We start from the raw sequence: 64,342 nt of genomic DNA on the forward strand, positions 1-64,342 counted from the left end.
GTTATAACTGATTGTGCTATACAAAAGTCAAAAAACACTTTTACAATCACTGGAGTATATTTTACAACTTTTGAGAATGGTGCAATTTGTAACTTCACAAACCTAATATAGGCTATTAAATTATATATGAGAAATAAGACCTATTACATCTGTAATATATGTAACATATAAGGAAAATGATCACTTAAAAGCAATTTCTGCCTTGCGATGACTTTATTTGATCGGCTTGTTCATGTTCTACTATAAGTTTTAAAAAATATTTTTTTTCTAGCTTCTGTCTGTGCTTTTCAGCCATGTTTTTATTGCCAATCAGCCAAAGCATTTGTCTTTGCTACCCTGGGATATGACATAGCTCTGCTGTGCCCTTTAAACTCAAAACAGTTGTATTCAGAGGGGGAATTCAATTAGCCGCCAATTGTCTCACGGACATTGCGGAGACACTTGGCGGTGGAGAATTTCACAGAAATCTACGCTCATTTTTGCCCTTGCACCCAATAGAGGTGCGAGAACAAATGAGCGGAGATTTCTACCATAATTGCCAGTAATGTGTGCGGTGCAATGTCCGCGCGCCACATCATCGGCAATTGAATTCCATCCAGAAAGAAGCTTTGTGTTGGTATGCGGTCGACGGCTTGACATTCATGTAGTCGACATTCAGAAAGTCGACAACAGCAAGTCAACAATTCAAATGTCGACAGTATAATTAGGTCGACAATTCACAGAGTTCGGGATAGGAAGAGGGATATTATTGTTGACCTAATAATACAGTCTACATTTGAATTGTCGACCTAATAATACTGTCTACATTTACATAGAAATATAGAATTTGACAGCACATAAGAACCACTTGGCCCAACTAGTCTGCCCACTTTTTATCATATGGTAACCTCCAACCCTGTTTGATCCTTATTTCTGTAAGGATATTCTTATGTTTATCCTAAGCATATTTAAATTGCTCTACTGTATTAACCTCTATCACCTCTGATGGGAGTCTATTTATCCACTACACCTTCTGTGAAGTAATATTTCCTAAAATTTATGCTGAACATTCTTCACTCCAGTTTCAGTGCATATCCTTGTGTTCTAATACTTTTGTTCCTTTGAAGAATGTTTTCCTCCTGTACCTCGTTAAAACCCTTGACATATTTGAAAATTTCAATCATGTCCCCCTGTTCCCTTCTCTGCTTCAAACTATACATATGAATATCTTTTAATCTTTCTAGGTAAGTTTTGTGCTGTAGGCCATGCACCAATTTAGTTGTCCTTCTTTGTACAGTCTGTAATATATTTATTAGAGATGTGTGCGGACCCTCGTATTCCAGCTTCGAAAACCAGTGTCTGTTCTAAACTGTGTTCGTGTTTCGGCTTTGCTACTGGTTTTGGCCAAAAATCGCGAAAGTTTTGGTTTTGGATCTGGATTTAATTAAAAATTGTGAAAAATTGGTAAAATTATGTCAATTTGCGTTTTTTGCTCAAATATTACTATTTGTAGCATTAACATTAATTTCCAGTCTTTACCAGCCTATTTTCTAATGATCCCTTCACAACTGTCCCAATTTTAACCAATTTTAACCAAAATCTTCAATGAGTGTTACGAGCCGCCGCGGCTTGCTTCCTGCGCTCCCTGGTGTCCCGGCCGTCACCTTGACGACCGGGACGTCACTTCCGCCCAGCACCCGACCGTTGCTAAGGCAACGGTCAGACGCTCCTTCAGCGCGGCGTCCCGGCAGTATAGAGAGCCGGGCGCGCACGCGCATTCAGTAGATTTTTTATTGGATTCAGCCTGTGGGCTGAATTAGCAGGCATTAGCCTGCAAGTGTGTATACTTCAGGGGCAAGCCCTGATTGGCCCCTCTGTGTATTTAAGGCAGTGAGGTGTGCAGCCTCACTGCCGTTTATAGCGTTCTGCCCTCAGTCCTGCTTCCGGCTTGTTCTATCTGTTTGGTTATTGCCACCTTGGATTGACTACCCGTGTTTTGACCCCTGCTTGTTCCTGGACCTGAGAACCTTCTCTTCTGACCTTAACCCTTTTGCCTGGATTCCGGATTTTGCTTCTTTGCCGGCTGTGTGTCTGACCCTTCGCTTGTCCCTGGATTTTGTATCTGTGCTTGTGACCTTTGACCTTGGATACCTCTTCACTACAGCCCGCCAATCACTCCACTCCTGGGTACTACTTTAAGTCAGTACACGTTACTCGACCCTCAGTCGGCCCGCAGCCAAGTCTGTCCCCACCACTAGGGGCTCCAGCGAACACCGGGCCTTCAGAGTAGTCCCCGAGTTTCACTGTACTGGCTTGGGAGTTCCTAACATTTTAACCGGCCAAGGAAGATTGGTAATATTCGGCCATGGATGACGACGAGTCAAACCTATCTCCAGCTCAGATCTTGGCAAATCAGATACAGGCGATTTCTCAAGTGGTGCAGAATTTAGCCCAGCGCCTGGAAACCCAAGAAGGGGTTTCCAGAGACCTGCAGCTCCAGCAAGTTCCCGCTGGTGACACACCGGAGCCTAAAATGAACTTGCCTGACCGATTCTCTGGAAGCAGGACAGCCTTCCGTAACTTCAAACAGAGCTGCAAGCTGTACTTCCGCCTGAAACCACGTTCCTCTGGTTCTGAACAACAAAGGGTAGGAATCATCATCTCTTTACTCCAGGGTGACCCTCAGTCTTGGGCCTTCTCCTTGCCTTCAACCAGCCCAGCCTTGCAGTCCGTGGATGCCTTTTTCCAAGCTTTGGGTTTGTTGTACGATGACCCAGACAGGGTAGCCTCAGCTGAGTCGCACCTCCGAGCGTTGAGGCAAGGACGTCGCTCTGCCGAGAAATATAGCGCGGAATTCCGGCGATGGTCCGTTGATAGTGCCTGGAACGATCCAGCATTGCGAAGTCAATTTCGCTTGGGACTTACCGAGCAGATTAAGGACTCCTTAGTTCAGTATCCGGTATCCGAGTCACTGGAGGAGTTGATGCAACTCGTTATTAAAATTGATCGGCAGATCAGAGAAAGGAAGACTGAACGGGAATCATCTGTACCTGTTGATATATCCTTCAGCTCCTGTGCCACTCTGCCTGACTCTGCTGAACCCATGCAGGTGGGCACCTACCGCTTACCTCCAGATGAACGTTCCAGGAGACGCTCATTAGGTCTCTGTATGTATTGTGGTCAACCTGGCCACTTAGTACGTCTGTGTCCCAATAAGCCGGGAAACTCCAAAGCCTAAGTGCAGGTGAAGAGGTGTGCTTAGGTCTTCAGATTATCTCTTCAGATAATTCCTTGTTATTGCCTGGACGATTAGCCTTCCGTGGTAAATCCATGGAGCTGTCAGCATTTCTGGATAGTGGTGCGGCTGGCAACTTCCTGGACATAAATTTGGCTCGTGAGCTCAACATTCCGGATATCAAGCTTGGATCAAGCATTTCCACCTGTGGGTTGGATGGTAACCCCTTGCCCGGGGGAAGAATTCTTGCCAGGACTCCAATGGTTCGGTTGTCTGTAGGAGCCCTCCATATCAAGGAACTCTCCTTTTACTTAATTACCTGTCCCTCTGCTTCATTGATTCTGGGGTATCCGTGGCTTCGCAGTCATAACCCCCTTATTGATTGGAAAACAGGGGAGATTGTCCGTTGGAGTCCCGGGTGCTCTACGTCCTGCTTGACCCTGCCTCTTAGAGTTATACAGCCTAGTCCAGAATTGTTGTCGGTACCCTACCAGGACTTCAGTGATGTTTTTTGCAAGAAGAAAGATGATTCATTTCCACCACACTGGGAATACGACTGCGCAATTGAATTGGTACCCGGTTCTAAGTTGCCCAAAGGGCGTTTATATTCACTATCCCTTCCTGAAACACAGGCCATGGAACTATATGTAAAAGAAAACCTGAAGAAAGGGTTCATCGGCCCTTCTAAGTCTCCTGTATGCGCAGGTTGTTTTTTCGTTTCCAAAAAAGATGTCAGCCTGAGGCCTTGCATCGATTTCCGTGGACTGAATAACATCATGATTAAGAACATGTATCCTTTACCCTTGATCTCTGTCCTGTTCGATCAACTGAAAGCAGCTACTGTATTCTCTAAGATTGACCTCCGAGGGGCCTACAACCTTATCCGAATCAAGAAGGGGGATGAGTGGAAGACTGCCTTTAATACCCACTCGGGACATTACGAATATCTCGTAATGCCATTCGGTTTGTGCAACGCTCCGGCAGTCTTTTAGGACCTGATTAACGATGTATTACGCGAGTTCTTGGGAAAAACAGTTGTTGTTTATTTGGATGACATCCTAATTTATTCTGAATCCTTATCTCAGCATCGTCAGCACGTCCGCCAGGTTTTATTGAGATTACGAGAACATCATCTGTACGCAAAACGGGAGAAATGCGGATTTGAGGTGTCCACAGTGGCATTCCTGGGTTATATCATCTCCTCATCAGGATTCGCTATGGATCCCGCCAAGGTGCAGGCAATTCAAGATTGGGTCCTACCTACTAACTTGAAGGCGATCCAAAGATTCCATTGCTTCGCCAATTATTACCGAAGGTTTATTGGCTCATTCTCCTCGTTAGTGGCTCCTATCACTCCCCTCACTCGAAAAGGAGCAAACCCAGCGGAGTGGTCCGCAGAAGCACTGGCGAGTTTCTCAGCTCTCAAAGCTGCCTTCATTTCCGCTCCAGTCCTTAGACAACCTGACCCAGAACTTCCGTTTATTGTGGAGGTGGACGCTTCGGATGTCGGTGCTGGTGCCATTCTCTCTCAGAAAGACCCACAGAGTAAAAAGCTACATCCTTGTGCATTTTTCTCAAGAAAATTTCTGCCAGCGGAATGTAATTATGACGTCGGAAACCGTGAATTATTGGCCATTAAGTTGGCATTGGAGGAATGGCGACATTCGTTGGAAGGAGCTGCACACACCATTACCATCTTCACAGACCATAAAAACCTCCAATATATTCAGACTGCAAAAACTCTGAATCCCAGGCAGGCTCGCTGGGCCCTATTCTTCACCAGATTTAGGTTCATCATCACATTTCGTCCAGGTTCAAAAAATATTAAGGCTGATTCTTTGTCCCGAAGTTTTTTGGCCCATCATCCTCAGTCTCCTGACTCGCAGTCTATTATTCCTTCAACTTCAATTCATCTCGGACTCACCCAGGATCTGGGGGCCACTATCCAACACTTCCAGAAAATTGCTCCAGTTCAGACACCTCTCAACAAGTTATTTGTCCCGGTTCATCTAAGGAAACCTGTCCTCATAGAGGGTCACAACAACCGCTCTGCTGGTCATCCAGGAATTCGTAGGACTATCGAAATTCTTTCTCGCTGGCTTTGGTGGCCCACCTTATCGGATGATGTGGAGGCTTACGTCCGTGCCTGTGCTGAGTGTGCCAGAAATAAATCTGCTAGAAACCGCCCTTCTGGTCTACTGCTACCCTTGCCTGCTCCAAGCAGGCCTTGGTCCCATCTTTCGATGGATTTTATTGTTGACCTTCCAGTATCTGCAGGCCATAACACCATTTGGGTAGTCGTGGACCGATTCAGTAAGATGGCACATTTTATATCCTTACCCAAACTACCGGATGCCAGGACCTTGGCTACCTTGTTTCTGACCCATATCTTTCGTCTCCACGGTCTTCCTGAAGACATCGTCTCGGACCGAGGATCTCAGTTTATTGCACGATTTTGGAGATCTTTTTGTAAGTCCATTGGGATCAGTATCAGTCTGTCCTCGGCGTATCACCCGCAGTCGAATGGACAGACAGAAAGAACCAACCAGTCCTTGGAACAGTTTTTACGCATCTATGTTTCAAAATTTCACGATAACTGGTCCTCTCTCTTGCCCTGGGCGGAATTCGCTTACAACAATTCCTGCCATTCCACAATACACACATCCCCGTTCTTCTGCAACCTCGGATTTCACCCGAAGTCCAACTCTTTCTCTACTGCTGTTCCCAGTGGGGATTCTGGAACACCTGCTTTTACGGCCAGGTTGAGATCTATCTGGAAAAAGGTGCACTCTGCACTGGGTCAAGCCTCTCAAAAATCCAAGGCTTTCGCTGACCGCCATCGTGTGCCATGTTCTCTGAAGGTGGGAGATCGGGTTTGGTTGTCCACATGGAGCATCAAGTTGAGGCAACCTTGCAAGAAACTGGTGCCCCGATACATTGGACCATTTTCAATTGAGAAAAAGGTAAATCCAGTGGCTTTCAGGCTGAAAATACCCTCGACATTCCATTGTTCGCTTCTGAAGAAAGTCGCTGCTCCCAGCAGATTCAGTCAGCCTTCCTCTAGCAGGCCTCGGCTTTTGGATGTGAATGGAGACCAGGAATATGTCATTGAAAGAATCCTTGACTCAAGGAGGGTCCAAGGCCAAGTTCAGTTCCTGGTGCACTGGAAGGGTTATGGCCCTGAGGAGCGATGCTGGATACCGCGTAGGCGTCTCCATGCTGGGAGACTCATTAAAGAATTTTTCAGGAAGTTTCCCACTAAACCTGGGTGTTGGGGTTCCTTAACCCCTCCTCAAGGGGGGGGGGTACTGTTACGAGCCGCCGCGGCTCGCTTCCTGCGCTCCCTGGTGTCCCGGCCGTCACCTTGACGACTCGGACGTCACTTCCGCCCAGCACCCGACCATTGCTAAGGCAACGGTCAGACGCTCCTTCAGCGCGGCGTCCCGGCAGTATAGAGAGTCAGGCGCGCACGCGCATTCAGTAGATTATTTATTGGATTCAGCCTGTGGGCTGAATTAGCAGGCATTAGCCTGCAAGTGTGTATACTTCAGGGGCAAGCCCTGATTGGCCCCTCTGTGTATTTAAGGCAGTGAGGTCTGCAGCCTCACTGCCGGTTATAGCGTTCTGCCCTCAGTCCTGCTGCCTGCTTGTTCTATCTGTTTGGTTATTGCTACCTTGGATTGACTACCCGTGTTTTGACCCCTGCTTGTTCCTGGACCTGAGAACCTTCTCTTCTGACCTGGATTTTTGCCTGGATTCCGGATTTTGCTTCTTTGCCTGTGTGTCTGACCCTTCGCTTGTCCCTGGATTTTGTATCTGTGCTTGTGACCTTTGACCTTGGATACCTCTTCACTACAGCCCGCCAATCACTCCACTCCTGGGTACTCCTTTAAGTCAGTACACGTTACTCGACCCTCGGTCGGCCCACAGCCAAGTCTGTCCCCACCACTAGGGGCTCCAGCGAACACCGGGCCTTCAGAGTAGTCCCCGAGTTTCACTGTACTGGCTTGGGAGTTCCTAACAATGAGTTGTCTTAATGAAGGATATTGTAACTTTGCCATCATTGCATTTGCTTTCTCCAATTCAATTAAAAAAATAATTGCACACAAACCTCCTTCACATGTTCAGACTTACTATTCCTGCAATTGAATAAATAAATAACCACACAGATACCAATGTAAATTTGGCAAAAGGTCAGTTTTTTTTAAACAAATATGTTGGCGGAGAGAGCAATGTGAATCAGCTAACAACTAATAGCAAAACCAAACAGTGGAAGGTAAAATTGCTATTACCCTATTGGTCCCAGGATAGAATGCTTTATGATGTTATACTTCCTAGTAACTGTCATAAGCTTTTAGAACTAGCCGGTTAGGTCTTGACCTATAGCAGCTGCCTTTCCCGTAGAGTTGGACACACTCACAGGTACACGGATGTCCCCAGGACTTAACTCAACGTAGTAAAAGCTTATGAGCAGGAACCAGTAGCACGGAAATAGGAGAAAATGGGACCTAGAGCACAAACCCAAGTCCACTCAGGAGGTAGCAATAATATAATTACAGCCGTGTGCCCCGGCTGCCTGTTACTAGCTGGGACACAGTGGCAATGTGAGGTGTCTCGGTTGCCCTGACATCAGAGTGAGTACACCGCTTTGGACAGTTCCCTTTACCCCAGGGTTGGACGAAGCTTCCCCCGGTGGAATGATTTTTCTGCCCAAATATATATACGAATCCCCTGGAAGCATTACGGAACAGATCTACCTCACTCAAAGGACAATGTCATATTGAATTCCGACATTTAACATTGTGCCCTGTTCATTATCTTTTAAATGTCAACTATTGCCACTGTCCTTAGTTATCCACACTGTCGTCTTAATGAAGGATTTTGTACATCTGCCATTTGCTTTCTTCGATTCAATTAAAAAAAAATTAACCATACTTTACGGTTCTCTAACTCCATCACATAGCATAAATCATCACCCATCATATCTCCATCTATACATTTATTCTTTGCCAAGGCAAAATCTGTCCTCTTAATTCCTCAGAATGTGGACATTCAATGGCATTGTCAAGACATGTTTTGGGCAACTAAATCTGCATCAATTTGAGTATTATTCCTACTTACATGTCTGGGAAGGGCAAATATTGGTATATCTGAACTGTCTCTTTTGCATATTTCTTACACTTAACTAATAGAACATATAAATATTATTTATATACATTCAATATTTATATGCACCTCTGCTGCAAGTCTCGGTCAGTCCCCTTGTTATGCACGTCTAGTTGCTATCCAATAACGATTGTCGATTGCCGTAATGTGGTTCCAAAGCACAATGTGATTTAATATCGGCGCTGCGGATACCTTGTGGCGCCTAACAAATAAATGATAATAATAATAATAATAATAATAATAATAGCCAAAAGTAGCAGAATAACAAATCAGAATAAAATAAATACAGCCGTTACTTATCGCAGGCGCCCTGGATCCAGTGTATAGTCATTCAGGTATGAAGGCTGCAGTCAAGTAGACTGACCACTAGGTCCAGAGCCCCTGCTTATATACAGTCAGTGAATATAGTAAAACAATGCAGATGATGTGGCTTGCTTCTATAGGTCCAGGCTTCAGGAGGGTCCAGTGTAATGCAGGTCATAGGACAGTTCAAACGAAAATATCCAAAGGTGGGGGTCAGCTCTCCAGGGGATGCACTACGATTTTCACGCCAAGAATCCAGTTTAAACTAGTCTATTTACATTACACAGACATTATCATTCTAAACATTTATTCCCTATCATCACTAACTAGAGTATGCAATGTGCGATCCCTTTGGCGAATGAACCGGACAACTGCCGATAAATAGGGGATTAAAATGATACTAAACATGACATGTTTTCCGTAACCTGAACCTTTGATTTCACTAACATGTATATAACTTATAATATTAACCATAAACATTGCTACATTTTAACATAAATAACTATGTGTTGCAACTACAATTAGTGTGTACTAATTACAAATGTGTATGTTCGTGTGAATGCGTGTAAATGTGTAAAACCTGTTGTTGCCATGTGTTGCAGCTGGATATGCTTCTCCACGCCATAGCGTGCTATACGCATAATTTTCAGACAAAGACGATCAAGTTGTTAGATATTAATTGAAATGACTTTATCCAATTAGCTGACTTCGACACGTTTTATTGATCAGCAAACTAATTAGGTGACTAATCTCTACTGAGCTGCTTTGCATTAATGACAGGATCCTATTGCTTTCCTAGATCCCTCGTTCATCATGAACACCATTTTCTGAGCAGAGCACCACAGCTAACCTCCTCACTACATGCTGTCTATTCTAAAATGGCACTTGAGAAAACGAGAGAGAACTATATATACAAAAGATTGCATTTCAAAGCTCGCAAGAGTTTTGCAAAAAAATCATTGTACCATCATTGATAGTGATTTTCAGTCAGTTTATAAAATCAAATCAAATGATACAGTCTGCTTTGGTACAATAAAACATGATCATGGGAGCATGCACACGAATGCTATATCGGAACTAGCAGTCATTTATCGTGTGGATTGGAATGATAATTGGTTGAAAAACCTGTAGTGTATACCCAGCTTTATAGAGGCAGTCCCAATAGCCCAACAGTGAGACCCCACTACCATTTGCAGAAGGCAAGGAGCAACTTGTGACTATATCACCCGCTTCCACAAATTACACTGTGAGGGGATTACTTAGATTATGAAAATTTGGTGTAGCTAGATAAGACTTCTACTCAGACTTTGTTAAAGCATCAGCTATGTTACATAATGACGACAGGATAGGTTAAAATTTTGAACTGTCTAAATTTAGGTAGTGTGAGATTTTGTATCTACAAGGAAACACACAGGTAATGGTTACACCTGATGTTATGTCATCTCTACTCTGAGACTAAACCCAGCTGAGTTCTGTTAAGGATTCTAATTGGGAAGCCAGCAATCAGTGGACTGCTGAGTGTTGGAGGCAGTCCAGTGATAATTAAGACTGCTGGTACTAAGAGGTATATGTAAGGGTTTACTTTAAGACTATCAAGTTAAGACTAATGACAGTATTTTTTTTTTATTTGACTTGGGAGATCTTATAACCTGTGGCCTGATCACTGAACGTCCAGATACCTGGCAGATTTTACCAACACATTGTAAAGAAAACTTCTATACCACTGCTAGACCTGAGGTGGCGGCATGGATTATCTTTTTTCTGGTTGGCCATCGGTCCCATATATGTGCCAGTGTGTGTCACCAGCCAACTTGTTTGCTATGTATCCTATCAATTCTGATTACAATATGGTCGTCAGGTTGGTAATACATGCTATGATAATGGCCTAATTTGCGGGAAAACCACCGAATTACCTAACACCATCTCTGTGGGTATGGTCAGCGCCAACATTTTTGCAGCTAATGAAAATCATTTTTGAGCCAGATTTACTAAGCTGCGGGTTTGAAAAAGTGGAGATGTTGTCTAGAGCAACCAATCAGATTCTAGCTGTCATTTTGTAGAAAGTACTAAATAAATGAAAGGTAGAATCTGATTGGTTGCTATAGGCAACATCTCCACTTTTTCAAACCCGCAGCTTAGTAAATCTAGCCCCAAGTCCTTTGTTGAGAACTGATACTGATCACACTGCCAGAGATTTTTAAACCAGCTATACCTTTATTTGTACCAGTGACTGCGTTCCTCTTGAGGCTAGGGCTGAACAGGTGATTTTTATTCTCCACTTTAGATCATTTTCCAAAGAGAAAAAAACTCCCTGTATTCTCTTTCAATTAGAAAAATTTTAAATCACTAAATCACTCATCTATAAAATAGGGGAGAAAGAACAATGCTCCTGATTGTGTAGTAATTAGGTGTATACAGTGTCGGACTGGCCCACCGGAGTACCGGAAAAATGACCGGTGGGCCCCAACACCTAAATGCTCTGCTCCTTAATGAAGCGGGGAGGGACTGCTACCCAGGTCCCCCAAACCAATGACTATCACTGCCAACGATACAGCTGGGGTGGTCAGAGCCGTAACTTAGAATTCTAGCGCCCTGGGCGAGAAAGACAAATGCCGCCCCCCTAGCCCTCAATTTTAACCAAATTAATCTAAAATATTCCTAAATTGCGCCCCCCTTTAGCGTTGCGCCCTGGGCGGTCGCCCCTGTCGCACAGCCCTAGTTACGGCCCTGGGGGTGGTACATGCACAGTCTGCACAACCCCAGCACTCACTAACATCATGTGATGAGCTCCTCCAATTGGAGCTCAGATCACATGCAGCTCCTACAGACCCCACGATTCCTGTTCCTGTTCCTGTTCAAGGGAGGGGTTATCGGATCGGATCCACTCTCTCTGGGAGTCACCTGACACAGCGCTGCAGAGACAGCGGTGCGACTGATTCCTCAGCTCAGGCAGTGTCAGCAGAGAAGAGAAAGAAGATAAAGCGGAGACTGTAAGTAAACTATAGTTTTCATATATGTAGTTTTCTCTTTAGAGCATAAAAATACATAAATTCATCAAAATCCCATCAAGGGGGGTGAGGATGGTCTTAAAAATCCAGCTACCAAATCTATAAAATCTATAGGGGGGATGGGGGTTGCCAAGGCTATTCTTCCACCTCACATATAAATAATACGGGGGGGGGGGGGATTAGATGACTATTCTGGCTCCCAGTTTCTAATTTATTTTTCTTTAACTTGATATACTGAAGGCAAATCTATAAAAAAAAATATAGCGGATGAGGTTGATGAGACTGTTCTGGCACCCAAGCTATAAAAAAAAATAGGGGGGTTGATATTTTTTTTGTGCCCAGTCTGTAAAAAATATGGGACTGTTTGGGAGAAGTAGGTCTTTTTATTTATGCTAATAATTTCAGGGCTGGTGTGTGTGTGGGAGGTCTACGTATTAAATGGGAATTCTATTAATTTAATGTTGGGGCTTGGGGGGGAAAGGGGCAGTATATGCACATATTAAAAGTGAATGATTTTAATGTTGGGACTGGTTTGTAGGAAGGAGGTATTTACATTCATAAATGTAAACACTATTTAATTTTGGGGTGAAAGGCGCTTAATTATTAAATGTGAGTGCTATTAATTTAATGTTGAGCTGGTTGGGGTTAGTTTGGTCTAGTCTTGTATAGTCATAGCGGGCAGAGCCTTCTTACCTCTGTCTGTATTACCCTGTATTGTTTTATTACTGTGTTTGTTCCCAATTGTAAAGCGCTACGGAATTTGCTGGCACTATATAAATAAATGTTGATTATTATTGCTCTACTTTCTAGGAGGTGAATAATAGCTATCTCTTTTCCAAACAGGACCCCAACACTCCTGGATCTGGCCAAGCAGCAGCTGACTTGAAGAAACCAGCAGCAGATGCAAGAACAGGTAGGAGAGCACAGCATAGGGATAGAGGGTGGTCTAGCGTCTGTAGAAGGCCAAGCGCTGCCACTAGGAGGCAACGCCGACTCACCCCAAGATATGGAGGGGGAACAACAATGTGAGAAATGTAAGGGGGCAATGTGGAAGATACAAGAGAGGCAATATTTGTATACATGCAACACTATCTTTATACATATTAGACCAGTGGTCCGCAGAGCTGTACAGAGAACTCACTCACATTAGTCCCTGCCCCATTGGAGCTTACAGTCTAAACTCCTTAACACACACACACACATACACACACACACACACGGGTCAATTTTGATAGCAGCCAATTAACCTACTAGTATGTTTTTAGAGTGTGGGAGGAAAAGAGACATGTCTTTAGGTACGAAGGGCTGGCCACATATATAACCACTAAGATGTACTTTATCAAGAGCTCAATACTGTATTTACTGGCTACACAAATAGATTCTTAGAATAGGATAACATACACACTCTCAGAGGATAGAGAACTCAGAAGTGGCAAGATGCAACATGGTGATACCTGGGCAAATTATTATGCATAAAAGTATAATATGTGATTTTTCAGGTGTCTGGCCACACCCCCTCAGCGGTGCACTGTGTCACACACACACACCTTTTTATGGGCCCCTACCGTTGCATTCCCCTGGTGGGCCCTTCATGCCCCAGTCCAACACTGGGTGTATATGACCCTGTATAGAAAGGTGTTTAATTATATGTGTACCAGATTAATGTATAATTAAGCCACATCTATATGTATTAGTCCCAGGTCCAGGTGAAATCAGTAATCACTGTGTCTTGTGACTCTGAGTGAGGAAACCGAAAATAAGAGAACAAGTAACCAGAGATATAGTGTAGTATTTTTCATAAAGATAGTGGAACACCTGTAATAATAGTGCATATGTGTACCAGATATAAATATAATTTGAGGTTTATCTGTATCAATCCTGTTGCTGTATTACTTCAGATCCACTCTATGTATCTCAAAAAAAGGAATAAGCAACCATATGGGGGCAAATTTATCAAGCTGCGGATTTGAAAAAGTGGAGATGTTGCCTATAGCAACCAATCTAGCTGTCATTTTGTAGAATGTGCTAAATAAATGATAAATAGAATCTAATTGGTTAATATAAGCACTTTCTCAAACCCACAGCTTGATAAATTTACCCCATGGTGTAGTATTTTCTAAAAGCATTTAATATAAAATAGTGAAAATAAATACACTAACAAACATATTATTATTATTATTATTATTATTATTATTATCTTTGACTTAAGGCGCCACAAAGGGTCTGCAGCGCTGTACAATACAGAAAACAGAACCAAGACACAACAGGATACAAAAATATATACAAACACAGGTGACAGGGTAAAGCAAATCAGATTATTCCTGGGACAGATATTGAAAGGGATGGTAGAAATCAGAGTGAAGAAGGCCGAAGCTTAGGAAAACAGGGAAAACAGGGCTAGCGAAGCAGGCCAAGAGGTACAGAGGGTAATGGAAAAGTAGAAGGAGCACACAAGGAAAGAGGGCCCTGCTCATGAGAGCTTACATCCTAAAGAGAAGGGGTGACACAAATAGGGTGGTACTAACTGGGGGAGAGAGCCAGGACAAGGAAGTTATGAGGGTATAAAGTGCTTATCTGTAGTCCTGGTCATCCAAAAAGGATGCCTAATCAATGCAGCTGGCAGTAGAACAGAATTCCCCAGAGTGGATCCCAGGTGACATTGCATTGATTGAAGGAGATCATTGCAAGCTATTTGTGTAGAAAAGGACATTGGAAACAATTTATTTTTCTGTCTGTATCTTAGCAAGTTTCTGCCTCAGTGTAAATAAATTTAGTTTGTGAATTTTTTCACATAACTTAAAATCAATCATTATCCTTATAAAACTGACCCATTTAAAAGTATATATTGCCTTATTGCCCCAAATCTCTGTAGGTCCCCTTATATGACACTCATTAAATACATAAAATAACACTAGTCTCTAGACATAAAACTCTGAGAAACACCACTTACAAACTTAAACAGTGTATAAACATTGAACATTACTTGCTATCTCTTAACCAGTTGTGAGCAACCTGGGGGTCCGGGAAACTGATTTTTGAGATGTGCTATATGTTGGATAGAGAAATACCTCTTTTTGGTTCCCTTGACATTGGAACGCTGGGATTTCCAGTTAAAAAGAAATTTGAGGATCACCGCCCTAGACGATAGACTAATTTATACAATTATGGTAATCTTGTCAGGCGGTGGTGGATGCGTTCACAATTCCAACAGTGGAAATGTCGGCAGGCTAAATGCTGACAATTCCATTGTGAGGACAGCTTGAAAATATCGATTCACAATGTCGACAATAACAATCCCGACATTAAAAGAGCAATGCCGGCAGGTCCAAGTGGCGGTTGATGGTGACAGCTCCGCTTCTGTCTTGAGAGAGAGAGTGCCTCCTGCAGTGGAAAGTACTAGATAAAATGCCTCAAATAGGACAAATTTAGTTTTAAATGAAGCCAATTATAGTACTTTTGTAATGCCTGCGGGGGGAAAGGGGGGTGACAGATGCACACAGATGTCCTACCTTAGGCGCAGATGGACCACCATCCCACCACAACCAATCTCCACACCACCGTGGTATAGGAAGGAAAGCAAGCAAAGTACTGGAAAGCAAGGATACAGTTGGATGAAGAGGGGGTATACGAGGTGAGGGTCAGGAGTAGAGACTCTTCACTCTACTGCACTTGCAGACACCTCAGTTTGCTCTAGGCCTGGGCACAGGGCTCTGGATTTTCGGGACCGGGAAAAATCCCACCTGAATACCCTACTCACCGTGGTACAGGTGATAGCTCTACCAAGTAAGAGATAAAACCGTAGAATGGTACTCACCGCTTCTTCTTGATGGCCATTTGCAGGCTGCCACTTGGAACCTAGGGAAAGAGGGAACACGATAACATCCAACCCTGTCAGAGCTAGCTCCCTAGCTCTAATGTGCCTCCCACACCTAACAGAAACAGCAAACAAGCAGCACCTGATCCTATCAACAGTCTAAGTGATTGGCGCAACTCTAATGCTAAACCTATATTGGGTGTAGTGCACTACTATAATTTTAACCCCACAGTTCCAAAGCACACAAATCATAGAGTTCAAACATATCGGATACCAAAATCCTACCTTTAATGGAGGCCTGACTTCTGGATCCTACAGGGGAGAATGCTTCAAGGAACACACAGTTGGGTACAATACAATAGTATGTGGCACTGTGTATTATCTGCCAACGACCACCTCACAAATGGTCTCGGGGCTACTACACCTTAGACAGAGTCTACACACAATAATTGTCTACACATACAAGGTGAACAGATCGGGCTCAGTTTCACTAAGAGGAATTTCACCTACAAGTATTGGCCTAATGCCACTTCAAACCCAGAGGCTTATAATCTAGACTCTACTCCCTCAGGCCTATAGCCTGGACACTGACCCTCAGGCTGAAAAGCCTGCTATGCCCCTCAGGCTGTAGAACCCGCTGTACCCCCTCAGGCTGAAGAGCTCGCTGTGACCCCTCAGGCTGTACAGCCTGCTGTAACCCCTCAGATCACTTTGCATAAAGCAAGAGGTACACAACTACTTCACTAAATCAAGATAGATCCAGTTGTTTTCATTGTGAAATAGGATCCCACTGTACATATTACATAACACACTGAACAAAACAGGAGTAGCAGAATAGATCAAGGGCAGGGAATATGTGTTGAAGTGAATAAAAACAGCTGATGCACTTACAGTTACAAAATGTTTACAGATTTAGCACAATAAAATGAGTGTTAGAGGAAATTCAAGGAAAAATTACTTCACAGAAAGGGTAGTGGATAAGTAAAATATCCTCCCATCATAGGTGGTAGTGGCCGAATTCAAAAACAATTTTCCTCAAAAAAGTCAAAATATTGACAGTCAAAAATATCAACACCATAATGTCGACAATCATAACGTGTAAATGTTCACAATGTTGACACTATTAAAATGTGGACAGGTATAATGTGGACAGGGTTGTAAAGTAGACATTGAAAATGTCGACATAAATTAATGTAATCAAATTACAAGCCGTGGGAAATCCCCATCTTATATATATGACTAATGCCGCAAACGGCTCACTTGCGCCGAAAGCTCTTAGAAGCTGGTATTCCATCTTGTATCAGGGTTTTTTTTATTTTGCCAAGCCAAGGATCCTTGGATTTATTACAGATGAAGAGCCTGGATCTAGGTGAGCAATAAAGAGGGTGAATGATGGTAGTGTAGGGGTGTTTTATTTCAAATAAAATTATTTTTACACCTGTGTGTGTTTTATTTACATTTTTCCTAGGTGTACTACAGGTCCCTGTAGGCACGGGGTACCAGGGCATTCTGATACCAAGAGCCAGCATGCCTTGGCAGCCTTATGCCGTATGCTGATGTTTGTAGTATTACAAGTGTCAGCATGCCAAAACACTTAATGGCAGCCTGGGCATGCAGGGACCTATTTCCCCACACCTACCCCCCGGGGTGTGGAAGAGCCCTTGTTCTATCAGCAGAGGGCTGGTTAAACTTATAGCAGAGGGACTCCACACTGCGGGTTTCCCTGGTATAGTGCCACTAGCCCATGCTGGCAAAACCTAGTGCTGGTAATAGTAAAATCGCGTAACCCCACACTCTTTGCCCCCCTGATATTGTTAGTACCAAACTAGGTTGAGAGCACTAGGGTTTGTTAAACTGTTTGGGAGGGGGGCACACCGTTATCTTATTCTTACATTTACTGCCTTTTTTTTTTCTTTTTACATGTTTTGACATTTTAATTTATTTACATCAATGTCAATGTTTTGAATTTCAACATTACAACACTGTACACATTTAACAGGCTGACATTTTAACTGTGTTGACATTTTAAACATGTAGACATTATGATTGTCGACAATATGACTGTCAACATTTCATAACCAACTCTTAAGAGGGAGGGGTACTGACAGGCTTGCAACGAGGACGGACATCATAAATTCCCAGCAGTGCGTCCATTGCCTGTGACTACCGGGTCCTCAGCCAGACAGTTGGATAGACCTTTAAAAGAGATATTGGTGGTTAGTGTGATGTCACTGACCACCAGAAATACCTCAGGGTAGTCTATATAAGGCAGGTTATGGCACTGATTCAGTGCTAGAGTATTGGATTACTTCAGGTCTGTTCTTGGTTTCTGTTACTAACCTTCACCTCTGGTTCCTTTCTATTGGACATCCTGTTGCCGACTTGCTTGTTCCTGACCATTCTTTTCCCCTCTTTCTGGTTCGGTTTGGATCTTCTGGTTTGACCATGGCTTCCCTGACAATTTTCCTGCTTCATGTTTTTTGGATTCATTAGGATCTCCTGGTTCTGACCCGGTTTGTCAATTATGCTCTATATGTGATTCCATCTACCACACTAAAGACTGGCACTGAGGACTGCGACTTGCGCGCTCCACATAGTTAAGCCTCCTGCTGCGGTTTCTAATGAATACTTACAACTGCTTATGTCGTGAAACACGGAACAGGGTTGAAAAAGGATGAATGTAGGCAATGAAATAAGGGCACGCCGGGGCCATGATAATGCAAGTGCAGTCGGTTCAAGTCCTGGGTTTCTCTAAAGTTCATTTTTTTAAGCATATAATTTGCACCAGCTACAGGAAAGGTGTAAGTGCCGACTGACAGCGATGATTCACAGCACTGTCTTTGTATCAAAGACTATGGGCTAGATTTATTAAGCGGCGGGTTTGAAAAAGTGGAGATGTTGCCTATGGCAACCAATCAGATTCTAGCCTTCATTTATTTAGTGCATTCTACAAAATGACAGCTAGAATCTGATTGGTTGCCATAGGCAACATCTCCACTTTTTCAAACCCGCAGTTTAGTAAATATACCCCTATATGTATGGGTAATATTACATAGCAAAGAACATTTATATGAAAATGAGAATATAAAAAACACATTGCACATATAATACACATTAAGAACATCCGGATTTATATATTTAATGTAAAAAAAACGTAAAAAATATTTTTTTAAAACACATTTGTATTAATGATGATGGTATTATGAATTGTTATTTTATAAAATTTACTTTGCATACTTTCTGATGGGACTTTATATTGCACATATGCATATATGTATCTTGCATTGTGTTCCATCAGTGTACATACAGCAAGTAACATTTCAGCAGAGCGTATTTACACCCAGATTCAAATAGAAATCTTGAGATCTGCTTGGATTTGAACTACACTTACACTGTGGTAATGTTTGTTATAATTTTATTGTATCTCTAATCATTGCTTGTACTATTACTATATTAATATTAGAGATGGGCGGGCTCGGTTCCCCAAGAACCGAACCCACCCAAACTTTGCCTATCCGAGTACCGAGCCGAGCCGAGCAGGCTCGGTACTCTCCCGCCCGCTCGGATTCCAAGGCCGAACGTCGTCGGATCTCGGGGCTCAGTTCTCGCGATACTTGAAAATTATAAATACCCGCCTCCGCGGCAATCCATCGCCATTTGACAGAGGGAGAGAGCAGGGTGTAGTTACAGACTAATTAGAGCAGGGACAGAGAATACAATTCTGATTACAATTCTGATAACAATTGATAGAGAATAGAGGAGGATAGAGGAGTCTTTTTTTTCAATATTTGGAAATACAAGTGCTTTGGGGTGTCCCCCATTCTTTTGCATTAATATTTCTGGCTGTCAACAGTCCTGTTTGTCAGTAATCTGAAAAATAATTTTTAGCACTCCCAAGTGCTTTTTGGGTGTCCCCCATTCTTTTGCATTAATATTTCTGGCTGTCAAAAGTCCTGTTTGTCAGCAGTCTGAAAAATAAATTTTAGCACTCCCAAGTGCTTTTGGGGTGTTCCCCATTCTTTTGCATTAATTTTTGTGGCTGTCAAAAGTCATATTTGTCAGCAGTATCTAAAACAATTTGTAGCACTACAAGTGCGTTGGGCTCATAATGGATTCTAAGCAGTCCACATATGAGCAGAATCAGCAACCAGGTTCTGTCACCAGTCCTGATGGTAGTGTTCCCAGAACGTCATCTGGGAAAGGCGATGTCAAGCTACACAGTCTTTTGAAAGCAGTCAAAAAAAACACGCACCAAAATTTTTTTTACCGTGTTGAAGCGCAAAAGAAGTGTAACTGAGGAAAAGTAAGTGCCGATAAAAAAAAAATTGCCAACATGCCATTCTATACATGCAGTGGCAAAGAGAGAATGAGGCCTTCACCTTTGTCTATTAGTGGCAGATCAAAAATTGTTACCGAACCTACAAGTGGTGCACAACTACTGTTACACGTCAAAGCCGAGCTACAAGATAACAGTAAGGCATTAGAGGATAATGTTTGCTCTGAATCACAAATGACACCAATCCCTGTAGAGAGTCCATCCAACAGTGGGATGTCTAATCGTGAGCATTCTGTTAGTGTACCCATAAAGAGGGACCCTTTTAGCAGTTCTGCTGATGTGTACCTGAACAGCCCGAGTGTAGCCGGTGATACACAAATTGAGGATGCCACTTTGGAAATAGAAGAGGAAGAGGGCGAGATTTGTGGAGGTGACGAGGGCGCTAATGAGGATGTTGATGAGGATGAGGTTGTTTGTGTCAGTCCTGCAGCAGTGGCAGCAGTTCTGGCACGTGACAAGAAAAAGGCCATTGTCATGCCAGGCCATAAAACAAAAAAATCCACTTCTTATGTGTGGAATTATTTCTACCCCAATCCAGACAACAACTGTATAGCCATTTGTAGTGTATGTCAAGCCACAGTCAGTTGAGGGAGGGACCTTAACCATCTTGGAACCTCGTCTATGTTACGCCATTTGACGAGAGTTCATGGCAAAGTGTTGGGAAAAGCTGAAAGTTCTTCCAAAAAAATTACAAGCACTCCATCATCAGCTAGGACCCTCCGCTCACCGACATCCCGACGGCTACAAAATACACCCACCACACCATCCTCATCAATATCCTCAGTAGTGCTCGGAGTTAGCCCTGCATCCCAATTATTAAGGCTGGATGACTCCTGCACTATTATTGATTCCTCTGAAAAAAGTGTTAGTCCCACTGCTGCTGCTGGGGGTGAATCGTCAGTCCAGAGGAAGGCCAAGAAAAAGAGCAGTCCTACATTTCAACAATTAACTGTGAAACAATCATTTGCTAAGGGAAGTAAATATGACAGCAGTCACCCAGTCGCCAAGCGAATCACAGACGCCATGGCTGCCATGTTAGTGTTAGATCTGCGTCCAATATCCACAATAAACGCAGCTGGTTTTTCACAGTTAATTGAGGTTTTGTGTCTGCGTTACAGAATTCCATCGCGAAACCATTTTTCCCATAAAGCTATTCCACAACTATACCAAAAAGTGTGTAAAAATGTAGAGATTGCGCTGAAAAATGCCATTCTGCCCACTTTTCCACAGATATGTGGACAAGTGGAAGTGGTCAAACCAAAGACTATATGACTGTGACAGCCCACTGGGTTGGTCATTCACCTTCACCAGCAGGAACAGCAGCAGCATGTACACCACTATGTAACATTTGTCACAGGCAGGCCACTCTTTGTACCACTGGCGTCACTAACAGGCATACAGCTGACAATTTGTTACGCAAACTAAGAGATGTGATTGATACATGGCTTATACCACTTGGACTCTCCCCAGGATATGTCATTTCTGATAACGCCAACAATAGAGTGCGAGCATTACAGCTGGGTGATTTCCAGCACATTCCCTGTTTTGCTCACACCATCAACTTGGTGGTGCAGACCTTCCTACAAAATAACCGTGAGGTGCAGGAGATGCTTTCGGTGGCCCGTAAGATTTCAGGCCATTTCAGGCATTTCGGCCACAGCATGTAGGAGATTGCAGCAACTCCAAGAGCAGTTTAACTTGCCCTGCCACCAACTTAAGCAGGAGGTGGTAACTAGGTGGAATTCCCCCCTGTACATGCTGCAGAGGATGGAGGAACAGCGCAAAGCCATCCAAGCATATTGCACAAGCCATGACATTGGGAAAGGAGGGGGCATGTATTTCAGTCTTGCACAGTGGGGAATCCTTTCAGTGCTGTGCAAGGTGCTGAAACCATTTGAAGTTGTGACATGTGAAGTGAGTGCAGATTCTGCTAGTTTGAGCCAAGTCATTCCTTTTGGAAAAACAGCTTGAGAAACTGAGGGAGGAGATGAAAGCAAGCAATTCCGCAAAAGTATGTTGGCCTTGTCGATCAAGTACTTAATTCGCTTCACAATGATCCTCGAGTTATTAAGATCTTGAGCTCGGATCAGTACGTTTTGGCCACTGTGCTTGATCCAAGGTTTAAGACCTACATTGAGTCTTTGCTTCAAAATGAACGAGATGTGAACTTTTGCAAGGAGCTATTGCTCAGCAAGTTGTCTGCTGAACTGGGCCTTGGCTTGACGACGTGTCCTCCTTCAGTTTCTCAAGCAGCTGCTGCTTGTAAAAAATTGAATTTTCCTAAAAAAAAAAGCAGGGAGGATGCAGAGGACAGACCAGAACAGTTTAACATCTGGGCTGGTTTGAAGGATTTTTCCAAAAAATGTGTGACCTTGCCCATAACTCTATCCAATATGAGTATTAACATGCAAAGGATGGAGGATTACTTTCAAGAGGTAATTGATATGGAAATGTCAGACAGTCCCTTTCCTTACTGGGAAGAAAAGCAGGCCATTTGGAAACACATGTACAAACTTGTTTGCAATACTTAAGCTGCCCACCCTCCAGTGTGTACTCTGAACAAGTGTTCAGCACAGCAGGGAACTTAGTCAGTGATCGCCGTAGAAGGTTACTTCCCAAAAATGTGGAGAAAATGATGTTTATAAAAATGAACTACATATTCCACGAGGAAGGCCTTCACCATCCAAGACGTCCAAGCACTGACTGTTCTCTAATGGCGGATTCAAGCGACGATGAATTGATAGTCTGTGATGATGACGTACACACTGATGAGGGTGAGGATAAAGCTGAAGATGATGACAACAACATCTTTTTAAAACTTTCTATGTAAGTGTAGGGTGCAATCTACCCCCAAAGTGGAAAGGGACTTGGGGCATTTCCATATCACGTACCGTCTTGAAAGGCTGCTGTTTGGGCAATTTCTCCTTAAGGGTAGGGTGTCATAGACAGAGTAACCCCAAACTGTCTTTGTCCATTTCAATTAATATTGTACAGTCTATAACGGCTGAATTTTTTGGTATTTTATACAAGTGGAGGGGGGCCTAGAGAGACAGAAACCAAACTGCCTTTATCCATTTCTTTACATATTTAAGTATAAGTGTGGGGTGTAATATACATCCAAAGACGATGGCTGCATTGCCAATATTCATAGATGGAGAGGAAGACAATCTGGTTTGTGTGTAGAATTAATGAAGGCCTACCAGGAATGAAACTGTTTTTTGGATAATTTATTAGCTTTACACTTACATTACTTATCCAAGAAAGAGGTGGAGCACTAAATTTGGTTATTTTAGGCCCAAAAACATTGATTTTTAATCAAAATAGCAAAACAAAACCAAACAAAACCAAAACCAGAACACGCAAGGGCGGTTTCGCAAAACCAAAACCAAAACACGAAGGTAATCCAGATCCAAAACCAAAAACAAAACCAAAACACGGGGGTCAGTGAACATCTCTAATATCCCTTTTAAATTAATTACTAGAGATGGTCACTGACCCCCGTGTTTTGGATCTGGTTTACCTTCGTGTTTTGGTTTTGTTTTGCTATTTTCGAAAAAAATAAAACATTTTTGGTCTAAAATAACCTAATTTAGTGCTCCACCAGTTTCTTAGATAAGTGAGGTAATTCTAAAGCTAATAAATTATGAAAAAAACAGTTTAATCCCAGGTAGGCCGTCCTTAATTTGAACACTTGTCTGCAAATTATACAGACAAACCTGGTTGTCTACCTCCTCTATCTTTGATTATTGGCAATGTAGCCATCGTCTTTGGGTGTATATTACACCCTACACTTGCAGTTGAATATTAAAAAAAGCAGCCTGCCCAGACTGTGGAACTAGAAAGTAAAATTAAATGGACCACGGTAGTTTGGTGGCTATCTATGCCCCCCGCCCTCCACTTGTAGTTCAATATAAAAAAAAGCAGCCTGCACAGACTGTGGAACTAGAAAGTAAAATTAAATGGACCATGGTAGTTTGGTGGCTATCTATGCCCCCACCCCCCCTGCCCTCCACTTGTTGTTGAATATAAAAAAAGCAGCATGCACAGACTGTGGAACTAGAAATTCGAATATACAAAGAAATGGACAAAGGCAGTTTGGTATCTGTCTGCATCAGATCCCCTTTCCACTAGGAGTAAAACAGAAAACTATTCAGCCGTTATATAATCTAGAATATAAATAGAAATTGAGAAAGGCAATTTGGTATCTGTCTGCATCATAATCATCAACATCCTCATTAGCGCCCTCGTCACCTCCACAAATCTCCCCCTCATCCTCTTCTATTTCCAAAGTGGCATCCTCAATTTGTGTATCACCGGCTACACTCGGGCTGTTCAGGTACACATCAGCAGAACTGCTGTAAGGGCCCTTCTTTATGGGTACACTAACAGAATGCTCACAATTAGACATACCACTGTTGGATGGACTCTCCACAGGGATTGGTGTCATTTGTGAATCAGAGCAAACATTATGATTGAATGCCTTACTGTTATCTTGCAGCTCGGCTTTGACACGTAACAGTAGTTGTGCACCAATTGTAGGCTCGGTAACTTTTTGGGATCTGCCACTAATAGCCAAAGGTGAAGGCCTCATTCTGTCTTTGCCACTGCGTGTGTAGAATGGCATGTTGGCAATTTTTTTTTTATCGGCACTTACTTTTCCTCAGTTACACTTCTTTTTCGCTTCAACACAGTAAAATAAAAAATTGTTTTGGTTTTTTGGATGGATTTCAAAACACTGTGTAGTTTGACATCGCCTTGCCCAGATGACGTACTGGGAACACTAACATCAGGACTGGTGACAGAACCTGGTTGCTCATTCTGATCATATGTGGACTGCTTTGAATCCATTCTGAGCCCAAAGCACTGTGGAGTGCTAAAAATTATTTGGTAAAATACTGCTGACATATAGTAATTTTGACAGCCAGAAATATTTATGCACAATTATGGGGGACACCCCGAAAGCACTGGGGAGTGCAAAATATTGAAAAAAACAAAAATCCTCTATCCTCCTCTCTTGTCTAGCGATTTTTGGTAGCTCAATTGAAATAAGAATATTGTATTCTCTGTCCCTGCTCTAATCAGCCTGTGACTACACCCTGCTCTCTCCCTCTGTCAAATGGCGATGGATTGCTGTGGAGGCGTGTATTTATGATCTTCAAGTATCGCGAGAACCAAGCCCCGATGACGTTCGGCCTCGATCCTACTCGGCTCGGTACTCGGATACCCAAAGTTCGGGTGGGTTCGGTTCTCGGGGAACCGGACCCGCCCATCTCTATTAATTACTGACATCAATATCTGGTGGTGGTAAAAGTGTAAGGATCATGTGTTGGGGCAGATTTCAGGAATGTTTACTAACACTCTAGTGACTGCATTGTTTGAATCTTTGAGTGGTACCACTTATCTGTTCCTGTTGTTTTCAGAGTTGAGTTGCAGATCAATGGGTTTTTGTCCTTCTGAAAATTGAAGGCTTGTCCCTGTATAGGTGTAACAAAGTCTTTGTTCCCTCTTTCTTGATGCTAGTTAAGTAGTCGGCAAGGTCTTCTTTGTATTAATATATAAGCTTTTATTTATTCATTTTTGCATGTTTAATGAACACACCTGTGCTCTAGCAAGGAGAATGGGAAACACTGCACAGTTAGGGCTCCCTGAAGACTGAATTTTAGAAACCCTGTTCCAGTGGAAGTGGAAACTCAAACTGGACTTGGAATAGAACGAGGGGAAAAATAATGATTGTTGGAACTTCAGCAGGGCATGCTGTGGGCGACAGGACTAGTACAGAGAAAAAATAGAAAGTAGTGACACAATCAAAATGAGGCCGACACAGTCTAAATAGTCGGACTAGTAAAACAATATATACAGAAAATAAAGATGTAGGGCACAAGGCGACCTTATTAAGAAGGGGTGAAAAACCCTTTCTCTGGCAAAAATGGGAGTTTGCACTCGATTTAGGACTTCTCCCTATTTAATAAAGCCCCTGGGCCGGTGAATATTTATGTTATTATTATTATTAACATTTATTTAATAATAATAATGACTATCACAGGGTATTGCCGGCAATTACTTTTGCCAGGGTTCTCTGGTGAGGACTTCCCCATGACAAGCATGGAGAAACCTATTTAACAAGGATAGCATAACAAGTACTACGGTAGCTTTCGTATCGCTATTGTCATTTTAGGATGGCGATAGCAGAGAGTCCACACTGGGAAAAAAATGTTTTATTATTTAAATAAGGAGTTTTCTTCCTTAGTTAAAAACCTCAAATTAAATATTTTACTTTCTATACTTACATTTATTTTCCTCTATATTTTTGTTCAAAGTGGAACTGGAAGCCCAGGGAAAGAGGCAATAGAAACAAATCCCTATCTCCCCTTGAAGATGAGTAGGCCACAGGGACTGAAACTCAGACAAGGATGCAGATAGTTCAGATCCAAGGATACAAACCAGAGCTGAACCCAGGGACAGACCACAAAATGCTCCAGCACCACCAGAGTTACAAAGCCTTACATATTCCTGGAGGTTTCTAGGAACTCATTACAGCTAGGTTTGAAAGAGCAGAGAAGATAGAAAATGGAGAGACAATTCACACAAGAGAACATATACCACACATAACACAGTGCCTGCTCCAATAGCCTACAGGTAAAGGAGCAGGAACTGGAATTCAGAGGTCCTTAGTTTGGCATCTGGAAACAGAGTCTTCCTATAACATATTGTTTATTTCCGACAGATCTTAATCGAATAAGTTAACATCCTCAGAAATCGTCATCAACATCATAATCAACATTTATTTATATACCGCCAGCAAAATCTGTGGCACTATACAATTGGGAACAAACGCAGTAATAAATCAATACTGGGTAATAGACAGAAAGAAGAGAGGTAAGATTATATAATAAGTATCTGCAACTTTAAGGGGAGAATTTACTAAATTACTATACTGACTTTTAGAAAACCTCACAGTTCTGCCAAAGTAAATATTGTTAGAGTTTCATTTTTATTTGCCATGTCCCAGGGATCAATGAGCACATTTAAGCGATGCTCTCTCAGTGCTACCTCTGCCTCTAAGGCAGCAGCAGGTGGAATTTCTGGCTATATGGAGAGTTACAAGATGTTCTTTAAAAAGAACTTTGTTCTGTTTTATTTGTGTCATTCAGAATCTGAGAGATTACAATGTATTGCTGTAATCACTAACTGTGTGTCATTCTAGTGAGCAGCATTAGGTGGCATACTGCTGAAAAACTAAACAGAGTAAGCACAAATCTATAAAATGCACTACACTGACACCCACACAATGTTCCCTTCCACACTGCACTGAAACACACACTATGCTGCCACCCACACGCCACTGACACCCACACAATATTCACCTCCACCAGGGGAGGGCTGGTAAGCTTTAGCCCGGGGGGCAAGACTCAACTCAGCAGCCTATTTTAAATAAAAAAATGCAGGTGGCCCAGTGAGCCAGCCCAAGGTAGCCCAATATGGGACCAGCCAGGAGGGCCAGATGCCCCCCAGGCCAGCCTGCCCCTGACCTCCACACTACACTGACACCCACACAATGTTCTCCCCCACACTGCTCTGAAACACACACAATGTTTACCTCCACAGTACACTGACACACACAGTATGCTGCCACCCACGCTACACTGACACCCACACAGTTTTTCCCCACACTATACTGACACACACACTATGCTGCCACCCACACAACACTGACAATGTTATCCCCCACACTACATTGACACCCACCCTATAGAGCCACCCATACTACATTGACACCCACGATATGTTTCCTCCTATTCTGCACTGACACACACACATTGTTCACTTCCAAAATACAATGACAACCACACAATGCTCTCCCCCACACTACACTGACACCTACCCTATGTAGCCATCCTCACTACACTGACAGCCACACTATGTTCCCTTCCAGAGTTGTAACTAGACATTTTAGTGTCCTGGGTGAGAGAGACCACTTGTGACTTGGAAGCTTACTGTAAGGGAACACAGGATTCCAGACCCAAATCTAACACTCACCTCTTTCTCTAAGGCTACAGATTTCGCTGATCCCGTCCCACCACAATCGCAGGCTTCACACCTCTCAGCAACTGCCACCAGCTACGAATAAGGCCCGTAGCAAGCCTATGACTTAATCACCCAATTGGCAAAACCAAAACCAAAACACGGGGGTGAGTGAGCATCTCTAATTTATTAATTAAAGGGGTTTTGCCCCATTATTTATCATCTGCCATCGCAAAGATGACTTTTCAGATGCATTTATTAAAATTTCATCCCGGAATAGTGCCTCCGATAGGAGGCTGTTTTGGCGCTGCCTTTACATACTTTAGAACTGCAGCATTCTGTCTTTCCCCTCCAGTTACTATCGCAAAGGTCCTAAGAACCTAGGTCACACATGCCCCAAGCTGTAGGGGAGAGCAGGAAGGCTGTGGTGAGGGATTCGAAGATCCCTATAATGCAATGCACTGTGCCATCTTCAGAGCTTGTTAAATAGCCCCAGACCGCAGTGCTCATTGAAAATTATGGAGACTACGGTTTAATGCGAGACTTTAGGTGACTGCAGCTGGGGTAGGCTTTTGTGATATAGCTATGTAACTTACAAATACCTAAACCATGCAGAACTTGCTGATCAGAATTGTTTTTTTTCTCGGTCGTTTATAAAATCGTTACTTATATGGTATCGGGAGACATTTTCTGTAGTGTGTACCTAGGCTAAGAATACATCTCTTCAGACCATGTCCACTTTTGACCCCTTCCAGCTGAATTCTGAAGAGAACAGAATTGAACACACTTATTTGCCTCACTAAAATATAAGTATATTATACTGCTTAATTGATACAATATTAACCATAAGCAGTCAATATTGTGTCAATTAGGTTGCCTTTCACATGAGTTATATCACTGCTCCTCTACTGCTTTTTATATGTAGGGTAAGCAGTGGGGACAGCAGGACAGTAGGAATCCCCTTCTCCTCTGTCCACCATTGAGCAGGAAGGTTGTTGGTGTTACTATCATATGCCCCCTGTGCTCAGTGATGTGTCCCCAGTGCCATATCTGGCAGCTGAACAGTAAAATAGATTTTCATTGATGGTCGTTGGAGAGAACATATTTTCATTCCTCCATCCATGCTCTGTTCTTGGGTTTCTACCAGAACATTCCCTGCTTTTGCTTCATCTTAGATGGGGCACCCGCATCTTTGGACTAGACAATGAAACTTGCTCAGTTTACTGCTGAGAATGATCTAGCTGATCACTGGAACTCCTACTATCAATTAAATGAGAATTCCACTGTTGATAAGGCCATTGTTCTCCTGAGATACCACTCAGTTAGCTATGGCCTTTATTACAAGTTGCAGTTTTTTTGTGTTTGAAGTTTTTTCACATAGGACAAACTGTGCCTAGAAATGTCCTTCTCTGCAGAAGGTGCCAAAAGAGTTATACTAAAACATAGAACGAGACATGATCTTCATCAGAAAAATCCAAGCATTTTTGTAGAGTGACAAAGGATATGTGTTCTTTACTCAAAACAAGGAAAACTCTTAAAAATGTTCCCTTCTCATTTTCTATATCACACTTTACAAAGGGAAATTACATTTTTTCCAGTTTACTTCAGAGCAAGAGATGACTTGAAACATAGAATAATAAAGACTCCAGCACATTGGTAGTCTTTATTACACTGAGGTAGCAACATTGGTATGCCGGAGTCTTCCACTAGGCTCCCTAGTCTTGGCAGGAGAGATATGACAACAGCCCTTTCCATCTCATGGTCTCATTCCCACTTCTTCCACTGTTGAGCAAACAAAATTTGATGTTAACAAGCAACCTTATTTTGCACTGGGATTACCTGCTTCTTCCCTTAACCCTCTACTGTATCATATTACTACACAAATATAAACCTCTTTAATTTCTAAGGTAGGATTAGCCTCTTCAGAATTATTTTGCATTAGTCCCTTGTGTAAATATCCCAATCAGTTTTTTTAAAAAAGCCTGTTTTCCTCCTTCGTGTTTAAAAATGGATGTCCATAAATGAGGCTATGGGGTATATTTACTAAACAGGGGGTTTGATAAAGTGGAGATGTTGCCTATAGCAACCAGATTCTAGCAGTCATTTTGTAGAATGTACTAAATGATCTTAACTAGAATTTGATTGGTTGCTATTGGCAACATCTCCACTTTTCAAACCCACATTTTAGTAAATATACCACTTGGCCCCACCCCCTAGTGTGTCACAGTCAGTTTGGCCTATAAAGGCGGGGGGTGAGGCCGCGATGACAGGTGAACCTCGTCAATCAGCCCCGCCCCCACCAGTCAACTAATTGAACAGGCCAGGAACTGGGAGGTTGCTCTACTCTCCTGGGGGTCTGGGAGGACTCCCAGAAATTCAGGAGTCTCACGGACATTCCGGGACACACCATCCCGGATAGCGCTATCTGTCATTTTCTGTGGGATTCAGCTGAAGCCTCTCCAGCATAGTTGCCTACTCTCCCGGAATGTCCGGGAGATTCCTGAATTGCTGGAAGTTCTCCTGGACTCCCGGGAGAGCAGGCCAACCTCCTGGTTTCAGGTCCCCTCATTACTTAAGTGGCGGGGAGCGGGGCTTAGGACGCGAGTTGTGCATAATAGTGCCCCAGCTCCTTGCTGCAATAGGCTACCAAAGTGTGATGCCATCCAGGGGGTGGGGCCAAATGACTCGATTCACAGAGCCCCCACCCTACACACCCACCTCTCGCAGGATAGCTTGCCAGAGTTGGCAAGTATGCTCTCCAGCTTCGCTGGATCTCTCACTAGTAAATAGCAAAAAGTGTTTGTGCCGGTGGGGGAAGAGGAAGGAACTTGGTGAATTACAGCAAAGATTCATTATACATCACAGCGATTTGCAGCGGAGCATAATGATTATCACGGCACTGTTTTAATATTGACCCCCACAGACTAACTCATGGGGATTTCTGAACACCCCCCCCCCCCCCCCCCCATTTTCTCCAGCCACGTCTCCTACAGATTTCTTCAGCCACATCTCCCCACGTTTTTCCAGCCACCACTCCCGCTCTCATCCTGTTTTCTGTAGTCTCCTCTCCCACCCACCACCATTTTCTGTAGTCTCCTCTCCCTTCCCCCACAGTTTTCTGTAGCTTTCTCACCCTCCCCCGCCCCCACCCTGTTTTCTGTAACCAATGTTAACCTGACTAACTTGACTAATAATGTGTAATAATATTAACTTAACTAACGTAACTAATAATGTCTCATTCTGAGTCATTATTAATGTTTACTCTGCAACAGGGCCCAGAGCCCGATGCCCTAGGCACCTGCTTAAAGCTGCCTACTGAGGGCCGGCCCAGGATATACTTGCCTTTTTGTCACACAACTTTGCTAAAATATTAATTAGAATAATAAAACTAAAAAGAGAGACACAAAGGCAAATATTAAGCATCATCAACATCAACAGTTATTCATATAGCGCCAGCAAATTCAGTAGCGCTTTACAATTGAGATTTTGTTTTATATGAAAATATTTTCCATTGCATATCTTGAACTTTTAATTCTTCAAAGACTTTTCATCTATCACAACTTGTGAGCCTGTCCTTAGGATATATTTCTATGGGGCCGATTCAATTAGACTCCGTAGAAGTCTAATTGAATCCAATTAGACTAAATGGATCCGTAGAAACGGTTCTATTTCTGTGCAATTATGGTACTTAAAACCTCACTCCTTTTGTTCGCACCTTTACAAAGATCTTTACCTACAACATTTCGAGGTTAACACGCAGCTAAATTAATTTGTCCCTATGTGTTCCCGCACACTGTTTGGATGTTAGCGTTATGGACCATTAATCTAATATGTCAAATGTAATTTATATTTTCCAGTTAAGGGAGGCCATAGTACAAAACATCTGATACACAGTGCAAAACCAACTTGCTTCTGCCATACACCCCAATTTGCACACTTGCACCTAGATTTCTACCAGAGTGCATAGGTGCCCAGAGTGAGATTACAGCTTTTGCAGAGCAGCAGAAGCAGGCAGAGGGAAGAACGTGGGTGGAGTGTGGGTGTTTCTAACTCCATAGTGGGCACACCAGTGCTCCTAGTTTTGGAGAGCAGTTCAATAACAAGATATCTTTTTGCAGGGTTTGATTATGACAAAGGGATGGAGAGGGCACATTTGTGTAATTCAAGGTACACAAAGAGAAACTAAACTGTATTTGTGCTACCAAGCTTTACAAACATAAATGACTGCCATGGTTTGCTACGTTTAGCTTGCATAGTGGTGCCATCTTGTGTTAAAATGATATATTGCAGAAAAAGAAATCCAGACATTCTTGGCCTGACAGAGTTGAACATAAGTTCAATTATAAAGCGTAAAAGTCCACTTCAAATTACAGGACATGCACAGTAAAACAATGCAAAATTTTGAGTGTAGAGTTTAGTTGCAGTTGTGGCCCCTTATGTCTGAAGAGGACAGTCGGGGGTGGGCAAACACACCTGAAGTATAGTTAGGGGGGTGGATATGTAAGTGGGGCATGCCTGTATCCTGACTAGTAAAAAAGAAAGGTATACAAAATAACATAGAACCCTCCCCTCCAAAAGTGTAAGCAGCACCATTGCCAATAGCCTGGGCTGGTTACCACTAATGAGTGGGTAAAAAGAGCATGTGGTCCCCCTATTATAGTGGGGAAACAGGCCCAGCCTGCATATTGAGTATGTGGGCACATTTGTACACTGAATTATAAGCTGTCTGTTTCTTAAGATACAATACATGATCAAGAGTATGTGAACACCCGAACATCACATCGAAATGTGCTTGTTGAACATGACATTCCAAAACCATAGGGATTAATATTGAGTTGGTCACCTCTTTGCTGCTATATCAGCCGCCACTCTTCTGGGAAAGCTTTCTACTAGATTTTGAAGTGTGGACGGGCACTGATGTTGGGCGAAAAGGCGTGGCTTGCAGTTGGCGTTACAATTCATCCCAAGGGTGTTTGAAGGGGTTGAAGTCAGGGCTCTGTGCAGGCCAGTCAACTTCTTCCACACCAAACTCAGGAAACCATTTTTAATGGTCCTCATTTTAAACATGGAGCATTGTCATGCTGAATGTTGGGACTGTGTCCTGAACATGTGTGGCATGCAGTTCCTCTGTTCCACCAGAGGGGCTGCTTTTCTGGACTTTGTGTAGCTTACCTGTGAACTTTGTACCTGTGAATGATTAATCTCTTCCCTTACCTGATTAGCTGGACCTGCCTCCCTGCTTGATATGCATGCCCCTTTATCTGTTCATGTCTGCTCATTATTTCTTTGCACCTATATACAGATTGTTGTTTTGATCTCCAGCTTGTTCCAGTTTTACACAGCTTTTTGTTCTAGTGTCCCACCAGTTTGTTCCTGTTTCCTGATCCTCGCTGCTTGCTAATTGATTGGATTATTTCACCATTTTTACCCTGTAAGCCTCCCACTACTTATTATGATTTCTAGATGAGTTTATCTGCACTTTAGTGATTTTTGCTTCTATGTTATTATGGCTGTTTATTATTTTTATACCATAACCGGGACTGTTTGCTGTGCAATATAGTTTGTTACTCTCCAGACTAAGGGCTCTGCTATACTGCCATCACATTTGTTAATCTTAATAAACTTAATAAACATTTATTTCACCTACTTTTGATGTACAGCTGAGGGAATACCTCTGGTTATAAGATCTGGTTAAGGATTCCTTGCCAGATGATTGAGTCTCTTAGACCAGTGTCTAGTAATCCTGTTACCAGCAGTCTGTATACTGTCCCTGGTCTTGCACCTGAAGCGAAAGCCAACTTTAACAAAACTGTACCTTTTATCAGTGCAGCGAAGTATCATTGCCTAACTGCTTATTATCAAAAATTTCCACCCCAAGGATCAACTGGGATCAGTGCTGGCTGTTTGTTGAATGGGCGCCTGTTGAAACACCTGCTACTACACTGAACCTACGTACTACTCCATTCCGGCATTCACTCCTACTGAGTCTAATGTCTGCAGAATTACTGGATTAATAACATTGATGAGGCGCGAGTGCCTGGACCTGCTTCTACACCATGGTACCCCAGTGCATCTTACTGCAGTGTCTGCTCTGTACTTGTTATAGCTCATGAGCTTCTCTGCTGGTGGCTGCCATTATGTTTTTCAGCTAGAAGCAGTTACAAGAGTGTGAATTTCAGAAGTAAACAAGAACAGTTGAGAAAAAAAACATAAGTAGTGTTCTTGGGAGGTGAAGAAATTGAAAAGTTTTCTATAGTGATTGTGATGTCATGCAGTTGTACATGTGTATATACAGTACTCTGTAAGTCAGAGGTTGATTGTGTCATGTAGGCTGATAAACTCCTCAAGATCTTCTTGAGGATCCATCCAGGCCAGCTTGTTTTTTGTCATTGTAAAGCCCTTTCTGAAACTGATGGTGACTTGCTTCAATGATTTTTATCTCTCCTTTAGTGGATCTAGTAGTCTATTCCAACAATGATCTGTGACCTTGGCATAGGAAAGCAAGTTCCTTGGCCATTACAATATCATTAATAAAAAATCTTAAAATGACAGAACCCAATACTAGTACCTGAGATATAGCAGGACCCCCTTACCTATTTATTTTATATATGGGGCAGCACGGTGGTTAAGTGGTTAGCACTTCTGCCTCACAGCGCTGGGGTCATGAGCTCAATCCCCGACCATGACCTTATCTGTGTGCAGTTTGTATGTTCTCCCTGTGTTTGCGTGGGTTTCCTCCTGGTGCTCCGGTTTCCTCCCACACTCCAAAAACATAATGGTAGGTTAATTGGCTGCTATCAAAATTAACCCTAGACTGTCTGTCTGTCTGTGTGTATGTTAGGGAATTTAGACTGTAAGCTCCAATGGGGCAGGGACTGATGTGAGTGAGTTCTCTGTAAAGCGCTGCGGAATCAGTGGCGCTATATAAATAAATGATGACCCAGTCTTATTGTATTACTGTTTCCATTTGCAAAGCTCTGCTGAATGTGTTAGAGCTATAAAACAAATGTTAATAACAAACAAATAATTCCCTAACAAATTTAGTTATGTGTTACAGATCTAGTATGAGAGAAAGAGACAAGCAGCTAGAATGGAAGAAATCAGGCAGCAAGCTAAAAGTCAGTTCAGGCAGAAGTGACACAATCCAGCCATTCACTCACTGATCATTATAGGTGCAGTGTAAAGTGTTTTAGTGCTGTCATAGTTCAATTTTCCTGACTATTTGATCTCTGCTTGGAGTCTAACCATTCTTGGATAGTGACTTGCCTTATCTTAGACTTGGACCCTGGCCATGCTTTGGATAGCAGCCACCTGCCCTTACCTCTGCTTCAACAAAGACCATTCATTGGTTGTTGTTTGTCCTGACCTCATGCTGGACTTTTGGACCTTGTTTATCGTTGCCTGAGAGTGTACCTGTATTATTTCTCCATTTGCACAGCCCTCAGTTTATGTTTTACCTTTTATTTATGTCCAGCTGTCATTTCTGTTATTGCCCTACTGCCCATTTTCCTGTTCTAGCACACTTCAAAGAAAATGCCTCTACTATGTGTACCAAACCTGGAGGCAACCAACCAGGCCTGAGGACAAAACTGCGATCCTGGCCTCTGGTCCCGACTGCAAACTGGCTGCCTTGGCCTTCGGGCCTGAGGACAATCTCGCTGCCTTGGTCTGTTGCCTTGCCTGAAATGCTGCCTTACCCAAGTACTCAGAGATGTCTACGTTCCTGAACTGCCCTACTCCAGTCTTAACTATTCAGTCTGAGGATCCCCACAAACTATTATAACCTCTGAAATAGGTCAGCCCTTGGCTCCTGCCTCTGAATATTAAAAGCGCCAGCCACCATTTTTATGGGGACATGACACCAATATTTTATGCTTGTTCACGTAACCAAGTAACTGTAATGATGAAGGGTTTTAAAGGGGAGGCTCTGAAATGGGCAGAACCCCCTACTGAGACCAATTACCCCATACTGCACAATACCACAGCCTTCACCAATGCAGTCCTTAGAAGATTTGGTCAGTCATCAGTTAACCCACATTTCGACACTTCTGCAGTTCCTGTTTCCATGCCACAGCAACTACTGTGATAACATCAGTATTGGCAGGTGTTTCTCTTCCTCTGAAACACTTGGCCCCGTTCATGCAATCTACGTCTTCTAATAAGGGAGCCACAAAGAAAATGGCATCATCTGCACCTCATCCAGAAAATGAAATCTGTACTGACCTTAGACACTGATTCCGGTGAATCTCATACGTTTTTTGACCAGCTATTGTGGTTTAAAGCACAACAGTGTAAAGCTTGTGGTCCTACTGTAATAACCAAAGTCAAACCGTGATTTGTGAATAAAGCATTAAAAAGTACATACAGTTATTATCCTGCTTTCATATGTGCCTGTTTAGACGTGCGATACCTAAAAATAACCACAAAAAAAAGCAACATAGTGTAGTAAATATAAATCAAACAAATTGTGATACAAATTGTGCCCGCGTACCAAGGGTACCAAAGGTAAATCAAAGAACAGCTTATCTGAATAATATGTATAAAGAAGTTGCAGATTTGGGATCTAACTATCTAGTTTCCTTGTGTATATTTTGTCAACAGGAGCACTCAAATGACAAGTATGCCTTTTTATGCTGAACAGCAGTGTTATCATCTGGAGAATTAAGTCTCTTATATGGTTGCACTTCTAATTGAAGAGAACAACTTTATTCTCCGCTTGTTACTAATTTGATTTATGAACTATGTTTGGTGCTTTGTTTTGTGGTTTAGGCATTGGGGTTTATCGATTAATTTGCTACTCAGCATCTACTTGATTCTTGTGTTCTGGATGAAGAGTTTCTTGGAATGGATTATCAGCTGAACATAACTAAGGAGGTCCGTCCATCCTGAGGTTATCGCAGATCATTAATTCTGTTTTGCAGTTTTGTGACAGACACAGTTTTGGGGTATCCGTGTAACAGGTCTTAGGTTTATGAAACCTTTTTTTCTTAACAGGCACAGAAAGGTAGGCCTCCAGCTATCTTCAATAGGAACATCTTGACACAAACTTCTAATACTGAGAATATCTGAAGATGTTCATGATGAAAGACTTAAGAGTGCCTTTCATAGGCAGTTTCCAGGGAAATCCCATTTTAGGGGACTACTGCCACCTCCTGAACCAGGGGTACTGTAATGAGCAATGGGCACTGCACCATAACACGGAGAACCCCTCCTCCCCACTGGCTGTAGCTACGAAGGGCACTTCCAAGCAGCTAGGTGTCTAGATTAATGTAGTGATCATGTGATTGCTCTTAATCTATCCGGCTACAGGGCCTCTGATCTTTTTGGGCATTTGATAGGCTGCCAGCACCTTCATTAGTGCAGACAGCTGTTCAATCACTGACCGTTATTGGTGCAGTGTACTATGTTTGATTGCTCCCCTTGTTATATATTCCTGACTCTTTGAACTCTACTTGGACCCTGATCATTCTTCGGATAGCCACCTGCCCTGACCTCTGCTTGGGCCCTGACCATTCTTGGACAGCTGACCTCCTTTAACTTTGGACCATGACATTGTCAGTTGCCTGCTTTGACCTCAGTCTTCAGATTTATCTTTGCCTGAGTGGGTACCCCTATTACTCCTCTATTTGCAGTAAATACAGATAAGCATGTCCAGCTCTAAGGGAAAAGGGGGGCTGCTAAAGGCAAAGACCACAACAAACCTGTTCAAGATATTCATTTTAGGAGTTGGCGCTTGGCATTACAACAAGACAAGACCACAGGCACAAACAACATCAGACAAGGGAAAGAGGAAGCTGTTGTGTTTATCCCAGTGCTTCTTTTAATTGACCACTGATTAGAAACATATGGAACTCATTGAGTAATTAGAAATGTCTCAATGGCAAAGAACAACACAGGATACAGGGTTCAAAACACTACTGTGTTCCATTTATAACAATTCTCTGCTTCCTATTTACAAACCTACATATGATTACCTCAAGTCCCAGAGCTATAATGTTATGATATTGTTCTATTCAACAGATTGGAACATAAGCTTATGCAAATTCCAACTGTATTGCTCAGGTCCAGTTTACAAGTTACCACCTCATCAAAGCTGATCAGATTAGTTTAGCATGACCAATACTTTATAAATCCATGGTGACTCTGGACCTGATTTATTAAGGAAAGTAAAGCAAAATACAATTAGTAACTTTAAACCTTGGCAAAACCATGTTGTATTGGAGGGGAAGGTAAATGTAAAATGTGGGGACAGATTTCTAGTTGGGGTAAGACATGTCCTAGGTCAACTTTAAATTTCAGTGTACAAATAAGCTATCAAGTATTTGTGTGCTACATGAAAACGCAGACAGTATTTAACTTATGTGCAAAATAATAAACTAATTTGCACCCTTTGCATTGTAACATGGTTTTGTCCCTGAGAAAATGTACAATTTTTTTGCCTTATTTTCCTTAATGAATCAGGCCCTCTCTGTTTTCAGTGTATTTTCTATAATTTGTGCCCGTTGATATTTCCTAGAATTCCTTTAGATATTTTATCTACAACTGACTAATTGGTGGGCTGTCTAGAAGACAAGCTCCCAACAATAAAAAGTGACTGCCGTCACATGACTGCATCACAATACAGCACGTCACGACTGGTTAGCAAGCAACTGGAACAGAAGAGGCAGTTCAGTGTCCCAGCTGCTAGACAACAGCTGGGACAGAAGAAAAGCACAGTATCCCAGCTGACTAGCAACAGCCAGGACAGAAGAGGTAGAGTGAGCCGCCGTGAACAGCACGGTGGCTCTGTAGCAATGGTAAGCGTCCCGGCTGTTAAGCAACAGCCAGGACACAAAGAATTAGTGTGAGCCGTTGTGATTAGTATGGCAACTAATGACAGTACTTTCCCTTGAGGAAGGGTTAGGGAACCACTACATCAAGGTTTATCTGGGAATTGTTTGTAAAAGGCCTTTTTCAATCTTTCCAGATGTAAATTTTTTGCACAAGTCCACGATCTCCCCTCAGGTCTATAGCAATCCCAATGGACTAAAAAGTGAATCTGGCCTTGCATCCTTTTAGAATCCAACATTTTTTCTAAAATGAATTCTTGGTGCCCATTGATCCCTACCGGAGGAGATTTAGCCAAGAGACTAGTCCCAAATTTCTTAGAAAAAACAACAGGCTTGAAAAGAGAACAGTGAAAAGTGTTATGAATTTTTAAATGATCTAGGAAGATCCAACTGGCATGGACCAATATATCTAGGTCCAAATTTTTCAAAGGTTTCCAGAGTCTGATATTTCGAGTGGACAAATAGACTCTATCACTCACTTTGAAAGTGCATGCCCTATGATGCGGATCCGGAAAAAAAATTGAGCGATAAGAGGCATGTAGTATAGTAAGGCTGAATGGACTTCCTCCATTTAAAGAGGTAAAGCAGTTTTGTTTACTCCAGGGAGAATAGTGTTTGAGAGATGAGATGATGAATTAGCCCTAGAATGCTGCCCCAAAATACAAAAGAACACAGAGGTGTTAGTAGATGAGTGGCAGGCATTGTTGTGAGCAATTTCAGCCCAAGGTAAATATTTAACCTAATTATTATGATATTTAGAAAATATAACAACATAAATACTGCTCCAAGGGCTGATTCACCATTTCACTATGCCCATTGGATTAAGGGTGATATACAGTGTCTAAGTCAGCAAATTGGATAAAGTCATTTCAATTAATATCGAGCAAACTTGGTTGTCTTTGTCTGAAAATATGCGTAGAGCACGCTGCGGCGTGGAAGGGCGTGTCCAGCCACAACACGTGGCAATAACAGTTTTTACACACATTCACACGAACACACACATTTGTAATTCGCACACATTAATTGTAGATACAACACATAGTTATTTATGTCAAAATATAGCAGTATTTATGTTTAATATTATAGGTTATATGCATGTTAGTGTAACTCAAGGTTCAGGTTGCAGGAACTGTGTCATGTTTAGTATCATTTTAATCCCTTATTCATCAGCAGTTGTCCGGTTCATTCGCCGAAGAGATCGTACATTGCATACTCTAGTTATTGATATTAGGGAATAAATGATTAAAGTAATACCAACTGTAAAATGCTTATAGACTAGTTGAAACTGGATTCTTGGCAGGAAAGTCGGAGTACATCCCCTGGAGAGATGACCCCCACCTTTGGATATTTCGGTTTGAACGGGCCTATGACCTGCAGTACACTGAACCTTCCTGAAGCCTGGACCAATAGAAGCAAGCCACACCATCTGCATTGTTTTACTGTATTTCTGACTGCATATAAGCAGGAGCTCTGAGCTTAGTGACCAGTCTTCCTTGACCACAGACTTCAGACCTGAATGACTGTTCACTGGATCCAGAGCACCTGCGATAAGTAACGGCTGTACTTATTTTATTTTGCTTGCATTATTCTGCTACTTTTGGATAATAAATTACTTTGTGCTTTGGAAACACAAATCGAGATTTGACAATCGTTATTGGATAGCGACAAAACGTGCATAACAACAGATAACAGACTAAGATTGATTTCCAACAGGGAACAAAAGGATCTCCAGAACTGAGCAACAAATTGAGAACCTCTCTCCGAGACTATATATATCAAAGGGTAGTCCATGGAGTCTGAACACATTGGATGAAAAGAGAGGTCAATAATTTAGCACTAGGTAGTTTGGTAAGAGGAACAAAATAAGTCATTTTGCGAATCGATCAACAATGACCCAGATGGTATTATGACCAGTAGCAATGGGTAAATCAACAATAAAATCCATGGAGATATGGGTTTACCAGATACAAGCAGAGGCAAGAGTTGGCCAGAAGGATAATTTCTGGCACAAAGCTCACAAGACAAGACAAATTATTTCACATTATGAAAAATAGATGCCCATCAAACTGATAAAAGATAAAAGGGATAAAAGTTTCCAAGTTTTAGAAATCACAGGGTGTCCTGGAGTTTAACAGGAATTAAGTCCAGACAGTACCACTTTTATAAGTCATTCTGGAATAGATAGCAGTTGAGCAGGGGTTTCCAGAGGAGTTTGATCTTGTAGTTGCAAGAGTTGAGTAGAAAGGTCTTGTGTGATTCCAGCTATAATGGATGAAGGAATTATTGTCAGGATTCCCAATATGAAGACCACTGAGAGAGTGTAAGTGGAATGAAGTGGTTTATAAATAACACAGGTACACAGGATTAGGATGCAATAAATGGTAAGGCAACGAATACAATAGGGTATGGGAGTTATAGCATAGATTACGCAGGAAGCCACAGATGCAGAGATTGGTCAATAATAATATAGTTCAAAGATTCAGTGTTGAGAAGCCGGATGACATGGTGTGGTTCAGAGGCTGGAGAAGCAGGATAAATCATGGTTGACAGGATACCTGGATAACTCAAGAGGCCTGAGGCACCGGATGAGTCACGGGTGTCAGGACTCAGGTGAATCAGGAGGTACAAGGCATCGGATGATCAGCGGGTAGAGAAAGTGTAGTGGTCTGCAGGGCGGAGTACTCGGAAGTCCTGGTAGGCAGACAGCCAGGAGACTGGATCAGACACGGTGGTATAACAACTGCAGACACAGTAGCAGCCATCCAACTGTCTAGCTCCTGACTGTAGATGCTAGAATGCTAGGAGAGCAATACACTGCAGACACGGTAACACAGTGTCTCCAGTCCTCAAAGACCCACTTAATTGCAAGGAGTTTCCAGTTACCAACGTCATAGTTGGACTCAGCGGAAGAAATCTTTGTGGGGGAGAAAGGCACAGGGATGTAACCTTTTATCAAGATGAGACATTTAGAAGAGCATAGCACCAGCACAGACATCGGAAGCATCAAGTTTAATGATACATGGTATTTCTGGATTGGGATAACAAACCACTGGAGCTGAGAAAAATGCCTGTTTCAATGAAGCCAAAGCTTCCAAGGCTTGAGGATGCCAATTAATGGTGTCTGCTATTTTATGGGAGCTACTAAGACTGAGAATGAGTGAATAAATCTCCCATAATAATTTTTGAATCCTAGGAACCTCTGGATAGCTTTAAGGTTGGTAGGTAGGACCCAATCTAGGATGCCTTGAAGCTTACTGGGATCCATGGAGAAACCCTCAGGAAAGATTATGGGGTATATTTACTAAACTGTGGGTTTGAAAAAGTGGAGATGATGCCTATAGCAACCAACCAGATTCTAGCTGTCATTTTGTAGAATGCACTGAATAGATAAAAGCTAGAATCTGATTGGTTGCTATAGGCAACATCTTCACTTTTTCAAACCCGCAGGTTAGTAAATACACACCTATGTGGTTTAGGAAGGCAACTTTGTCGACTTCAAATTTGTACTTCTCCAATTTAGCGAATAAATTATGTTCCCAGAGTCTCAGGAAGACTGAGAATATATCAGAATATCGTCCAGATACACAACAACAAATTTGGCAAGGAAATCTCTTAGAATATGAAACAACTTGAAAAACTGCAAAGACCAAAGTGCATGACAAGATATTCTTAATGTCCCGATTGGGTATTGAAAGCAGTCTTCCACTCATCGCCTTCTTTAATACGTATCAAATTAAATGCTACACGGTGGTCTATTTTAGAAAAATGGTAGCTCCTTTCAATTGGTCAACCAAAACAGAGAAAATGGTAACACATAAGTATTCTTGATAGCAATTTTATTCAAACCTTTATAATCGACGCAAGGCCGAAGACTCCTTCTTCTTTTTTGAGATGAACAAAAACCCAGCACCAGCAAGTAATTTGGAAGGCCTTAAAAAGTGTATACCGAATCCTTACTTTCAGGAGAGGACAGAACATAAAGATTCCTTTTCAGCAGTCTAGCCCCTGGAATTAAATCAATAACACAGCTGTAATCTCGGTGCGGGGGTGGTGAATCACCTACAGCAAGAAAATTGTGGTATGGATGAGGAAGACTTTGTGGGATAGGCTGGAGCATCCGAACAGGCAGAGACCAACAGGCTGCACATCTAGACTCCGAACAAATGATTTCACCATTACCCCAGTCAATAAGAGGATTGGTGCTGTAACCATGGATAACCAAGGATAAGAGGAACCGTAGAGCAATTAATCAAATAAAAGGACAAGGTTTCTGAGTGAGTTCCGATTGACAGATGAACAGGCAGGGACTTGTTCAGAATACTACCGCCAACTAAAGGATTACCATCAAGGCCTCAAATAATAATGACAGAGTCCATTTTGAGAAAAGGAATTTTTAATGCCTCTGCAAATACAATGGTCAGAAAATTTCCAGCTGCACCGTTATCAGGAAATGCTAAGACATCAACAGTATGGGATCAAAAGAAATACAAGCAGGAAAAAGAAGATAATTTTTGGAAGAGACCAATTGAAAGCTTAGATGGACCCCTTTTCCTGGCTTATTGGGACAAGTGCGAATAATGTGGCCTTTGCCACCACAATACAAAGTCCCAAAGACTCCTGGATTTCTGATCCAGTGAAAGTCTATAAGTGCCTTGCTGCATTGGCTCAGTAGAATCAAGGTAGATAAGTTATTTTTCATTTTACTTTCCTTTATGTGCCTGTGCTAAGGACGAGTACGAGTGGTACACAATACACACAATATTGTAATTCGTGTGTACACTGCCAGTGGCGCACGCAGGGGGGGGGTTTCTGGTTCTCCAGAAACCCCTCCCCTCCGCGAACCAACGGTACTGTACAGCAGCCGCGGCGCTGTCAAAGAAGCGTCCGCGGCAGTGCTGTATTGTAGTATAATACAGCACTGGCGCAGATGCTTCCTGACAGCGCCGCAGCAGCTCTCTCTCGCTCTATTTTTTTTTTTGGGGGGGGGGGCGGAACCCTCCCCTTCTAAATCCTGCGTTCGCCCGACTGCAGCAATGAACCATTATTGTTCCAAAGCACATCACATTGTTTCATTTGATTTTTAAACTGAACTAAAAATCTTGTTCAGTAATGAAACTTCAGTGTGTATGTACTCACTCACAATCAGGATCTCCATAGGGTTTACAGAGTCCTCATCTTTTCAGCTGATGGTTATGACAGATGAAGAGCACAGATCTGAAGGTAAAATGTGTACAGTGTGTACACATGAATCTGCATACTGAGCGAGACCTTCTTTTTTCCCCCAATTATTGCTAAAATCATTACAGATGACAGAGTGGTCGAAAATTTTGTAGCGTGCACCCAGCCTTAGCCTCTCCTTTAACCATCTGTGGCAAATTGCCCTGAAGAACTTACATAATGGCCTCACAGGTATCAGAGTTTGAGGTAAAAACGTTTTGCTGTACTTGAGATCAGCCAGTGTCCTTTAGTAGACAAAAATATTAATGGCAACAACCAGTATCTGCTCTGCAGATATGGGTCTCCTGAAATGTGTGTCCTTCTTTTCTATGAGTGGGGTGACCAGATGCATCAGCTCCTGGAAAGTAGAATCATCAATCTGCAGGAAATTTCTGAAGTCATCAGGATTATTCCCCCGTATCTCCTGTAGCAGTGGCATATGTGAAAAGAACTCTCTCCTCAGCAACCGGTCCTTGTTCCAACAACTGTGATTCTTGCTTATCATTTCTCTACTTTTTATTGTTTGCAGTGCCATCACCATGGTGACAAACAAACAAACCATGTGATTTTCTTTTACAGGGCAGACTCATTATAAATAAAGCCTAGTAAACAGTTCTGCAGGGAGTGATCCAAACGTAAACTATACACAAAGCAATGAATGGCGATGATGTTAGTTACGCCACAATCTTTTCTTCTCACTTTCTGGCACGCTTGTGTGTCTGGTTGGCATAGCAGTGTGAAAGTCAAATAATTGGATGAAGTAAACTAAATTGATTAATATTGTTTTCCCATGCAAATTGCGATTTGTTAATACGTAATCACACAGATTACACAGACATTTACATTCACACTTACACTTGTAAATAATATACAATTATTAACGTTCCAATCCACATTTATTTATTAGCAAAATGTTTTACAGATTATTTAGGCAAAAATAATAATATATTAAAGGTATCTAAGGCTCAGGATATAGGAAATGTATCATGTTTAGTGTTATTTTGATCTGCACATTACCATCTGGAATTCACTACCATCTATGAAAGATAAAGGATTAATGCTAAAAATTACATTGTGCTTGGAATGCAAATAGGTTGGAAAAAACTGGTTTAGGTGAGTTTTTCTTTGGCACAACAAGTGCTCAGCTGTTGGATTGAGCTGGCCACACCTTATCAGAGGAATCCTTTGAACTGACCTATGATTTGTATTATACTGGACTGACCTGAACCCTGAGCCAATGAAGACCTCTCTACGTGTTGTATGCCTACATAGTGACATCATCAGTAGTTTTTTGTAAACTGAAACTGCATATAAGCTAGCTTCTCTGGCCCATCTTCCTCTTCCTGACAGCAGACAACATGACTGTATCTTACCCTGGGCCTAGGTGAAGCGCCAGCAAAAATGTAATGTATTCAGTGTTTTTATACTTTCCTGCTCTATCGTAATATCTTTTATGCGTTATGATGGCTTGCTATAAATCCTGCTATATTTTGCCATTAAATATCTTTGTGTGTTAGAACCACAATAATCGCATTGGACAATGTTAATTGGTAAGCAATAAAATGAACTTAATAGCAGCATGAGTTAATGCTTTCTTAACAGACACACTGGCTCCTAAAATGGTACCAAGCTTGCCCCTCCTCCCCCGGTAACCCCCGACAGCAGTCACCAGGTGGCATGGTTTACTATAACACGCAAGGAGCGTTATAATCATTTTCTATTGCAGATTTTATTATGAAAAACTAGATGTAGAATCCTGCCTTTTACTTTTTTGGAAAAGTAGATTGATGTTAAAGCAAGAACCACAATGTATTGTTTGGTTGTGTTTAGAAAGAACATACACACAATTGCTTTTAGTTCACTCTCTTGCCATTTCAATAAAATATGTTTTGGGCCATTTTGGGTATATTTTTTTCAGTTACAGGTGGTATAAGCAAACAAATGGTATTTTCTGATAATTCAAAGCCTTGTGCAAAAAACAAGGTATAATTTATGTGGTACTACACAAATTACTGATATTGACCTTAAACTGGACCGTACATGGGCAGAGCAACAGGATTAATATCCATTTTGGTGACAGATATAGGCAATCAAATTGGACGCGATCTAGTCTTTTGGCACAGGGAAAGGTGTCACTGTAGCCTTCTTGTTGGAAGATAAACACAAACAAATATTGGTCTATCAATCTAATTTGCCAACAAGAACTATAATGAGGAATTTAGATTATTATCGCCCGTTGTTTTGGGGGCACTCCTAGTATCTGGCCATCAAGATATCACTGCCAATATTGCAGTACGTGGCAGGTTTAGATCATACACATATGATACAGTCAAATATATAAGAAGGCTAGTACATAATAAACTGGTAGTGTATATGCCATACATGGCAACTTTTAAGAAGGGGAGAAGTCACATGACATGGGGCAGGACCCCCACTATAAAAAGCCGAAAGTCATGGCATTGAATGGAGGGGGCGGAGCTTAATGAAGTGATTAAGCCCCACCCCCTCCACTCACTGCCATGAATTTCAGCAAATGCAGGAGCTGTGCCTACTCTTCCAGGAGTCCTTGAATTCCGGGAGAGTAGGCAAATATGGTATATGCATGAAAATAAACAGACACCCAAAATCTACAGTATAGAGGGATAATTTACTCCCTACTGTAAATCGTGTGGATATTAGGATAAAGCACTACTGACTGTAAATTCACTGAGTTGTTCCACATACACTAACACTTGTGTTTTCAAGATTTAAAATGTATCAGTTCTAATACTGTGATTTTCTATGTAAAGTATGTTGGCTTCATGGAAACAGGATGCTGACTTGTGTTCTGCTCAAAAGATAAGTACAGGACCAAGTACTGAGGATCCAATGGCTGTGTGGAGTTTGTATGTTATCCCAGTGGTTCCCAAATTGTGCACCTAGGCTCCCTGGGGTGTCTTGGAGATCTCATGGGGTGCCTCGGCCAGTGCCAGTGGTAAGCAAGGCAGGGGACTACTTGGTAATTATTTTGGCTTAGGGGTGCCTTGAAAAAAATTTGGAGACCCTCAGGGTGCCTTAAACTGACAAAGTTTGGAATCCACTGTGTTATCCCCTAGTTTGCATGTACAGCGCTACGGATTTAGAGGCACTAAATATATAACTGCTGCTGCTGCTAATGATAATTCTGCCCCAGGTATAACCAATAAATAGGCCTCTCCATTTGCTTAGTATGAGTAATTTTTAACATGCATTAGTAGTAAAATGTATAGAGGGATCAGATATGATAAGTCACATTTTTTATATAGATTTGATTACAATTTATTTAGCATGATTGCAATATATTTTAAACACAAAAAATCAGATTCATAATTAGGTGTTAAAAATATTATCTGCTCTGTGTGTGACACGTTGTAATCACATCCTACATGAGTACTGCACACTCCCCACAATGGAGACTACACTGAGAGTCACCACTAGTTGTGATCCCTCCTCCTCCTCCTCCCTGACAAACACGTATACACTACCCTGTGTGACCGTTTCCGGGGCAGGATTTACCGGTTTCCGCTTCCAAGGATCCTTCGCCCCAGTCACCCTCCTCCCCGTCTGCCACGCTTGCAGGAGTCCGCCTGTCACCTTACATCCGGGACACTGCCGGGGTGAGTAAGAGTTGGGGGTCTGCGCTGTGACCTCAAATAGGGGGGGGCTGCGGCAGTAACAGGTGCAGTGTAACGTCACGGCTACGTCATGGCAGATGTATGGGCGCCGGCTGCACAGTGTCTGCATTGGTGCTTTTATATTGCATATTATGTGTATAGACCAGCACAGGCTAACTGGGTGCTTTATCTACATGCTAACTCCGTGCTTTATCTCTGTGGTGTATTGGGGTACAGACTGGTTTATAGTTGTATGACTACTAGACAGAGGATGCCTCTACCTTTTATTCGCATCCTTAGTTTATGCTCCCTATACAGTGACGTGTGAATTGCATTTGCTATTGGCAGTGTCCATGAAACTGTTTTCACAGTTCTGTAACAGAGATTTGTGTAGTCACACAGGTAGTTGGTTGCTTAGGCCCCACTATTTAATAATACATGGGAGAGTCGAAAGTAATTCCAGTATTTGTCATGGCACAATGGCTACAACCAAGGGTACCAGATAATTTCTGTGTTATGGACACAGGCACACCTGGTGCTTTGTGTAATACCATGTATAAAGGCCGGGGCACCCAGTTCTTTGTCATTTCATGGATACAGGCTCCATGCATGTCCAGTTTCCAAACTGCGCCTCTTCCAATTCCCTTTCCATTTGCAGTAATGAGGGTTGAAATATGTAATTAGTGTTTTAAAAAAATAATACTTTGCACAATAATAAATAAGCACCGGGTGCTTTGTAATGTTATGGTCATGGCAACTAATGTTTAAATGCCATGGACAAAGGCCAGGGCACACTGTGCTTTATGTTGCCACATGCTCAGTCCAGAGCACCCAATGTTTTGTGATCTGGATAAAACAAAAGTCATCTAAGGTGTATAAAATCAAGCATGCAGCCATGCAGTTTCCATTGTCAAAACACTTTTGGGTTGAATTGGAACGCTGACTGTGAGCCAGGCCTTATTGCCCAACCTCAACCTCGCTAGTGCTCTTGTCGGGGAATGGATGTGAATCCTCACAGTCAAGTTCCAAAATCTAGCGGGAAAGCCTTCCCAGAAGAGTGGAGGATGTTATAGCAGCAAAGGGAGGGCCAACTCCATATTAATGAACATGGTTTTGGAATGAGACATTCAGCAAGCACATACTGATGTTATATTCGGGTGTCCATATGCTTTTGCCCATGTAATGTAAATAGAGGCTAGGCACTCCCTATTGTATTACACCTCACAGCACATACAGATTAAATACACTGTGCTTTTTGATGCCATACATACAGACACAATTAATGCATTCTAATTCAATGCTATAGTCAGGTCACATTCTTGGCATATTGTGCCACTTGTCTTCATTTTTTTTTATTTGTTTTTTATTTGCAATTGCAGGTGGTGATTGATGCTGTGGGTTGTGGCCAGTAAAAGCCTGAAGATGCTGCAGGGTGTGATGAATGAGTCCAGGTTTGGTTCCTTACTGTTACTGCTTACTCTTGGGTTTGCCACGGCATCAGAAATCACCTTTGAATTGCCTGATAATGCCAAGCAGTGCTTCTATGAGGACATCACTCAGGGAACCAAGTGCACACTAGAGTTTCAGGTAAACAACGTAGATCTCAGAGCAGTAATCTTCCAATTGTTACTGTATTCATTGGCTATATGAAATATTAATTCCACATATTTATACTTGAAATTTTGAAGTGTTGCTCCCACCCCCTTGCCTTCATTGGACTAGGTCTTAGTCTCCCAGGACCACTTCCTCTGCGCTAAGGTCCATATACCCAGCTCTGTTTTAGGCATATAATGTTCCAAGCACCAGTGCTAGACCTTAAATGTCATGAGCCTGAAATGTCTGCATTATAAAATCAGGAGGAGTAGCCATTGTGGGGACCTAATAAAAACATGGACTCTCAACACTATTCTGTAAAAATTTGTTCATGTGTTCCTGGAGGAGGGACCCCCATAATTCAGTTAAACAAGAGCAAGGGGCGAGTAGCTTTTAAATCTATCTGCTATGAAGATGGAATTGGCTTTTAATGCAATAAAGCAATCTAATCACAGTTGATGACCATCTTCACAGTGAAACGTGCCTTTAGCACTAATTAATTTTCCTATTTTACTGCCTAGTTGCAATACATAATAGGAAGCAATACCTTCTGTGAAGCAGTATACATATTTATAGTGTCTGTGTCAAATTTGGGAGACAGTAGTTCTTTTTGAGAGATGGGAAAATGTAGGTCAATAGAAAGGACTCAAGTTAGGTACCAGCAGCATTTTTTTAGTGCATTAGCTACCTGGTGACTGAAACACAATATCTAAATTGAAATTTGCATTTCATATCTTATCTTACACATTGTGAACTGGCAGTGGTTGCTTTGACTCTTGTGTCCTGATCATTTATTTAGATTTTATTACAAATTCCTGAAGTTCTTTTTCTAAAGAGTTCTACCAGTCTTATGAGAATTTAAACATTGTTTTTGCAATGTTTTCTTCCCGTCCGTGAATGACATTTCATTGTCACTAATTGATATGTATAACTTTGAAACTGCTTTGCTGATGAACTTCCTTTTTGTCTTATGCTTATCTATGTTTGCTTCATGACTGACCACTTTCAAGAAAAGCAGTTTCAAATACATGAACAACATTTTTCATAATAGGTTCAGTAAAGTGGCCAAGTTCTTGAAATAAATGCCAAGAATCATACCGTTACAATTGTACGGAAAGTGCAGGTTAAACTGTGGTTGGCACATGTTGGCTGCCATTTGATCCAGTCTACAGTGAGTATGTCAGGAGAGTTGTGAGTTTCTTCTAGATATAGCCTAAAACTGAAAATATACACCTTCATTCCAAACACTAGAACTACATAGAATGTTGAATAAAATATATATTTCTGGTATGCGTATATCAGGGCTGGACAAGTGCAGATTGCCCTGGCGACTCTTGGTGACCAGAGTTGAGGGCGTGGAGTCAAAGCGACATTCATATGTGACCTGGAGCCACTCATAGCTGCTGCAAGTAAAGCTAGTCAGCATCAGCAGGTTGCATGGAGAAAGTCAGTACTGTTATTCAACTAAGTAACCTACTTGTGCTGACTAACGTTTCTTAAGTGCCAACAGTAGCTACATTCACTGTTTTTCACGTGGGAGGGGAACTATTGGCTTCTGAATTGTGAAGGAGGCCAGCGGCATTGGTTGCAATACTGAGAAGGAAGGGTCAGTACCATTGGCTGCTCTACTGCGAAGAGGCTGAGGCGCCATTGGCTGCTACTAATGTGAAGGGAAGGGGGAGCACAACATTGGCTGCTGTGCTGTGGATAGGGGGACATTGGCTGCTGTGCTGTGGATAGGGGGACATTGGCTGCTGTGCTGTGGATAGGGGGACATTGGCTGCTGTGCTGTGGATAGGGGGACATTGGCTGCTGTGCTGTGGATAGGGGGACATTGGCTGCTGTGCTGTGGATAGGGGGACATTGGCTGCTGTGCTGTGGATAGGGGGACATTGGCTGCTGTGCTGTGGATAGGGGGACATTGGCTGCTGTGCTGCGGATAGGGGGACATTGGCTGCTGTGCTGCGGATAGGGGGACATTGGCTGCTGTGCTGCGGATAGGGGGACATTGGCTGCTGTGCTGCGGATAGGGGGACATTGGCTGCTGTGCGGCGGATAGGGGGACATTGGCTGCTGTGCGGCGGATAGGGGGACATTGGCTGCTGTGCTGTGAAGGGGATGCTTTACTGGCTGCTGTACTGTTGAGGTAATAGTGCTACTCTACTATGGAGATAGTAGCTGGGTAATACTATGTCATTGGCGGTTGTGTATTTTGCATAATACCCCATCTCTGGTTTTGCATAAAACTCCTATTGTGCTTTCTGTGCATCGTAAATTTACAGGAAAAATATGTGAATAAATTTATATTTCTGGGACTGCTCATATTGATGCTGTTCCCATTATGCATTTAAAAATACTATATTTATTTAAATATGCTGCCACAAGAAAGTCCTGTGTGTGTTGACTAAAAACTATATAAAGCTTGTTTGGTTAGACTGACATCAATAATAATAAAAAAAACAAAACAGAATCTTGCTGTTTTTATAAGTTTTTTGCAGAATTAGTTATCAAAAATATAATATATATAAAATTGTTATCACTAAGGTGTAAAATACCTCTGCTTATTAAGGGGTTTATCTGTATTTTCTTGGAGCGACATGACATTTACAAGTATTTAGTTTTCTGTCTTAACCTGTATAGTATGTCAAGCATGGTTTGATCACAGTATATAATATTACCATGTATTGATACTTGGGTTTATGTCTTTGGATACGCACTCGTACGTGTTTGATTTGATGAGCTGGCATTTGGCTGGCTGATCTTCTGGCATTGATTGTTTGGTATCTGTTTAAAGCTGACCAGTCAGACTGGTTACATCATACTAATAGAAATCCATTCATTCCCTTTTAGGTCTATTTGTATAATAAAGTCTGTGTTCACTCTGTTTACTGACTAATGAAGTTTGATTTTATGTTGCATAGACTATTTTATTATTATGTATGGAATGGCATCTGCTCGTTGTTTTGTCAGATAAATATGCCTGGTCAGTAGATTTATTTGTATTTAAACAAGAATGTTGATAGGCAATATAACATCAACCTAATAAACAGGCATGAAGGCTGATAGCAATGCTTCCCTGGGTGTGGTGTATAAGCTGGGTATATAATTAAACACGTAATGTCTTCAAACATTTTGCAAGTAATAATGTGTAAAGCACACTGCATTATGACTCTGTACTATGTTCAGTACTATAATTAACATATCAGTGTAGTCAGTGAGACATGGATAGAATATATTTGCTCTATTGGATACCACCGAATGCTGTAACAATCCCCACTAACATCTCAGTATGTAGTTGACTTCTTAGAGTCCCCAATGTCAGTCTTACGACTCTGTAAAATAATGTACATGTTAAATGTACAGTATATTAAATGCCTGTGAACTCAATGGTCCAGTACATAAATGTAAGTGTGTGTGTATATATATCTATATATATATCTTGCACAATTTCACTGTAAACTGAGCCTAGGGCATATATATGACTGAAGGGTAATTTATCAAGATGTGGGTTTGAAAAAGTAGAGATGTTGCCCATAGGTTTTTTTTTTTTAGTGCATTCAACAAAATGACAGCTAGAATCTGATTGGTTGCTATAGACAACATTTCTACTTTTTTAAACTCGGAGCTTGATAAATTGATAAACTTGATAAATAAATTTAAGTATTGTCCTTGTGAGAGAATAGCCAAGTCTTTCAAGCTTCAATTTGAAAAACCTACTTAATATAGATAAATTCTTAAATAAGAATAAATAGATTAAGTACAACTGCAATAATTATGATGTGGCTATTTGAATGGCACCTGGGTGGATAAAGCAGTGGTTATGTGGCGAGGAGGGGGGAATAACATGCAAATAGAAGCTAAAAATAAAATATTAACGCTACCCCGGCAATAATTAGGCCTTTTACACACCCATGTTCAATATTAATTAAATGAGTGCTGAAAACCTGGTTAATACACTTTGATACTATTATCATGAATCGAGTATCTGTATTAATGTCACCTGCAGTGTTCAAATGTATTAATGTTAAGCACAGTATAATAGAGTTCTGTGGGAATGATCAGTAAGTACATGACGCACTATGCTGTAGGGAAGCTTTGAGAACACTCTTCTAGTGCTATGTATAACCATATGGAAAAGGTTATGTGTTTGAGATCTTAGGTGTCATTATGTCAGACCTATCGCCATACAATTGGTAAGACTCTGGGCACAACATGGTGCAATGTGCACACGTGTTGTATCCAATTGCAATTTTTGCTTTCATTTGATAAATTGCTAGAAAAATGATCGTTATGATCTGTTTGATTGCATTACAGCAATTTTTTGCATATCGCACCATGTTCGTAAAAAGAACCAAAATGTTAGGGAAAAGCAATGCAGATAGGAAATATTTATCCTGTGTTTCTCCTAACTGCTCTCATTAAATACCCCAATAGTCATATATTCCAGGAAGCAGCCCAATTTGTCAATGCACATTAATAATTAAAACGAGTTAGTGTTTCTATGGTTCTATTCTGGATTTGTATTTCTGGGTGAAACGTGAAAAATTATTTTTTCCCAGCACATCCATATAAGTAGGCTATCTTGAAAGGTGCGTTTTTTAACAAAAGTAGTAAGATTAGTGTGTTTGTAAATAAAGGAAAACATTGTAAGGGAGGGGTATGATGATTTTTTGTCATTGTATGTGATTGGTTAGCAGTGCTATCTAATGTTTTTTAGTTCTAATAACATATTTGCACAATTTGAATGTCTAGTGAGTCCGAATATTGAATTTATGAAGAGAGAGAGCATTGTAAAAAATCTTTGTTTTTTTTTTTTATTTTTATTAATGATTATTGTGTACTTCAAGTGGAATATATGCCAGACTGTCCTCTGAATACAAGCCACAGATGGCATTGGTTAGCCACATGCCGGCATGTAAATGTGTGCTCCACCTGTTTGTTGTTGTGACAATCCTCTGACAATCTTCTTTACCACAGGTGATCACTGGTGGCCATTATGATGTGGACTGCCGACTAGAAGACCCGGATGGGATTGTGCTGTACAAAGAGATGAAGAAACAGTACGATAGCTTCACCTTTACAGCCTCCCGCAATGGCACTTACAAGTTCTGTTTCAGTAACGAGTTCTCCACATTCACACACAAGACTGTCTACTTTGACTTCCAAGTTGGAGAAGATCCTCCGCTGTTCCCCAGTGAGAACCGGGCCACTGCCCTGACACAGGTCAGAATAGGACATACTTCTACATTTGTGCTGTAGCATTTGTATCTATTTTCTATTAACACCTGACTACACAAACATTTCGGAAAAGTAAATGTATATTAAGAACCACCTGAGCATCCAAGTCTCAGGTGTGGGACAATTTTAGACATGCAAATGTTCATTTATAGACGTAAAGGCAAGCCTGCTTCTTTATAGCAGATCATGCACTTCTGAAAAAAATACTAATAGACCTATCACACAACTAAAACTAGTCCACTAACATCACTGTCATTGTCCGACACATGATCAATATCTCATGTCTATGAGATCATCTACTCACTCCATGCTTTCTCATTCACACAAACCGCACATATACTCTTAACATTTTTTTACATCGAAAAGACACTATTCATGCTGTAGAGCACAGCAGGCTACAATGTTGAAATGTTTGCTTTGTTGTGCGAAGGTAGTCTTTTTTTTCTTTTTTCTCATTTGTCTCAATAAATGGGATAAAGTAGACACAAAGTTTTGGTACATTCCCCATAGTCAGTGCTGATCCTGTAACCAGGAAGCAGCAGGTGTCGACAGATGTGCAGCACTATATTGTAACTAATATTTACACATCTAGCATTCCTTTTTGGATTTTACAGCATGCAAGGTGTCCATCGGTTACTATAACTTCCTATGTCTCCTCTAGTAAATTTTTCATTCTGTTTGTCCATTAACGTGCAGCCCAGTTTTTAATCTCCTGTTTCCTGTTACTGCTAAACTGTATTATGTGTAGAAAATATATACAAAAAATAAAATTGTTTCTATGGGGGGATTACAATTGGCTGCAATGCGTCACCAGAAAAGTTTGCGGAAGCACCTTTCCTAAGTGTTTTTACTCAAATCTCCGCTCAGTTTTGCTTAGCGTCCTATAGAGATAAGAGAAGAAAACAAGCAGAGATTCTGTAACCTATTAGCCTCGATGTCTGGCTGTGCACACAGACGGCTATGTCCGGTGCACCTAGCGGCTAATTGAATCCCCCCCCTATGTGTACATTGTATATGTGCTTTGTGCTAAAAGGTTTTTCAACAATGTTTCTAATAACCTCATTGTAACACATTTTACTTACCAGTCTTAAAACTGGCCACATTTGCTAGCAAATGGTTAATTGATAATGTGACTACATAGTGGTATATATGGTCATGCTGAATATGTTTTGACTCTTGAGAGAGCTAATCTACTAACGTGCTTGAAATATTTTTTCCTCGATATTAAAGGTTTGACATCGTTTAAAATCTGGGAATCAATTTTGCCCTCAAATAAGACATTAAGGGGGTACTAGGCCTAAAATACATGTTCTTCAAGCATGTCGTGATTGGCTCACATCCTACCCTATCTCTGGCCAGGGACATCGCACGGCTGTCCAGTCCCCTGGCTGCGCTGTGATAAATGTTGCGATGCAGCTGGGGTTTTCCTACTCCTTTAATGCAAAGCAGCTACCTACAACTTGTATGTAAAAGTATTAGGAACGTCACAGGCTTGAGCAATGTGTACAGAAGGCCTCTTATGTTGGAAAAAAACGCAAACAGCCAGCCTTATAGCAGGATACACGGCACATATAGAAAGAGAAATATATGAATATTAGAGTGTGCTTTTTACTAAAAAAAAAATATTTTTTATATGGTCACCTGTTAAGAGGATGTTTATCTAATACTGAGCAAATATTCACAATAAATGGCGTTTCCCCTTTCTCTCTATCTCTTTTGTGCAGATGGAGTCCGCATGCGTTTCAATCCACGAAGCTCTTAAGTCTGTCATCGACTACCAGACACACTTCCGCTTAAGGGAAGCACAAGGCCGCAGCCGAGCAGAAGATCTTAATACAAGAGTAGCCTATTGGTCTATAGGGGAGGCTATTATTCTCTTAGTTGTCAGCATTGGACAGGTATTCCTCCTCAAGAGCTTCTTCTCTGATAAAAGAACAACCACAACTCGTGTCGGATCCTAACCCATATTTTCAAGGAAACCTAATTTACATTACACACTGTTTGCCCAACTGCAAATGTGGTTTATTTTTCCCTATTACCTGTAGGTAAAAGACTGTATATATTTGGTAAAGCTACATTTTACCTTTTAAACTCCACTATAGCCGCCCCTTAGGAAAAAAAAAACAATTGTAAAAAAAATAATAAAACAAGCTGGAGTTTTTTGTTTTTGAAGAGGATTCCTTATTTTTAACTATTTTGTGGAATATTTTGGATTCTGATGTTAGATATTCATCTTTGATGTTAATATATTTCCTTCTGAAAGATAATCTTGTCCACATAACCTTTCTTTAGAAAAGTCTTTTAATAATGCCACTAGTGCCCCTTGGTAGGTATAGTGCCTGCATGGAAGTATTGGAAGAGTGTGATCCTGATGGTTAGCCAGTGCTGGAGAAATGCTGAACATTTGTAGTTGCACATGAAGATTTTCTTTAGTTTGTTAGGCCCTTCAATTATAGACACAATTGTGCCCATGGTTGTTTTTTCCCAGTGAGATAGATATTTGATGAGTGTATTCTAATTCAACACAATCTATCTGATTCTTAATCATATATAAAATCTGTACATGGGCCTCTTACATGCTTCCTCCTATAGCTCTCTGCTTGTGGTTTTAGCAGATATAGCTATTTACAAAGCTGTTAAAGCATAGGCCAGAAAAGAAGACCCTCTGCACTCTGGTATGGAAGGCTAGTCCCAGAAACTCCGTGCTATCATTAAAGTGGAAATACAGTTTACTATGGTGAACATTCTTTCAGAATATTTCGATTTGGCATATAAATCTTTTCACATCAGGTTTACAATTATTAATCCAGTTATAGTAATTGAAATAAAGCATGAGAGCTGATTCACATCATGCCAGCATTCAATTGCTTTTGATTCAAATTATACCAGAAAGTAGGAAGCATTCCATTCCCTATGAATGAGTTCCTGTGTTATTGAGCTAGATATGTATAATTTTATCCTAATTAATTTTTCATGTGTCAAATTTGGTTTGTTGTGGATTAATGCAGTTTGAGAAATAGGGTAGAGGGGCGCATTTCCTGTGTAGGGTGGTATTTTCAAGCAACCCTGAAACTTACATCTGAGTAATTAACTTTGAGGTAAGAAATAAAACAAGATAATGATTAAAAAAAACCAGTATAACTCTTATTGTTTTATTTTACTTGTGTTTATGGGGATTAATTTATGGAATTTTGGAGCTACAGGCACATTTTTTTCTTCTATGTTTAGTCTAGCACAAGGGGGGCAAGTATTTTTTTAGTTGCTAGTGCATAGTAAATAACAGGGTTCCAGCTACCAGCTCTGTCACTTTTAAGGTGGGCCCTCCACATTCTGCAGGTACATCCCTGCAATGCTATTGGTTATTATTCTTTTCAATTAAAATATATTGTCTCTAAGCGGAGTCGCTTTTCCCTTTGCAGCTCCGTGCCTTCATGAAACAAAGGTTAGTCATCATATAATTCAGAGATGGACTCTGTTCCGATTGGTCACCAATCTAGTAAGCAGTGATAGTGACCTTAAAAAAAGAAAACAAACTTGACTACGTTGCTACAATTCTATTATGTGTGAGGGTTTTATTTTTACACATTGTAGTATCTGCTAAACCAATTTATAGGATAATGCTTGTAATGTTACGCTAGGCATATGAAAGCAGCAATATTTTCTGATTGGTAGCATATGGTTATTTTTCACTTTATGTTTAGGTGATTTGGTTATTTTTTTTTTCTTGTGATACAACTTTTCAGTTAACTAGACACAGCTTGCCAACTGTTTAAATTGTAAAATATGGTTTAATTTTCTATTTCTAATGATTGTTCCTCACCAAACAGTGGTTTTCAGCTATTGTCTTAAATATCCTACTAATATTAGTAGTGCTGACGTAAAATGAAATAATACACATGCAGGTCTGCATTTTATTGTGATTCTATTTATGGAAGACGGGCTGTATATATTTATTTTTATGAAACTACACACCATGTAAGCATCCTGTGTGCACACACATCTATTATAAATCATGCCTGCATTGAAGTAATTAGGGTGGGAATCAGCAAGCAACTGAGTTGTTTCGCTGTGATATTCTTATAAGTAGGTTTATTAGTTCATTAAGAATTTGTAATATTACTAAGGCAATTTGAGGCCTGACTAACATTCATTATGCACTGGCTCCTAATATATAAGCTGCATATTCAGAAATATTGTTCAGTTCTTCATATAGCTGCCTCCAATGTGAGTGACAGATGCAGTTAATCGATAAATGTTGCATTATATTCTCGCAAGGCAATGGCACTGAAATTGATATCTTGGTCATAGTTGTAGAATATTATTATAGTACTATTGCGTATTAAGTGGCAGTTTTCATTTTTTTCCTGTCTTGCATAAGGGGCAGTTGCTTAAAATTTAGAAGTAGCCATACCTGTTAACAACTTATTCACATAAACAACAATTTGTCAGCCATTTACACCAGCTTGTTACTTATCTGTCCACTAACTTTTCATATTTCTTTAAACCCCAATAGAATGCTCTCATTGTAGAAAGCCATGTGCCATTTAACAGTTCCTAATAATTGTATGTGTTTAACAACTGTTTGAGGGCAAAGAGGATGCCATCTGTTTTCTGTTTGTTAAAAAACAAAAGCTTACATATTATCGTGATCTTCAGCACTACATATGTAAAAGTTGCAGAAACTTAACAGAAAAGATAGTTGAAGCTATAAGGGGAAGCGTGTTTTGTGCACACATGATGTCTGTACGTTTCATGGACACTGCCGTGCTCACACTAAGTACATTGACAGTGTTATTATTAAGGAGAGTCTGGAGTCTTCTATGATGCAAGAGTTTGGAGTCTGGAATGTTAAGATGATCTCCTGTTGTTAAATATACATTGTTAAAAAAAAAATTAAATGTATTTAAGTATCTTCCTGTTCATTCTTTTACTGTTCCCTATTAATTTGTATCTGAGGAGAAAAGGCCGTGTAAAACAGCATCAACCCAAAACAATGACAAGATGTTTGCAAGTACCATGAGACCACTTCTCGTATTGTCAGCTGGTATATTACAGTTCATTGCCCATAAAAGGAACAGAAATACAGCAATTCTCAAAGCAAGGATTTCCTTCATAGTTCTGGAAGAGATTATGAGAACATAGATAAGATTCAGTCCAAAGGAGGACCAATATTGAGTAATAGCAGTCATACAAATGACTTATTGCACCTTGCAGTTGTAATTTTCTCCTTTGTATTGAGGTGTACGGGTCAGAATGGCTACAAATATTACCTCTATGTACTAATTAAGAATAGTTGTCCAGCAGCACCAGAAAAGCTGGATACAAATGTATAGTTATCTTTGTGTTTACCATCTGTGCTCACCATATGGGGATATAACAATAAAGGCAATGATTGTGCGGATTGTGTTAGGAGCCTTTTATCTCCCTAATTTTGAGTCTTGCGAAATGTGCACTGTGCAAATGTTGGGAAGCCGTACAATGATGCTGATATGCTGTTACCATGCCGTTTGATGGGGTGGTCATTGCACACCATATGTATGTGTTTGAAAGGATGGCATTGAAATAAAAGCATGTTTCTACAAGCTATTTGACTAAATACAATAAAACTGCAGTTGACTGAAGTTTGTGTCCTCTCTCTTTCTTCGATCTCTGAAATTCACACCAAAATTGTGGGATTTGGACCATCACAAACCAGTGTGCTTACAATCTTCAATGCAATTCCTATAACTGTATGTAAAGGACAAGACCCATCTTTGCTTGGCACTAAAGAAGCTGGGGGTTTTGTGACTGCTTGTCTTTAGAAGTACTGACACTCCTGGTGACTCAGCATGGCTTCTTGTCTCCATTCTGGGTGTTACCTCAAATAGGGTTTTGTTTCGTTTGATGGCTCACAAGATAAATGGTTGTATCCAATTTCCTGTTACCAATCCACTTAGTGATACAACCTGATTTATTGTAATGTGTTTAAATTGTACTATTTAACCAGTTTATTAGAAAATGTATGGAACCACCACCCTATTTTTTTCTATTTATTTTTTTAAATAGGTTACCTGTACACAAATGAATGCTGTGGGTGGTTTTAAAAAAGAAAACTTTCTGTACATTATAAGGATAAATAATTCAACTTTTAAAAGTGACTGACTAAATTGCATCTACTATCATAAATAGCGGTTAGCAATAGTACAGTACCCCATGTTCCAGAAATGATTAACATTTTAGTTATTTGCAGTTCTCATTATATACAAAAAGGAGGAATTATTCATGTCTTGAACACATTGTTTTTTGTCTCAATGATGTCTACAGTATAAGTTTTTTTTTTTGTGCTTTTTCATAAGTTAATAATTGATTCTGAATCAATTGTGCCATTCCCACTGTTGAGTTCTTTTTATGCTGTGTTTAAAATTTTAGAGCGCACGCAGCCAATTTCTAACGCTTTAGTGCTCCCTACCAGTACAATTTGTATTGGTAAAAACCTCACTAAAGCGCATCTGAACTGCACGTTAATTTTCAAGCAATATATAATTATCATTTTAACTGTAGTTTTGTTCAAATTTCTATAGGTGGCGCAGGTGCCACATTACTAGTGCAGTAAACCCCTGTCACTTGTAATATATTTTAATGACATTTAATCTTCTTCTTTTATAAAGCATGGTTCAAGGGACAAAAATGAACAGTTAATGAGTAGAAAGCTTATTTTGGCCATGTACCTTACTGTAATACTATACCCAAGCACATCATACACACTCGCACGATCTGTTCACACATATCAAACTTGTATGTAGGTGGAGTGAGATTGGTATGTACATCTCCAACACTAACAAGTGTAGCTGAACACACATTTTGCTGATCCTGCAATCGGACATGGACCAAATCTTTTTTTTTTTTTTTTTTTCCGGTCCTTTGTTCAAATAGGCAACTAATGTTTGTTTTGTTTGCTTGGGGTTGGGATTGTAGCCCCTTTTCACAGGTGTATGCAATGGAGGTGCCCATGAGAGGGTTAGCTCAGTCTTAAATTTAAATATATATATATATATATATATATGTGTGCCCCTTGTCCCTTCTTGTAGACATTGGTATTGCGCAGGTTGCACCGCTGTTGGTAAGCTCAGGCTTTCTGGCTTCAGTCTTGCACACTTAAGTCTAATTGTTAGCAGTTTAAAGCTTCAGTTCTGGCTTTCAGTAAATGTATTAATGATTTTGCAGCACTACAAGGCTTTTGAGTCTTCTATTCGGAACTCTGCCTAGCATATCTATCATTTATAGCACACGCTGAACCTCTACAGTTAGTCCTCAGCTCACCATACCTCTGGTTGACTACCGGATAAGGTTAAGTCTATCTCATTGGGCTTGAACTTTTGATTGGGCTCTGACATTAGTCATACTAGGAACTTGGTTAGGATGTTAGACTACTTAAACTTAATCTTCTATCTGCTTCTAACTATATTTCACGGCCTCTTGAGAAATTACTTATTACCTACCCATGGATTGCATTTTTAAATCATTTTATCCTGCCACTTACTCATGCTGGTCACGTTCGGGTCAGTACTGTCAATTCTCTATGAGAGTGCAACTCACTAACCGGTGCTTAACATAAGGGGCTACATACTGTATATTTAGTAAATAAATATGCCATGTTTACACAACAATCTAAAATATACAAATGCTACATGAGCAATAAAATATCTGGTCCCACCTTTTCCTTTAACATGCTAATTTTCTGGCTTGTGGCCCACATGAAGAGCCTATCATAATTTTAATGGCCAGTGTAAGGTACCATAGAATAGAAATAACAAATACAAACTTTACTCCAGGCTCCAAGTATAAAGCCCCATTTGCCCCCACCCCCCAACAATATCAAATTCACCTGGATACACCAATTTTGTTACCTACATCAATACTGCACCAAATCTGCAATAAAAACTATCATTATTAACATTAGAAGTCACTTAATAAATTTAGTTATTAATATGTACAACTGCTAAGGCGCATTGTGCGTAAAAGTCACCAACACTCTGCTGATTCTGTAGTTGAAGAGTTCCGAACTTCCACTGACATTAATGTAAGCACAAAAACTGCGGCGGGAATTTAATGGAATGGGTTTCCATGGCCGAGCAGCTGCATGCAAGCCTCACATCACCAATGCCAAGCGTTTGATGGAGTGGTGTAAAGCACACCGAACCGTGGAGCAGTGGAAACATGTTCTGTGGAGTGATGAATCACACTTCTCTGTTGGCAGTCTGATGGGAGAGTCTGGGTTTGGTGGATGCCAGGAGAATGTTACCTACCTGACTGCATTATGCCAAATGGGAGGTTTGGTGGAGGAGGGATAATGGTTTGGGGCTGTTTTTCAGGGTTTGGGCTAGTCCCCTTATCTTCAGTGAAGGGCAATCCTTAATGCGCAAGGCAAGGACTACAAAGACATGGTTCGATGAATTCAGTGTGGAAGAACTTGACTAGCCTGCACAGAGCCCTAACCTCAACCCCATCGAACACTTTTGGGATGAACTGGACCGGAGATTGCGAGCCAGTCCTTCCCGTTCAACATCAGTGCCTGACTTCAGAAATGCTCTATAGAATGAATGGCCACAAATTCCTGCAGAAACCATTCCAACATCTTCTGAAAAGCCTTCCAAGAAGAGTGGAAGCTGTTATCGCTGCAACAGGAGGGCCAACTCCATATTAAAGTATATGTATTTGAATACAATGTCATTACAGTCCCTGTTGATGTAATGGTCAAGCGGTTGAATACTTTTGTCCAGATGTGTGTGTATATATTATATACACCTTCCCCAAAACAAAAACTCCATCACAAAAAAGAGGTAGTTGGTTCAGACATGGAGTGAAAAACATCTGGGCAAGGAAAGGTTAGTAAATTTATGCTATTTTTATGCAATTTTTATATCCATTAAACCTCTATTTAACTTGGAAACATCTGTTTATAATTTGTCCTAACCTGAGACAAGACATAGAGCAAGAAAACATACAAAACCAAAAAGCAATTTAATTAGGTTTGGTGTACAGAACATGAACATTGTTTAGACTTGCTGTGACAGGCTATCTTTCCATTGCTTCAACAATTGGCATTTCCACAACCTGTAGCATGACTAATTCCCCCCCGAAGTGTTAATATAATACATTGTATTGAAGTATACAACATGAAGCATGCATTAAGACATGACTTTCTCCACCTTTAGATTAAGTCAAATAGAGCTGAAAAGATGAAAAAACAAAAGGTAAAAAGGATCAAAGGTAATTGAATCATATTCATTTAAGCAGTATACAAATATGAACTCATGGCCAAAAGTTTTGAGAATGACACAGGTATTGGTTTTCACAAAGTTTGCTGCCTCAGTGTTTTTAGAACTTTTTGTCAGATGTTGCTATGGTATACTGAAGTAAAATTACAAGCATTTCATAAGTGTCAAAAGCTTTTATTGACAATTACATTAAGTTTATGCAAAGAGTTAATATTTGCAGTGTTGACCCTTCTTTTTGAAAACCTCTGCAATTCGTCCTGGCATGCTGTCAGTCAACTTTTGGGCCACATACTGACTGAATTTGTGGGTTTTTGTTTGTCCACCTGCCTCTTGAGGATTGACCACAAGTTCTCAATAGGATTAAGGTCTAGTGAGTTTATTGGCCAAGGACCCAAAATTTCGATATTTTGATCCCCGAGCCACTTAGTTATCACTTTTGCCTTATGGCAATGTGTTCCATCATCCTGGAAAAGGCATTGTTCATCACCAAATTGTTCTTGGATGGTTGGGAGAAGTTGCTCTTGGAGGATGTTTTGGTACCATTCATTATTCATGGCTGTGTTCTTAGGCAAAATTGTGAGTGAGCCGACTTCCTTCGCTGAGAAGACACCCCACACATGAATGGTCGCAGGACTGATAGTAGCGCTCACCTTTCCTTCTCCAGACAAGCATTTTTCCAGATGCTCCAAACAATCTGAAAGGGGATTCATCAG

The 64,342-nt window shown here is 41.2% G+C and overlaps 1 protein-coding gene across 1 annotated transcript; it reads left to right on the top strand.

Moving 5' to 3' along the window:
• The first annotated feature begins 47,421 nt into the window (after window positions 1–47,421).
• TMED7 (transmembrane p24 trafficking protein 7) lies at window positions 47,422–59,993 on the top strand. Its single transcript, XM_075179575.1, has 4 exons — window positions 47,422–47,544; window positions 48,921–49,128; window positions 54,112–54,357; window positions 56,097–59,993. The coding sequence occupies exons 2-4, from the start codon at window positions 48,931–48,933 to the stop codon at window positions 56,331–56,333; spliced, it is 681 nt and encodes a 226-aa protein (XP_075035676.1). The 5' UTR covers window positions 47,422–47,544; window positions 48,921–48,930; the 3' UTR covers window positions 56,334–59,993.
• Window positions 59,994–64,342: the final 4,349 nt, after the last annotated feature.

The sequence above is a fragment of the Mixophyes fleayi genome, chromosome 1 (genome assembly GCF_038048845.1).
Source record: "Mixophyes fleayi isolate aMixFle1 chromosome 1, aMixFle1.hap1, whole genome shotgun sequence".
Classification (NCBI taxonomy): domain Eukaryota; kingdom Metazoa; phylum Chordata; class Amphibia; order Anura; family Limnodynastidae; genus Mixophyes; species Mixophyes fleayi.

What these genes read in the sequence shown, in the direction of transcription:
- TMED7 (XM_075179575.1), top strand. Translation starts at nt 48,931, where the DNA reads ATGCTGTGGGTTGTGGCCAGTAAAAGCCTGAAGATGCTGCAGGGTGTG. An exon ending in AGTGCACACTAGAGTTTCAG is followed by an intron (nt 49,129 to 54,111) that starts GTAAACAACGTA and finishes TCTTTACCACAG; the next exon opens with GTGATCACTGGTGGCCATTA. An exon ending in GGGCCACTGCCCTGACACAG is followed by an intron (nt 54,358 to 56,096) that starts GTCAGAATAGGA and finishes TCTTTTGTGCAG; the next exon opens with ATGGAGTCCGCATGCGTTTC.